Source organism: Prunus mume, linkage group LG2, assembly GCF_029339155.1.
Source record: "Prunus mume cultivar Tortuosa linkage group LG2, ASM2933915v1, whole genome shotgun sequence".
NCBI lineage: Eukaryota > Viridiplantae > Streptophyta > Magnoliopsida > Rosales > Rosaceae > Prunus > Prunus mume.
The window spans coordinates 43,959,707-44,031,795 of NC_142699.1; the positions used below are offsets into that span (position 1 = coordinate 43,959,707).

Consider the following 72,089-nt stretch of genomic DNA (forward strand, 5'->3'; position numbering starts at 1 on the left):
CGGGTCGTGTCGTGTTATTCGCGAATTTGTGCGGGTCGTGTTTGGGTCCAGTGTTTCGACCCATTTAATCGTGTTCGTGTCAACCGTTAAGATAACGGGTTGACACGAACACGACCCGTAACCCGCAAAAACGACCCGTTTGCCAGCTCTAAGCATGTGTGTCATGATATTACAGATACACAGAATGCTATTGACAAGGATTATAGAACTCATGGTAAATTGAGGGTTTTATTTTTCCCATATTTCCCATAAGCAGTGAAATCTTTTCCTGCCAACCAAACGCCGCAGAAGGGTTTCGAGTGTGTAAAACGTTTTTTGCCGCTATTGTTTAGCGCGTAAGAGAAGCTATATGGCTCCCCCCAGTATTGTAATATATTAATGTCACTCATGCTAGTTTCAAAACCATTCAGCGCCTCCATCAGTATTTTCTTTCTGCACGGAGTTTATTATATTATTTTACTTCTCTCCCATTTGGTATTTGTCCAGTCACTTCGATTAGCTTCTCAAACTAAAACAGCTCTCAATCCTCAATATTCCCACATAGCTTTGTTCGCATATTCAAAACCCCTTCAAGATTCAGGGTTTGCCAAGATCTATATATTCCCATCAAGCTGCTTCTGATTGTTCTACTCTATATTTCATGATTCATTTGATTCTTGATGACTTGGGCACTGGGTTTTGGCGTAAAAGGTGAATTTGGGTTGGAGGGTATTTGAAGAAAGAGCAGAAGGGTCTATTTATTTGTTGGTGGTGGGTTTGTGATTCGTAGTGTGAACTGGTTGACTGGGTGTTTGATAAAAAGCGCCAGAGGGGTTTTTTTGGGGTGGAAATATGGGACATAGTTCGAAGAAGAAGAAGCGTGGAGGAGGAGGGAGTGGGAAGAAGAAGAAGGCCTTGAAAGATCATGGGGCTCATGTTGGTGGTGATGATAATGAACTTCTTTCTGAAGAGATCACTGCCTTGTAAGTGACTCTTCTTCTTAAACCCTTTTCTTCTTCAAGGGAATTGACTAAAAACTGCATATGGGGAAAACAATGTAATCATCATGAACAGCATGGGATGAAAACTTGAACAGTTGCACAGAACTGGATGCATATTTGACAACCTTGGATATGGTCCAAGCCTTATAGGGCTTAGGACTATCAGAAATTCAAATGGATTAATTGATATATGTTTTTCAAATGAAAATGGAAACTGTACTTTTGAAAATAAATTTTGTTACACGAATCCAAACAATAATGTTCCTTTTTAAGGTAAGGTGGGTCTTGTAGATCAGAGGGCAAAATAATGAAATTCTTTTCATTTTACTATATTTTGGCCAATATAAACCTCTGACAATGGTTTCAGTGTCATCACTGAAATGGATTTTGATTCGAATGCACTATTTGAATTGTGGTTTTTTCTTTTCATTTGCCCTTTTGCACCGTATGCTAGTCACTGCACAACAGAGCATGTTTTGCATGGGGGGTAGCTTATCCTCTACCCATAATCACGTTGTATTATATTTGATTATCACACATTTTCCATCCGCTTCCTTCTCTTGTAGTTACTTTTGGGTATTCAAGGGTGCTAGTTTAGTCACCTTTTGGGTCATTTGAGGAACATATCTGGATTTTTTTTGGGTGTTCAAGTGTTCTAGTTTGAGCCTGCTGGGTTCTTTTCTCTGTATTTTCTATTTTTAATGTAATTTTATGGGCTTCTAGCTCAATCCTTGGGAGGTGTGAAGGAGACTGTAGATTGGGGAGAGGTAAGATTTAGGTGATGCAGTAGATTAATAGTAATCTTTTTATTTGGTCCACTGTGAGCCTCCAAAACCGGAGAGGGTCTATTAACCTCAGGCATTTCATACAACTCAAAGGGATTAATCTATTTGACAGATTTTTTTTTTGTTTGTTTATATTTCCCTTTTTTGTTCTTAGTAATTTCTTATGACTTCCTTACAGTCACATTGGATGCTTTTCTAAATTTAAATCAATAATTTACGACTTGATTTGAGCGTTGTGCATTGTTTTTTTTTTGGGTAAATGGTTACTTCTAGAGCAATTTAGTGGTTTCTTTATTTGTTTTCCCTTTCTTTCGGGGTTATTCCGGTGCCTTTCCTCTTCTGTCCCCTTATATGATAATATCCATTATTTATCTGGACAAGAAAGAAGGCATGACCACAGAAAATGTTTCATAAAATTTTTGATGTCGGAAGATCTGATGGTTAAAACTTTTTATAGTTCTACATTATCTCCTACCAAGCGTAATATTTTATTTATGGTTATGTAATTGAAGTAACACAGTTGGCTCTTCCTGGTATTTGATTACAAAACCTACCACAAAATTCTATTACAAAATGTATTTCTGTTCCAGGGAAAATAACCTGGATGGTTGTAAATTAATGTCTGTATATATATTTTTTTAATTATGCAAATTGTAAGGTATTATGCTTTTAAAAATGCTGATGCTTCTGTTTGAAATATTCATGATAATTAATTCTATCTCATAATTTTATTGCTATTCTTCTGTGACATTTAGGTGTGCAATATTTCAAGACGATTGCAAAGTTATGTCTGGATCCCATCCTCAAATCATCATTAAGCTTAGGTATGTCTTATTTGTTTATAGAAGAATGCAATAGATCTAGATTCTAGACTAGACTCCTCTTGATTGACTTTTGTTCTCTATTGTAACAGGCCTCACTCGAAGGATATGGGTTATGAGGATATAGATGTTTCTGCACTTCTTTTAGTTAGGTAAGTGAGGTTCTGTTCAATGTTGCTTTTATTTAAAGTTAATGCATATTGCTTCAATCCTTCTCATGGATCTTAATATTTTTGTTTAATAGGTGCTTACCAGGGTATCCTTACAAGTGTCCGAAGTTACAGATAACTCCTGAGAAGGGTTTATCACAAAGTGATGCTGACAGGCTGCTATCTCTTATTCATGATCAGGTATTATTCCTTAACCAGGATTTGATAAATCTTCAAGAAGTTATTCTATACTGGAGTGGTTGATGTGGTTATAAATGCAACTTTTATTTCCCTGAATCGTAACAACAGTATATGCCTTAGCGGCTGCTAGCCCATTGACCAAGTGATGTAGGACACGGGTGAATCGAGTGTTTAGGTAATTTAGCGGAATCGAAAACAATGGAAAACAGAAAATAGAACAAACATGGATAGGTCTGGAATCACTCCAGGGGTTTGGCTTCACACCGAGAAGTCTCCAATCTCTGGAAAATAAGCTTTACTCAATATCTCAAATCTCAACTTCCTAATGAATTACATGAGACGGGAATTTATAGCAAACTAAAACCTAGAGACAATAGGATAAAAAATCCCTTGCTAAAACAGAAATTCTAACCTAAATAAAATAGGAAACTTAAAAATCCTACTAAAATCTGGAAAACTTAAAAATCTTACTAAAATCTGGAAAACTTAGATAACAAGTTAGAAACTAATCGCAGGAATAAAAAATTGCCAGGTTTAAGGACCAAATTAAATGACTTCCTCTCCCATCTCTTTCTTTTGTAAACCCTAATGGGTTTGACAAAGATGTCCTCGTCACCAAGTTAGTTTTGAACTTTTGATATAATGAAGTATAAATATGAGGTTAATTTTCCAAAAGGCCACTTTACCTGAAACAAACTGTGCTCTTCTATCCAATATTCATTTCAAGAAACAAATTCATGTAAATATATACACTTGCATGGAGAATATCATTGGTTAGTCTTCTACATAATAAACTTGTTTGCTTCCAATGCCTTATTTTGTAGGGCTCTGATCTATTCTTCTTTTATTTGTTCTGTTTCAGGCAAATTCTAATGCTCGAGAAGGACGGGTAATGATTTTCAATTTAGTAGAGACAGCCCAGGAATTCCTATCTGAAGTTGTGCCAGTGAGCCAATCACATGGCTCGGTAAGACTTTTTAATCATCATATTAGTGCATTTGTTTGTGTGAGCAAATGCATATACAAATGGTATATGTATTATATCGATATATTACATGTGTGAAACATCTTTCATGTAGATATTTTCTTCTTGTTCTGTTATTACACTTTTGTTTTGTTGATTCAAATGTGTATGCAATTCTGAATAAAGATGATTACTACTTGTCATCTTCAAGGTCTTGATTATTCTTGGATTTTGACATTCTCGAATTGGTATGCCAATCCCATGTTTTGTTATCTGTAGTTTAATTATAGAAAGTACTTGAATTATAGACAACCAAGGATTGAAATATCGGCCGATACACCGATATATCTGCCGATATATCGGTATTTTCAACTATCGACACCGATACTGGGGGGTAAGGCCATATCTTCCCCTGTATCAACGATATATCCCCGATAAGTGCGATATTCCCAATATTTTGCCGATATCCCCGATATTTTCAGATACCCATAACAGAACCCAAAAAAAAAAATCAGAAGTTTTGAAGGCAATTGAAGCAAATTGAAACCCAAAAATAGCTAATCCTTGCCCAGAGCCCTATAATTTATTATTATGAAGAATCTATGCACAGTCTACTACCCACATACCTCCAATCCATCTAGAGAGGACATGGCGATCAATTTTGGATCCATGAGCATAGGAACTAGACCTAGTACTAACTCAAATGAATCTTATGATGGCTATAGTTATGTCATGTATGATTATAGTGAAACCAGTTATGGAGCTCAAGATGATAAAAAAGATTATGGACCTACTAGTTAGTTAATCCTAACTATCCCATATATGGGAGGACAATAGGGAGCTCAAGAGAGACCTATGTGCACCACATTCAAACATGACTTACAAACTGCTCGGGTTACATGACTTGGTATGACTATTGTATGAATCTAGATGGTTGTTCCTCATTATTTGAACCTCATAACAGATCTTCATTTATGTAGATGTACACTTATCTGAATTGTAATCCAATGTTTAAACAAACTATGGATTTATGCATGGTTTATTCATTCTAATTAACATTTTATTTTCAAACTTTTCATTAACGTGCATTATATGCCACTTATATTTCATCATATGTATATATTATTATTAGTAAATTTTGAGTTTTATTTGTTCAATACATTCATTGATAATGTACATAACATCTATGAAAGTTTTACACTAAAATTATGTGTTTCAATGCCTATATATTTCATTTTTTGTTGATTTTTTCCCGATACCTAAAACGATAACGATATATCCCCCGAAATATCCGTAAATTGGAGGCCCGATATTATCTGCACGGCCGATAGTTTAATCCTTGTAGACAACCAAATGATTATAAAGATTAATTGCATTTTATTTGTATCATACATGATACTGTAGGTACATGGTACATGATTTTAAGACAATATAATATTGGCAACTACAGAGACTACATTTTTTCTATATGTTATTTTGAATTTGATGAGAGATTTTTAGTTTTAAGCTTTTTCAACATGTAGAGAAAACTTCACTTCACATTTCTTAAGAAATTTTTTGACTTTTCACTACTTCCCTACTGATTATCCAATTGATTGATTTTTTTGTTATATTTATTTCAAATGGAAGGTAATATGTCCGACTACGGGTAGCAGTGCTCAATTGTTTCAGAAGGACGTTGCAATCTCAAGTAACAAGAAGGGTCCTTTTGTTTATGGTTTCATAGACCTATTCAGTGGTTCTGGAGAGTCTTGGAATTGGGGTTTTGGAATAGATGAGACCAGTGGGATAAATCCTTCAGTCCCATCGCACACAGTGGATGGCTCCAAAGGCAAGCATGAGATTCAGGAAAAGAAACTTGATAGGCGTGCAGAACCTTTGAATTTGCAAGATATAAAGAAAAGTTCATTACTTTCCTCTACTGTCAAATTAGATGGCCTTGAAGAAGACAGTGAAGATGGCAACAAGAGCATAGCTTCTACTGATTCTAGTAGATTTTTGTTGGAAGAATTGGTACGCAATGGTGGTAAAGCTGAGAAAGAGGTGAGTAATATACTATCTTTTTTTGTAGATAATATAACATGCTTTTATTTGATTTTTAGTGCACAATTTTGCATGAATTTCACATTACATATATGTTCTTTTATTGTCTCTTTGACATATTACATATATTGTATTTTTTTCGTATTTACTCTTGTATCTTTTCAATATTAAAGTGTGACTAGAGATCTAGCAGCCTGTTAGAAGGCACAATAAGGAGATTTGAGGACAGATTATTATATATGGTTTTGCTGTCTTTGGTTGGAGAGATATAGGAGGGCTTTTGTTTGGAAGGAACATTTTGTTTTGGAGTTGAAAGATCACCTTTTTTCTAAGCTTTATTCGAATTCTCTCAAAGGAGATATATATTTTCTTCTGCAGTAGATCTTTGGTTTTGTCTCCACTTCTACCATTTGTGCACTGAGCTACAGGTGAATTGACATCTTAATGCTCCAAAATGATTGAACCCTGGAGTTCTCTTGGTATGGTAATAAAATGAATCATACCCCAAGGCTGAAGAACAATTTTTTATTTTTATTTTGTGTGGATGAATGAAGGTGGAGGGAAGTTAGAACAAGTTATACCAGAAACCCATTGCATAGAAGGCAAAGTGACCTAGAGAGCATTTGTTCTTTCTGGACGTTCTTGTTTGATAATGTCGTTTTGGTTTTGCTGTCTGTTTCTGTATAGAAAGTTTGTTTTGGACATCCTTTGATACCACAATATACTTCTATCCTTTGACAGAATTTGGTTATTGAGGAGGATTCAACAGAAGATGATTGCGAATTCGGAAGTGAACAATCAGAGTCACTCTCGTTTGCTTCCTTGGGTCATGATCAAGTGTCTCAAACCGTTAAAAAGGATCTTATAATGGTAATATCATGTATTCTTTTCTTTTGTACACACAGAATTTGATCCTAAACTTTCTATTGGGTGCTGTTTCCTTTTATGTTAGGTTCATCTGCTCCATCTTGCCTGCTCTTCTAAGGGACCACTGGCTGATGCTTTGCCACAAATAACCACAGAATTGGAAAACTTAGGGGTATGCAGTTCAATTCATCCTGTTTAGTTTTGATAACTTATACTTTCCAGATCCTTATCTCTGTTAATTTCATTTCCAGATCTTATCGGAATGGGGAAGGGATTTAGCATCTAAACCACCTTCACTTTTGAATAGAACATTTAATCATGCTTTTAGAGAACATATGGTAGGTCATCCCCCTTCTTCTTTTCTTTGTTGCTATGAACTGGCTTCTAAAATCAAATTCACATTACTACATGCCTTGTTAATTTTATCTAGGTTTCATCGCGAGTCTCTCAATTTTGGGAACCCACATCTGATTTTGAAGGGCCAAGTACATCTCTTCCAAGCTCTCGATATCTTAGTGACTTTGAGGAGCTACAGTCCCTTGGTAAACGAAAATTCTTGTTCTTTTTTTTGTGTTTTTTTTTGTTTTGTTTTCATCATAGCTTAATGTTGTTCTTTCACTGTGTGTGTGGCTACTAGGTAGATAATTAATTAGGAGATCTTAGTTGGTTGAGCTAACTATAGTTTGGTTAACAAATCCAATAAAGGTTTGTAGATCCCAGGGGGTGCCCATCCATGGTAGACATAGAAATTATTAAGTGAGATGATATTTTACCGATAATGCATAAGAGGTTTTTCATGCCCAAGAGGAAGTATAAAATTTCTTGTGTTGTTGATGTATGCTATGCAAAAGCACTTGAAAAGCAGCTTGTCATTGTAATTCTTGCCCTTCATTTTAGCCTTAAAGGGTGCAAAACTGTTGCAGTGGCATTATTGTAACTAATAGGACAGCATTATGAAAAGGCTTTTGTGTAGAGATATGTAACTGCTCCCCTTCATTCTCCCAAGCATTTTGAGTTCAAAATCTAGATCAAAATGGATAGAAAAGTTGATGATGAACAAGTGATAGTGGTTAAACTGGTTCAGTTGGATGAAGTTGAAGGTTGTTATTATTTTTTTCCATAGACTTTTGGGTTTGAAGGTACAGGTGTCGGTGGATGATAAAATGATGTGGATGCTAAATCCACATCCCTCGAGGGAAACAACCAGAATACTATCATTCATCTCAAGTGGTGAGTTCGGAACCTCCTAAGTTGGCAAGATTATCCATAGTGGAGAACGCCATTAAAGGCATGAGGATTCATGTGAGCGTTGCAAGTGAAAAAGCAAAGGAAGAGAGTAATTCATTTCCTACTGCGCTATTGGATAACCAAAGATGTAATATCAGTATTCTTACCTCTATTTGGTGTTTATTGGATTGTGTCAGTTATTACAAATGGAATTGCTTGGAAGTTGTACCCTTTAGTTTGACTTATTGTGCCTGGGGGAGTAAAATTGCTTATAAAGAAAAAAAAAAAAAAAGCTTAGAAGGCGTCAAGGTAGGTTTCTGTATATAGTTTTTTGTTTCCTTTAGCTTGGTGAGGTATGTGTCTCTGCTTGATGTGGGGGCAGTTGTGTTCGTGCAATAGGAATCGTTTCAAGTGTTAGGAGCTTCCAAACCTTAGTTCGGCGTTTTTTTTAACTGACCATTTTTTATTTCCTTTGTGCTTACTGGTTTTTATGCTTCTTGGACTTATGTTCTGGTCTTCATGGATGGCTTTGAGTTTTAGGAGCATACATTTTCTTTTACTTTTGACACATTGTTTCTCTCATTTTTTGAGGGGTTTTCTCTTGTATATTCATCTCTTACTTGCACTGCACATGACATAGTTTTTAGTTTTTAGTTTTCAGTTTTCAAAAGAAATTTAGTTTTATTATAACCAGTGAGGTTCTTTTCTCACACTGGTAACAGGTCATGGAGGCTTTGGCCATGTTGTATTGTGCAAAAATAAACTAGATGGAAGGCAGTATGCAGTGAAGAAAATTCGACTCAAGGACAAAAGCCTGCCAGTTAATGACAGAATATTGAGGTATATTAGTGTTTGCCACAATCTGATTGAAATTTAGGGTCATTTAGCTTAGACAAACTTATATCTTTTCATGAATCATATCTCAGATTGATTTGTGATGTATGAATGGGTTTCCATTTTGTTCATTTTAAAATAATATGATTTTTAATAAATATAAAAGGCAAAGTGTGCATAATTCTGATATGGAAGGAAATTAATCATGGAGTGAACTTTGGTTACTGGGATTAAGGGGGTTGTAATCAATTAAAAGTTCTGTAGATTCTTATAGAGTTTTTAAGCGACGAGCTGTTGTAGACTTCATAATTTTTGTTATGATTTTTGTATTGGGCCAAAGGGATGACTTTAAGTGGACAACCTTTGAAGAACTTTATGTCGAGTCTGATAGGTTTTGGCAGATTTCTTTCATGTATTTTTACAGATTCTTGAAGAATATATTCTCTCATGTTTAGGTGATTTTTTGACAAATAAATTTTAAGATGTATCTTTGGCGGAACTTAACAGTAACCTAAAGATCCGCAACCCGTGGGCCTGGTGGGCTCAGACCAATTATCTTTTGGCCTGCCCCAAACTGCAACACACGTGTCTAAGCCGACCCATAGCCTAGATTTTATACCCTTAACCCTTTTTGTTTTCGGTATCTTTTTTTATTCATTTTCCTCTTTATGTTTTTTTTCCTACCATTTTTCTCATTGATACTTGTTAGTTTGTTTTGTATTGATAGTTTTTTTTCTTTCTAACAAACTTGTTTACTTCTTTAAGCTCTTACAAACCTTTCTTGTACAATTATTTGTATTCAACATTTTTTTCGACCATTCATACATTTCAATCAATAAAATGCTTCAACACATGTTTAAATCTTTCTAATATATTATTTAGCTATATGTTTAAAATATGTAGTTGAACATAAATTTTGTCTGCTATTTTTTTCCCTATTATTTCTTCTAAATTTGTTTGTGGTTTAACTTTGGCGAGATACTTAGGGAAGTAGCCACACTTTCTCGTTTGCAGCATCAACATGTTGTACGATACTATCAGGTAAAACCTTTCTTATTTCCTGCTTTTGCATTGTGGCATGTATCTGTCCTCAATTATGCAATAATTTCTTTGTTGTTTTAAGCTTCTATGAATTTGTATATTCGATATTATCCTGGCTTACATTTATTTCAAAGCAGCTTGCCACTTTATTTGGGTGACTATTCTTTAATTAGAAAGCTATTTGCTGGCAATCTTTTGTTTCTACAATGGTCCTAATATTTGCAATCATGTGCAGGCGTGGTTTGAAACAGGTATTATTGGTGCTCATGGTGATACCACTTGGGGTTCAATGACTGCAGCCAGCTCCACCTTCAGCTTCAAAGGTACAAACTCAGCAGATGCTATTGGGCATGAGAATAAGCTTGAATCGACATATCTGTACATTCAAATGGAATATTGCCCTAGGTAAAACTTCTATTTAGATTCAGTTCTTATCTTAAAGAATAACATTTTGTGATGTGTAGTGATTGATTAGTTTTCTACCATTTGACATCTGTAATTACTGAAACCAGGTTCATCCTGGTATGTTTTGCGCCATTGCATTACCCTTATTTCTTTATGTGACTGAGAACATTAAGCTATGCCAAAATTTTGTTGTCAGTAAAACTTTTTTATTTTATTATTACCAACCTGATCTGAGTCCAAGGTAATGTGGTTTATTGGTTGAGAGTTCATCATTCCTCATAGTCTGTGAATAGAAACCTGCTAATATGATAACATTACTAGGCTTGCAAACATTGATCAGGAGTGAGTTGAATTTTTAAATATATGAAGTTTGATACTGTCTCAATGTAAAATAGGTGAAAGGTATGCAAGATTGAAAAAAAATTGAAATAAATAATAAGCGTACAAATGAGATGCACGAAACTGTCTCTACCGACCTTTTTTTTTTGGTTTATTCTCTATCATCCCTTGAACTATGTAGCATGTCTAGTTTAGCTAATCATCTGCAAATGAGGTTGGTTTGCCAACAACCCCTTATTGAACAAAGATGTGCGTTTTGGTTTTCATATGGTTGAACTTAAGATTATTTCATTCTGTCAATTTGGTTTCATAAATCCCTTAAAATTTGTTTGCTTGCTGAATTTTCTTATCATATGTCGTTTTAATTTTTCATGTCTTTTTTTGGTATGGTTTGAAGGACTTTACGCCAGGTTTTCGAGTCGTATAGTCGTTTTGACAAAGAATTAGCATGGCATTTGTGTCGTCAAATTGTTGAAGGCTTGGCACACATACATGGACAGGGAATCATTCATCGGGACTTAACCCCAAGTAACATATTCTTTGATGCGCGCAATGATATTAAAATTGGGGATTTTGGTCTGGGTAAGTTCCAGATTTTGTAATATTTACTCCATAGTAAGTGTTAGTTTGAGAACTATGCAGTCCAATTTTTATGCACCTGCAGTCAGGTCCTTTTAAAAGCATTTTGTCAAGAATGCCAGAGGAAATTCAAACAAGCTTATTGTATACCAATTCTTATAACCGCGAGAACATGGTTGGAAAGTGCATGGGGATGAGCTTCACACTTCATGACTATTTTCTGTCGCAAACTACTGTTTCAAATGAAAGTCTGTTTCTTTTGGACATACCAATTTTCCTTTTGTAGAGGAGTCTCCTGGTTGATAACATGAAAACTATTTACACACATAACTCATGCATTTTATACTCAAAGATGTTTGCTAAAAGTCAAGATTTGTATGCTTAACAATAATGTAATTTGTTTTGTTTCAGCCAAGTTTTTGAAGTTGGAGCAGTTGGATCAAGAACCTAGTTTTCCTCCAGATACAGCTGGGGTTTCTCTTGATGGTACTGGCCGAGTTGGTACATATTTGTACACTGCTCCTGAAATTGAGCAAGGATGGCCAAAGATTGATGAAAAGGTAAATGTTTGATTGTACTTATTTTTGTTTTTTTTTTTCAATAATTTACACAACATGGAATGTGCTAGTTGTGCTTCAGCTTTAATTGCATGTAATTTGTTTTTATTCAAAATAATATCAGGTAAACATCATTGAGTCAACTTGGATTGCAGGCTGATATGTACAGCTTGGGAGTTGTATTCTTCGAGCTATGGCACCCATTTGGGACGGCAATGGAACGACACCATGTCCTATCTGATTTGAAACAGAAGGGCGAACTTCCTCCTGCTTGGGTTGCTGAATTTCCTGAACAGGCATCTTTGTTGCGACGCTTAATGTCTCCAAGTCCATCAGATCGTCCTTCTGCCACAGAACTTCTAAAGCATGCATTTCCACCACGAATGGAGTCCGAGTTATTAGACAGTAAGTGGCAATTGTGATCTTTGTATTTACCTTATTAAGCTAATCTAAGTAGAGGAGTGAGCAGCTTGCAAGCACGGTTCATTTGCATCTCTAACTATAATCTTCCATCTATTTAAAAGCTCTGCTATGCTTCTTTGATCTAATTGCAAAATAATATAGCTGTAGTTGTTAACTCTGTGATACCAACCGTATATTTAACATTTAAACATTTGTACAACTTAATTAAAAAACCTTTAAAAGGTCAAACAATAATGGAGGATAAATGAGAATAACCAAGTAATATAATGTGATAGACAGGGTTTCCAAGTTCCAATACTCCTCTCAAGCTGCGGGCAAGATGTCCTTGAAGTGCAGCTTAACTATAGAAGCCTGAAGTAAGACGACCTAACTGGTTTTGCAGACATATTAGCTCTCTGCTTGAATGGTGGAACAAATGCTAAGGCAATGACACCAAAGTGAACCTTCTCCTCTAATAAAGTGAATATCAGCCTCCATGTGCTTCATTAACTCATGTAAAACAGAATCCGAAGCAAGTATAACGGAAAATTCTTATCACAAGATAATGTAGTTTAATTCATTGCTGTAAATCCCAGCGCATGAAGAATTGATCAAAGCCATAAGCCTTTGCATGATAACAGAGGATCTAGAGACTACATGTTGCTTCGTTATTCCCATGGAGGGTATATAACATTTATATGGACCAATGATTTATACATGCACTAACATAGTTCACATTAGTGTAACATGAGCATGACTTCAAATAACGTAAAATGTGGTGAATATCCAAATGAAATGTCCAAGGTAAGGTGTCTAGCCTACATCCAAGAATCCCAGTATGCTGTAACAAGCCCAACCCCAAAATAGTGCTCTGTGATAAAGATGCTACATGAGTCAGCTTGTCCAGAGGACCTATTCATTCTTTTTTTCTCAAACTCGTCAGTACTTCATATGTGTTCAAGTCCTAATAACCTTTTGGAATCACTCAATTCTGTGGGGGATATTTGGTCATCATGACAGTTTCCTTTCTTTCATAGTATTTACAGATTATAATTTGTTTTTACCTAGTGCTTGTCCAGCATGTGCTCAAAGGAAGGATGGTGAAGATGTTTCTTGTGATTCATAATATTTACACTTGTTCTTCTTTCCAAGCATATGTAGAATTTTATAACTGATTCAAGTTGAGTTTTGAGTAGCTTGACTAAAATGATTTCCTTCAATATGATCAGATATTTTACGAACAATGCAAACTTCAGAGGACAGAAGTGTATATGATAAAGTTCTGAATGCCATCTTCGATGAGGAGATGTTAAGCATGAAAGATCAGCAACATCATGATGGAAGATTGGGATCTGTAAGTGATATTTCTGCTATTCAGTACGCAGATTTACACACTGAGGCTCGTGATTATGTTGTTGACAGCACAAGGGAGGTGTTCAGACAGCATTGTGCGAAACACCTTGAAGTAATAACCATGCGTTTGCTAGATGACTGCCAACAGTTCAATAGGTTCCTCTCTTGAACTCTTTGTAGCCGTGTTTACTATAATGTTTACTGTTACCTTCTCTTTCTTATTATATGCTAGTTCATGCTAATTATTTGTTATATCTTACAAGGAACACTGTCAAACTTTTAACCCATGGAGGAGATATGCTTGAACTTTGTCATGAGCTGCGCTTGCCTTTTGTTAGTTGGGTGATCTCCAGCCAGGTATTAAACATATCGAAATAAATATGACTTGTTGCATGTTTTTCTTATCCCTTTCATTCTTGTTGTCCAACATACACCAAATGAAGGTTTTTAGTTTTTAAGTCAAGTCGTTATCCCTTGGCTGATCATGCTATCCTAATTTAACTCTCACGTCTTTGGGTCATGTTCTGCGCCTTTGAAGTTCTGCTTGGGTTTTGTTATTTTTCTTCTGGAAGCTAAGTGTATTTATATACTAAGTAGATATTGTCCATGCAATGCATAGATTGGCAATATTATCAGAAAATAGGTTGTGTATTAAAAGAAACTAGTAGTTTGATAAATGGTTGAAGTAAAAACAGTAAAGTGATTTAAGCTGTTTATTATATATGCTAGAAATGTAATTAGCTCATAGAAATTATCTTGTATGTATGTATTAAAATATAATAGAAAATGATATTTGCTAGAGGATCAAAGAAGATGAAAGTTCTGAAGATAGATCACTGCCAACAGAAAGTGGGAAAGATGCATTTGATCCTGATTTGAGCAGGAGCTGTAACTTTTATTTGTGTTGGGCTGCTAGCTTTATAACATAAATTTTTTTTGAAAATAAGAGCAGTATAATGTTTCCATCAAACAACCAATGCCTAGTTTTAATCATGTATTCCACCGTTGCAAAGTCCTGAGGACTTTATTCAGTTGACAATGATTTCTGTGGAAGAGGAAATCACTGTTTTATTCTCAACTGAGATAGGTTTCTTTATAAGATGAAATCATTGCTTTATACAGTTTATATTATTCTACCTGCTTCTTTTGTATCTAAAATTTTAAGTTAAAGTCAGGGGGCATAACTTGGCCATTCTACTTGTAGAAATCTTCATTCAAACGTTATGAAGTATCATATGTGCACAGAAGACCCATTGGACATTCACCCCCAAGTCGCTACCTGCAGGTATTATTAAATGGATGTTTCTTATAGGTGTTGGTCTGTCTGTCTGTCTGTCTGTCTGTCTGTCTGTCTGTCTCTGTCTCTGTCTCTGTCTCTGTCTCTGTCTGTCTGTCTGTCTGTCTGTCTGTCTGTCTCTCTATCTATATATATATATATATTATCTTATTAGAATTTTGATGTTTATATTCAAAAGTTAACTGTATTTTCTCAATGATTTTCTGTCTAAGTTGATGTATGTTTTACTACCTTTACTGTCAACAGGGCGACTTCGATATTATTGGAGGTGCATCAGCATTAACAGAGGCAGAAGTAATCAAGGTGATACATTATCTGATTTATTTATCTATATGCGTGTGTGTCTGTTGGCATGCATGTGTGCATGTCACACGAATGTTTGTGTGAACTTATTTGAGGATATAATGTAAACTGATGCATATTCTTTTTTATATTTAATGAAAAGTCCAAAGACTCATTTTGATTTTTATTTCTGTTTTTGTAAAATAATAATTATGGCGTGGGAACATTAAGAAGTTGTGCAGTAATTTCTAAAATATTTACTGCTGTATGCATTGTGAAAAATTTATTTGTTGACAGACCAAATTCTTTTCCTGGTTAAATACCAGAAAAGGATCACTGTCAATACCTGACTATTTTGGAATCCGTTATACTGAAAGGATTTAGGCACAGGGGTACTTCAACATTTTGTTTTTTCTCATCTTTCCCAAAAAGTACTAAGAATTTCTGGGGTGTAGTGAATCCAAATCGAAAGTGATGTGAATGTTATGGTATTGATATATATGTTGCAATCTTTTGCATAGTAGCGTCCCCAATTTAATTACTTAATTGTCGTTTGTTTTAGCAAGTATTATGGTATTTCTAGCCAATATTTATTTATTTGTTGGCAATTCACTGGCATGCACTGGCCAATGGTTTGTGTGGTAGCGTATACTTAATAAGTGTGTCTCATCTTGCAGGTGACAAGGGACATTGTTGCTCGTTTTTTTAATTCAGATTTTTGTGATATTCATCTAAACCATGGGGACTTACTGGAAGCAATTTGGTCTTGGGTAGGAGTCAAGTCAGAGCATAGACAGAAAGTAGCAGAGGTAAACAATTCATGTATTAGGGACATTTCCGTAAATGATCTGTGTGTGTATTACCATTAATGATACTCATTGATGCTACCCTTAATGAATGAAGCTCCTGTCTATGATGGGCTCTTTACGTCCTCAATCCTCTGAGCGGAAATCCAAATGGGTGGTAATCCGGCGTCAGCTTTTGCAGGTTTGATAAAATTATAATGTACTTACACTTTCGAGCCTGTTAACAATTATAATTGGAACTACCGACTTCAGCAGACCAGATGTTCATGTCTTTATGATTTGCTATATAGTTTAACATGTAGAAACCAAATAGGATTTGTAGCTGGTGTGATTACCTTGCTATATTTTTATTTATTTTGTCCTCAAATTTAGTTCAGGTTGTGCATGGAAACTGATCCTGCATTTTTAGGAGTACTTTATTTTTTCCCATCAATAGTGAAGTGAACAATGTAAGGATTGTGAAATGCTTTTCCATGGACCAACTAATAAAAAGGATCAAATTATAAAAACTCAGTATATTTTTTTCATGGGAGCTGATTTTTCCACTCCTCTTTTGTTCACTTACGCTCCTTTTTTTGTTATAGTAAAAACTATTAAAAAAAAAAAAGGGAGTGTAAGTGGAACAAAAAAAATCCCCACCCTTTATAAGGAACATACTTTCAGTAATAAAAACAGGGGAGAAGTTGTCCACTGGACAAGCAGACTAAACAAGTACAACAGTAACTCAGATGAAAGCATCCTATCATTACATTAATGAAACCTAAGATACAGCAGCACTCCAATCATGAATAAATACCGAAAAGAACTTCCCTAGACTATAAAGTAACTGACACCCAAAGGTAAGCCCAAAAGAAAACTCTATCCTACAGATGATCCACTCCCTCATCCCTTGCTCCTTCAATTATCCTTCTATTTCCTCTCCAACCACACTACCCAGAATTGTCAGCACAGCAGATCTCCATACCTTTTTTATTTTTCTAAGTTTCTAAATTATAGAAACTTTGCCTCTGTAGAGAAAGCTATGGAAGTGCATCCTTTGAGGGGCTGATTAGGATTTAACCAATTTTTTTAGCCCCAGTAGATTACGCCGTTGTCTCTCTTTGAGACACAGTAGACTCCAGCATAGCCTTGAACTTTAAGGGTTGGACTTAAATCCTATTTTGGTGAATCACTGGAAGGAAAAAAAAAAACTTTTGCTAATTTCGTAAACTGGGTTTTGTCCGTTATTTTCTATAAAATAAGTTACTTGAAGGTTGTTTCTAGGTATACATATCCTATGTCTTCTTTTAATCCATGTGTGTTAGTCATTATTTTAGTTCTCTTTTAGAATATGTGAAGCAGGGCTCCTAACAAAGTTCATGTCCCCGTGTCCCTTTTATGAAAAATACCTATTTTAAGTGCATGAGCTAATACTTTCATCAGGGACATTGTCCAGTTGTGTTCTTCCAAATACCTAGCAGGAATATAGTGCTTGTCTTGGTGTTCGGAAGCATTTTGATATGTCCAATGAAATAAGTTATGCAGGTGGTGTGATTTTACTGTGGGTTTCTAAGGATTAAATAGCTTACATTGCTTCAAGTTCTAGTGTATCTGGCATTTTGTTATGCTAACATGTATCACTCAGTCAATTGGCAGATCCAACTTGGTCAATTGGGATTCATAATTCAATTGACTGGCATCTAACTGGTTCATACTAAAACAAAAAGGTTAGCAACACAAAACTACATAATTAATTGCATCAACACATAAAAAGAACACTAATCATTTAGCTGGTTCAGAAACTTTCTGACATCCACCCCCACCTCTCTCTCAAGGATTGGTTTTGTGGCTCTCCGCTAAAATCAAATTGGGGTAGGTTCACCCTAAACTTCCACAATTGTATTGGTCAGTTTTCACATTAGGTACTGTACCCATGCAATTCTTAACCACGTTCATACATCTATACAAATGCTTTTCATGGGATTTTCTCCTGTGTTCCAAATTAAAACCTAGCATGTAGATTAGTTTTTACAATGGGCTTGTTGGCAAACCAAATCCTAAAGCACGCTCATACCTCCATCCAATCTTTCCTCATTGACCTATAGATTCACTAACTCCTCTAAGCCAGACTCAAGGTTATGCTATGTGGGCCTCGATGTTTGCCCCTTATTGATAAGTGCTTCTCCAGGAAGCGCTTACTGGTCAATACGCAAGAAGCACTTGGATTTTTAATAGATCTTTTATGTGCTTCTTACAAAAAGTTCTAGTGGAAATAGCGCTACTGACTAGGGAGTAATAATGTGGTCTATGCAAAGTACTCCCAAACAAGTCCTAAGAGTCCTGGGAAGGTCCTGACCTAACTTTGATATGGAGCACACTCCATAAAACTCTGTACATAAGTCTACCTCTAACTCAGGATAAGGAAATTTATAACAGTCTGATCTCCCTGCTTAAACCTAGACTTGAAGAACTCCTCTAGCCCGTTGCGCTTAGAGATGTAAATTGAAATACAGTTCAAACACTGTTGAAACGGGGATTGAATTTACTCCAAATGCTGTTGAATCCAATATTCTTTCAAGGATAAATCTGGAAGCGCTGGAAATCTTAGAATCTGAGGGAAACTGCAGAGAAGTTTTCCATTGAATGCTGAGTGGGTTCTATCTGTTTCATTGTTACAAGCCTAAATAACCTTCAAATACCCTCTGAATGACTGTTTTTAGTTGCAATCATTTATCAACCTTAACATGTCCTAGAATTCATTTCCCTTGCATAGATTGCATTTTTGTTAAATATTTAGGTCTGGTTAATGTTCTCCATGCATGCTATATGTTAGATTTGAGTACACCCTGTTGCACTGATTATTTATTTCTTTGGCTGGACGACTAACAATTTTATTGAATGATAAAAATTGTTGCTTTGTGTGTTTGTGTTTGGAATGAAGTCGATAAAACTTCGACATTTCTTATTGTATAAAGACTCAGTTGAGCTTCTCATATTTCCTATAAAAGCACCCATAAACACATATAAGTGTATGAGCTTCTCGTATTCCATTGAGTTTATGCTTGAATTTTCGATGCATCTAACAGATTTCATATAGTTAAACTAGCATAAAAAGAGTAATGTCAACTCATTTGTGAAATACATGTGAAAATAATTTATTTCTAAATATAATATGAGCAGAAAGGATTATATATTTTTATTAATTATTTCCTTTTACAGGAACTTAATTTACCAGAAGCTGTTGTAAATAGGTTGCAAACCGTTGGTTTAAGGTTTTGTGGAGCTGCAGATCAGGCACTTGCTAGACTGAGGGGAGCCCTGCCAACTGGTATTATTGTCATGTTTGATTATACATGTACATCAAATGAGCGATGAGAATCATTTGCAGAAATTTAATGCAGATAAACCAACGCGGAAGGCACTTGATGAGTTGTCAGATCTCTATAGCCACTTGAGAGTTTGGAGGATCGAAAGACATGTTTACATAAACCCACTTATGCCACCAACTGAGGGTTATCACAGAGATTTGTTCTTCCAGGTATCTTATCTTTAGATTTATTCTAATTTTCCCTTTTCTCTCCCAAAGAACCATAAGGATACTTAAGTATTTCCTATCATGAAAAGTCAATAAAACTTATTCAAGATATGCATCTATGAGACAGTAATGCTATCCTGTAAGCATGTAGAATCGTTGAGGATTTACCTGAGTGAAGCATGGATGGCTGGTATGATCTTGAGCTACAGTGAGCTCCTAATAAAATTCTGTTATTGTAAGTTTATGGTTAATCTGGATGTGAACTAGCCAGAACTTGAATGAGAAAGTGAAAGTAACACACTGATTGAATGAATTTTTAGCTTGTCTACACACAATAAACACAATGGACAGTTGAAGTGTGCATGGATTGATCCATTACTGAAAATAAAAATGTTTTACAACCAAATGGGTGTTTAAAAAATAATAGGTCAACATCGAACTGATTCTAGCAAATGACATTAATCAAGCTATTTCAATCATGTGATAACATAAAAAATTACGTAGATTTCAAGATTACACTGATCTGTCTGGTCACAGAACATTAAGAAAAGAATTCACTGCCCCCAAAACATATAATTTCATCTCAAATAGCAGTTAAGTACAAAATAAAATAAGCAAATAATTCTAATACTACAACTTATTAGAACACGAATCTGAAATTCACACATTAGTTTCCTGGTATATGTACTCTATGTGCATGCCCCTTTTGTTTTTGCAAGCATGTTCAAGTAATTTTGTTTTTTTATTATTATTTAGAAACATTTTTTATTAGGATATATGATAGAACATAAAAAGCAAACAGGGAGTCCAGCAACAAACTGGATAAAACTGTTTGAGTGATTTTGTTTATAAGAATTTTTTGTAATACATGTCCTATCAATATTCTAGTACGTGATTAATAATAAAATATATACATTCTCTCATACCAAGAGTTGATAAGAAATGAAATTTTTATTTTTATTTTTATAGTATTTATTAAGAGTTGCAATTTCTTTCCCAGGTATATTTAGTGAAGGATAACAATCCTGGATCACTTACCGAAGGTACACTGCTTGCTGTTGGTGGTCGCTATGACTATTTGCTTCGTCAAATGTGGGGTCTTGAACATGTAGGTTATACACGTTTACTTTCTTCTAGTTACCTTTTGTTCTTTACAGCAATACTTGCCATTACTGGAAAACACAAGATTTTTTAGTATCTAGATGCAGGTGAACAGTTGAAATGTGCTTGAGCTCTTTCGCAACTTTTGCTACTGCCCTTAATAACTACCTAAATTACTCAATACAGAATTTAGAACTGAATGTTAATATACCTCTTTAATGTGACTATCGCATGGAACATTATACTTGAATTCTTCTTTGTTATAAAGCTCCACATGCTCCTGAAGTACTTTGACTATGTGAAGGTTCATGTAAATTAACCAATTGGATTATACAAAGAAATCAGGAGGTTTATGATAGCAAATCTTCCATATAATGCATTAAGACACGAGCAATGTGTTGAAGAATTTTATGATTATTAGTGGCTGTCATAATTCAAAGTGTTGCTCAGTTATTCTATTTGTTTGAATATGCAGTGGAAGTCATCTTTTCTCCACCTCCTTGTATCTCTCGATACATGATTTTTTTTAAACATCTTTTAACATCTCTCTTAGTATAACGGAGTGGCTCAAGCATCAAATTTGATCTTTCTTCTTGTATTGGTTCTCTTTTTCTGTTGTATGGTTATTTTTCATTTTCAACCATATTTCTTGAATTATACTGTGTTTAGTTTCGGTTGATTCAGTCAGTGAAGTTGTTTACCATGCTAGTGCTATTTCAGATGCTCAGAGATATTGGTATGTTTATTAATTTGTCACATTCTCTACTCTCAGTTGCAATTAATATTGCATTTTTTAAAATGGTGTATTACTGTAGAGGTTTATATCTAAGACTTGCACCTAGTTACGATGTGTCTTGGAAGATTTTGGTAGGTCTTGCATTTCCTTTATAGTGAACCATTTTGAAAGGTAATAGGAAAAATATTACCAACCATATAAAAGATATTTATGTTACACTTACGTCTAACCTTTTCTCTTGTTCTTACATTGATAATGGTTTCTGTTTTCTGTTTGTCAGAAATCAAACCCTCCTGGTGCTGTTGGAGCCAGCCTTGCATTAGAGACAATAATTCAGCATTCTCCCGTTGATGTTAAACCAATCAGGTAGATATTTACTTGTTTGTTTATTTATTCTATCTTGTAAAGTTGCCATCATGGTTCACTATCTTTAATTTAATACATTTCTGTCTTTTTACTTTATTTTCATTCTTGCAGATATGAAGTTAGCAACGATGTTCTTGTTTGCTCGAAAGGAGGTGGTGGTCTATTGGCAGAGCGCATGGAACTAGTCGCTGAGCTATGGGAGGAGAACATCAAGGTTTTGAGACAGAATTTTTTAAGATTTAGGCTACAGAGTTATTGGTAATTGATGTGTTGTGCTGACTAGTGAGTCTTTTATCTATCAGGCTGAGTTTGTTCCAATACCAGATCCAAGTTTAACAGAGCAGTATGAATATGCAAACGAACATGATATAAAGTGCCTTGTCATCATAACAGACACAGGGGTTTCACAGAAAGGTTCTGTTAAGGTAATATATATGTGCTGATGTAGAAGTCTCATTTTATATAAGGTCACAGGTAGCCTTGTCAATATGGTATGCAAATTACATTAAACACAAGTTACACAACAGCTTGATGTTATTGTGGGAGGGGCACACAGTCATATGGGAATGTTATCTGCTATGTTGTTAGACTGTTAATCAGGCAATTCATGTGTGTTTATATTGATACCGTAGTAGACTTTCTGGCAAGAAAACATTATTAAATATATTTATTTTAATGACTAAAAAGTTTTCTCCATGACAAGTAGATAAATGTCAAGCAGCATCATTCTCAAATTTCATGCTATAAAAATGGAAATTTATGTCTCTCTGGCCATGAATAATAACTTAATAATTATGGCACCAGTGGTTACCCCAAGTGGTGGGCTGTTAGGAATTTTGCACTAATCTTGATTTACAAAGAGAAAATAAATGCACAAATTAACACATGCAAGGTTTATGTGGAAAAGCATTAGTAGCCCAAAAAAAACTATTTTGATTGTAAAAATGCCCATTTTTTTATTGGTAAGGCCAGAAAGAATTGTTGTAATTTTGACGAGTTCCAAAAGGCCTGAAAATTTCAGAGATTTAAGTCATGTAATGCGAATTTATAATGTTTCTCTTTAATCTGGAGGTTTATCTTAGTCAAATGGTTTCTGTATTGTTTTTTGACATGTTGAATTCATGCATTAGTTGGAAGTGGTTCTAGTAGACTTATGTAATGATAAGAATCTTATCACTTGTTGTCTCTAGAGTTAACTTTTTCTTTTTCTGTATGATCAATTATTACTGTGTTATTCAGTCCAAAAAAAAAAAAAAAAAATTATTACTTTGTTATTTTACCTTAAGTAGTGAAAATCTTAAATGGTTGACGCTGTTATCCTTTTTCATTGCATCTTTATGATAGTAATTCTCATGAGGCTCACAACTTGTAAAAGTTTCTGATTGCGTCAAGTAATTAATATGATAAAGAGCACTCTAGAGATTTATGAATTTTCAAGAAACATAAATAGCATCCTTGAAAATTCATTAAAAAATGAAAGATCTTGATGGTGACGCTGGGGGCTGTTCGGAGAGAATTTCTTCTGCCCAAATCTATTATATCTGCACAAGGATTTACTTATGTCAATTGTACCTTTGATTCTGAAAAACTTGTATTCATCCTCTTAATTAATTTTGGAACTGACACACATTATGCCACTAATTAATCGACTGTATCTCCAGGTCCGTCATCTTGAACTCAAGAAAGAAAAGGAAGTTGAAAGAGAAAATCTTGTCAGGTTTCTGCTGGATGCAATGGCAATACAATTTAAAAATCCTTCCATTTGGAATTAGGCTTGCCCTTCCAAAGCAATACTTTTCTGGTGAGTGAATCAGGGTGCTGAAATATCTTGCATAATTTCTTCATAAAAGCTTGCTTGTGAAAATAGTCACAACAATAGTAAACTAGTAGCTGTTACTATCTATGCCATTTATAGCTGCCTTTATATGGTGTATCAATTGATTATCCAGCTCTTACTCTGTTTCCACATATTGTTCAGTTTTCCAGCAACCCTGTTGACTCCAGGAGAACCACACTGTTGATTGAGTTATGGCTCATCTTTGGAAATCGAGAAAATCAACATGAAGTTTTGCAGCATTTTCTATTCTTGTCTGAAGAGTTTTTAGGGTTCCTCACTTTGTATTTGAATTTGAAAATTTGTATATATTTCATAGGTCAACTTGTTTAATGAAACAGAACTAGAAATTATTGAGAGACAGATAAATTTTTTGTTCTTGATATGTTAAAAGCGTTCTGGAACAATATGTGAAAAAGCATCTCCTTCATTTGGCCTGACATGAACTTTTCAACTATGGCATGGTTTCAGAGCACTGTGTTCTCAGTCACTTTTATTTTTATATTGTTTATTATTGTGCGGCTAACTTGCTAGGTTTGTATTTTTTGGTTTTCCTGGTCTCCTATTGATTGAATTTTGTATGCTTCATCTCTTGATTTCATATATAGAACCGGCCAAGCAAAAGCCTTGATTTCATGCTAGAAATATTTAGCTGAACCGAGTACCCAGGCCTATAACCATCAAACCCAATACCCATCTCTCACTATAACGACCTTAGTTGGAGGGAAAGAGAAGAAAGCTGGTTCTCAATAACGAAATTTTTATTTTTTATTTTTATTTTTTTTAATGTTCTGAATGATGAAGACTTATTTACAAGTGTCAAATAGCCTGAATTCAAAAATCCATGATGCCACACACCATTGATACAAATAATTTATCGCATTAGGCAACAATCTTGGCCTATCTTGCATATAACTAGCTTCTTCTTAAATCGAGACAAGAGTCTCTAATTGTCTTCATTTTGTTGACGACCGCATCCATAGACATCCGCTCTGGTTGTGACATTGCAGAGTATTAAAGTCCTATACGCATCACTGAAACGAAGCATTCTTCCAATCTTCTTGCTTGGAGTTGACCACCATCATGATATCTTGTAATCGTTTTTCTTGTATGTCATTGTCGTATCTGTCATCATTGTCATCCTCACCAGCTGTTTCAAGGAGCAACGAAGGATCAACGATGTCCACGACATGGTTAGGCAAAGCCATGGCTGCCAATTGGTGAATGCTTAGACCATCTTTGAACATGTCATCTGTCGGCCTTTTTCCCGTGAAAAACTCTAGCAACAATATCCCATAGCTATAAATGTCTCCCAGTATAGAAACTTGACCTCCCCTGCCATACTCTGCCATTCATTTACATATAGAGACTTAATTTTTTCTTAGTAATAATTTATTTGGAACATAAGAAAATGAGAATCATAGACTCATGCCTGGAGGAATGTAGCCTATCGAACCCTTTAGCCCCGCGGACATGGTTTGATTTTTGGAAGAATTATCTGATGCTTCCAAGAGGAACCTTACTAAACCAAGGTCACCAACATGGGCTACCATATCTTCATCCAGAAGAACATTGCTCGGCTTTAGATCACAATGAACAACGGGAGTTTCATAACGATGGTGGAGATAATCTAATGCAGAAGCAACATCAATGGCAATATTCAATCTTTCCATAATGTTCAATCTCGTAATTCGAGATTGCTCCTCATCTCTTGGACACAACCACGCATCTAGACTTCCATTTTCCATGAACTCGAAAACTAGGCTTTTGAAGTCATTACCCTGATCATCAATGCTTGAGCAAACAGTTATGATCTGGAGAAGATTTCGATGCCTTATACTTCTCAAAGCTTTGCATTCATCAACGAAACTCTTGGAAGCACCTTCTTGTTGAAGGTTTAATACCCTCACGGCAACTATTGTTCCATCATTAGAGAGTACCCCTTTGTAAACAGAACCAAAACTTCCTGAACCAATCAGATTGTCCAAAGAGAATCCATTAGTTGATTGAATGAGGTCAAAGTAAGACACCTGATTTCCAATCCTTATATGAATGCGAAGTTACAGTTCTACCTCTTGACATTTTCACCATTGAACAAAGAGCAATGAAGAATGACAGAGTAATTATGAATGCAATTGCACAAGTTTAAGGAACTACCATTTTTAAGGCAAGTAGTCCTTGAGATGAACGAGGCTTTTTGCTGGAACACGTTGGTAGAAATAATTTTGGGATGCCACCGCAGAGCCTAGCATTTGAAAAGATCCCTTCTTTCGGCAATTCACCCTTGAAATCATTGTGAGAAAGATTGAGATGCTTAAGAAATCTAAACTTGCTCAGAAACTTAGGAATCTGCCCAGATAAGGTGTTCCTTGAAATATATATTTCTTCCAATCCTCTTAAATCTTTAAGAGATTGAGGAATTGCTCCTGCAAATTCATTACCTTCCAAATGCAAGCGCGCCAAAGTAATACAACTGCTAAGGCTTCTTGGGATTTCACCAGATAACTTATTTCTTGATACATCTAGCTCTGTGAGATGTACCAAGTCACCCACTTCCGATGGCAACGAACCAGTCAACGAATTGTTAGACATTCTCAAAGAAACCGAAAGAGATGAAAGCATAAGAAGCTGTTTAGCTATGGTGCCTGACAGATTGTTACTAGAAAGGTTAAGCATTAGTAGATTTTGGCAGTTTCCAAGACTTTATGTATACTGCCCTCAAACCTACTCTCTTGCATGTAAAGCCTTGTCAATGAAGTCAAATTTCCAATGGAGAATGGGATTAGACCAGAAAATTTGTTAGCATTTAAGAATAGTCCTTATAACTTCTAAAGCTTCCCAATTTCACCAGGGACACTACCACCCAAATCACCTTCCACTCCGAAAGCACTCAAATTTACAAGATTTCCAATGCCTCTAGGGATGCTTCCATGTATCATATTGACACCCAAAGTAGGAATTTTTAGCTGGGTAGAAAGGTTGGCTATGGATCCTGGAAATTCTCCTTCGAAACGATTACGGTAAGACCCAACACCTCTAGATTAGTACAATTAGCCAGGACACATAAAACTCAAGTCACCGGCTTTCCCACTTCCCAATCTGTTTTCATCAAAGTTTAGTTTGACCAAGCTTTGCAGCTTTCCAAAACTTTCACCAGGAAGTTTTCCAGTGAAGCCATTTCGAGCAAAATCAAGAACCTGAAGTCCAGAAGCATTTGACAACGATGCAGGAACGTTCCTTGTGAAACTGTTGGCACCGCCGACAAACACCTGGAGATTAGGAAGAGTAATGCCGGCATTTGGTGGCAGCTCTCCATGAAGCTGGTTCTGAGTGACACCAAAAATATATATGGAAGAAATATTATAGATTGAAGCGGGGACCATACCAGACAAATTATTCCTTCCAAGCCTGAATGATCCCAAGCTTTTCAGACGCCCGAGCTCATTCCTAATGCTTCCTTGGAGATTGTTGCCGCCAAGGGAGAGACTGTTCAAAGAAGAAAAGTTCACTATCCAACTTGGGATTGTTCAACTGAGATTGTTTCCATCAAGCCATATGTGAGTTAAGCTCAACATCAAACTGAGCTGCTTCGGGATCGATCCAACAAGCTCATTGGAAACAAGACTGAGCACTTTCAGCTGCGTGCAGTGATATATTTGTTGGGATTTCCCCACCAAAGGAATTCATTGCAGATGTAGCAGACGGCCGATTTCTTAAGGAATTTCGCAATGAAAGTTGTTGTCAATGAGGTTGATTCCTGTAAGATATGTTAGGTTTCCTATAGATGGTGGTAAGGAGCCTGCCAGTTTTTGAGAATCCAGTTTCAAGATCACCACTCTGTCGCTCGAAACGCTGCACGTAACGCCTGTCCAGCCGCAGAGTTGAGTCGAATCATTCCATGAGCTCATGACATGGAGAGGATCTTCGGTTATTCTTCTCTTGAATTCGAGCAACGCCATGCAATCGGGTTCTTTTCTGAAATTGGTGGCTAGTTTTGCAGATGCCAGACCTACGCTCATGCATAAAAGAACAAACCATTCATTGAACAAAAAAATCTGCCTACGTCGAGCACCAGAATGCTGCATCTTGTAGTAGATGCAGGTTTCAGATCATGACCGAATAAATATATATAATATACGTATATAAAGAAAAACCAAGTTTCATTTTACAAAGCCTAAAGAGAAGAAGTTTATGGCATATAGCAAAAATGTTGATGATATTGCAGCAGGACCACAAAAATTGTGAATGGTCCTGCAAGAGAAATGTGAAGAAATTTTGGTTCGATAATGTCTCTAGCTTCAATTTTGGTATGTGGATGTGAGATTGAAGTTGGGAAGCAATTAATATTCATAGGCCTGACCAATTTGGTCCAAATTTTTTATTTCATTATGGGGGATAAGATTTTAGTTGAGAACTTGGAAGCATTTTCTTCTTCGTTTTTTATTTATTTATTACAATGTGATTTATCAATCTGATACTGTTGGAACAGATCATTACTTCAAAATTTACTTTCATATTCTTTCTGTTTCACAACAACGTATATAATTAATATACGGTTTTCTAGTCAACAACAGCCCTCATAGCTCAGTGGTAGAGCGTCAGTCTTGTAAACTGAAGGTCCGTAGTTCGATCCTGCGTGAGGGCATCTTATTTTTTTCTTTATTAAACTACGTTGGAAAATGAATCAGCAGCCACGTGATTTTTATTCAAGTTTGCTGAATTATTTTAAACTTATTTTTTAACAATGACGATATTCTAAGCTATTTTAATGTATAGGGAGGGAGTTCGAACTCGGATGCAAGGGAATCGAGGGGTGCCCGCATGCGCTTTTAAACCGGGAAGGTCCCTAGAAGGGACTAACCTGGGCTATAGCCCATGTGAGTTGTTATTCTATCAGCCTAAAATTTAATTGAGAGTTTCACTATTATGCCAAATATAAGGACCCAAATTATAAAAAACATCCTACATGAAATGAACTTTAGAAACACATCCAAATTCCATTTACAATATAAAAATGAGGCTTCGAATTTTTTTTAAATTACAAAACTGCCATCGATTTTTTGCAACAAGCATAACCCCAAAACCTCATAAAGAAAACAGGACATCAAATTAATTTAATAATCAAATTCAAATTCAACAGGGCCGGGTGTCTTGTTTTGGGTTTGTTTATAAAAATCAAATGGTGTAGGATTTATCTATATCACTAGTGCTAAAAATGGATATATAACTAAATACCTCTATTTTAGCCCACCCATTTCTACTAATGACAATCATGCCACACTCACATTCAAAGGCTCACACCAAACCAAGGCTCAAAGCTTATCCAACAATACACTCAAGGAAAAAAAGATGAGACAAACTAATGAATTCAATTCTCTTTGACTATTCCAAGACATTCTTGTGTAAGACATCTATATAGGACATTTTTTTAGCCTACTGCGAACTTCTCTTTATTTAATTTTTTTATGAACATCCTACTACTAATTTTCCTTTCACTGATAACCATCTTCACACATAATCCCTTTAAGTGAAAAAATAAATAAATAAAAGAAAAAATTAGTATGCTCAGTAGCTGCACCTTTATGTTTCACTCTCCGGTGCGTTCATAAGATAATTTTAGCCCATTCCATTTTAAAATTCTAGGTCCGTCCCTACTTTTAAAACTTATTGGCGTAGCCGACGGTGCTTTTAAACGTTATTTTAGTCTCCAATTTTTTTTTTTTCGCTGGCAGAACTTGTAAGTCCACTATCAACACAGAAATTCCAGTTTCTAAACCACCTCCATCAGCATAAATTAAATTGCCTGTGTAAAATTTGACATGTAAATAAATAGCTAAGAAATATTTAAATGCAGCTGGTACACAACTGAAAACAAAATAGAAGAATACAGTCTTACTAAGATGTTGCAATTTAGTGTGAAAGGAGAATTTGATTCAACAAATTGTTAGAACTGAATAGACAAAAGAAGAGCTGAAATTTGGTAGTTGAGAAACTTACATCCTCCCATTAATCTTTTTACATTTCATCCTCCAAGAAAATAAATGCAAGCAAACCTGTGAACATGGATCAAGTTTGATAAGCTTGGTTGGTCAGTTTAAAAGTTGTGCTGCAAGAACAACTTCTCTTGAGGTGAAGCAGGTCCAATCTCTTCCTCCAAACTCCTCAACCCATCACCACCGCTCCCACAATTGCCCAAGTTTCTAGCTTCTAAGTTCTTCCCATCAGCATCGATGTCTGAGACCGAGGACTTCCTCCTTTGGGAAGAGGCAACACTTGGGAATGTGATCCATGAAGGAGCTCTGAATTCGAACCTTTGATCCTCCGATTCTACCACATCAGTGTCGACCGACCTGTTTGAAGATCTTTGGGAGGACTTTTTGTGCAATCTACTGCTTCCCAGTACCACCTCAGTTGGCAAAATAGGTTGCTCGTTGCACGGGCTGCCCATTAACAGCGCAAGAGCTCGTTCTAGTGCTGTCGTCACTTTATCCATTGATGGCCTCTCCTTCCCTCTCATTCTCACACACTTGCAGGCTACATTGGCAATTCTTTTCAAGGCTTCAAGGTCAGGTGGGGGTTTCAAAACTGGATCCAGAATTGCATTTATCTCTCCTGACTTGATAAGAGGCACTGCCCATTCAACTATATTTCCATCTTCATATTGCATATCAATGGCTTTTCTGCCACTAAGAATCTCCAACAGCAAAACACCAAAACTATAAACATCAGATTTGGTTGTAAGGTAGTGAAGTCTGTAGTACTCAGGATCAAGATACCCAAGAGTTCCAGCTGGTAGCTCCGCCAATGGGGATCCACTATCTGCAGGTCCCAATAATGATAAACCAAAATCAGACACTCGAGCATTGTGTTCCTCATCAATGAGGATGTTTGAAGACTTAATGTCTCGATGAATCACCGGTGGGCAAGCGTAACCGTGCAAGTATTCAATTCCCCGAGCTGCCTGGACTGCAATAGTGACCCTTCGAACCCAATCCAATTGCTCTTTCAAGGATTTGTTCTTTCCATGGAGGTGTTGATGCAATGATCCATGAGCCATGAACTCATAAACAAGAAGCCTTTCCCCACCTTCTTCACAATAGCCAAGCAGATTGAGTAAATGCGCATGGTTTAATCTTGAGAGCAAGTCTAGCTCTGTATGGAACTCTTTCGAATTCTTTTGCATGTTAGGAGATACTATAGCCCTTTTGACAGCAACAACTGTCCCATCTTTCAAAACACCTCTGAAAACACAGGAGAAGCTACCCTTTCCCACAACAGACACTTCTTCAAAGCCGGCTGTAGCCCTTTCAAGCTCCTCATAAGTGAACATCTGAGCCCTCCTTATCTTCAGGTCATCCAAATCGGGACGAATCTTACCATTGTCTTTATGGAAAGGAGAATCACTCCTACTATTCTTTTTAGAGTTCGAATCTTTTGCTACGCACTGACAGTCTCGTAACTTATAGCGAACATATAAAAATGCAGTTATAGACACAACACTAACTAAGAACACAGCAAAGGCAATCTCTGCAATTATGATAGGTAATTGCATTGACCAAAACCTTTCATTCGTCTTGGCATCGGAATATGAAGATGAACAATTTGAAAAGCAGTCAGCTGAGTAACAATTGGAACAGTTATATTCACAAAGTCTATCAGATTTCAGAGTGCATCCCGTTTTTTGGTACATTTCAGCAGGACAACCATCGCTGCAAGGCATGCATACGCGAGAGTTAGGATATTTGCAAGAGGCACTCTCATGACTAAACTCGTAGAAACCAGGAGAACAAGGAGTGGACTTGCAGAATCCAGGTGCCACAGCTATGGGAAGAGAAGTTGGAAATCCAAGACCCCAACAAACAGGTAAGAAAGATTTGTCAGCGATAACTCCACAAGTGAAGTAATTTCCAGCAGCAATCTCATAAACCTTCTTACTTTTAGGAGCCGGTGTACTTGGTTTCACAATAAATCCCCAACAAATCACCCCACGGTCAGAGCTCTTAATCCCACAAGCGTGGAACTTCCCTCCCACAACTGAGAGCATTGGTTCATTTGGGGCCAAATCAACATTCCCTTGACCTGAATGCGCCACTGAGATTTCTTCTTCAATGTCCAAGCTTCTTCCCCAACAATAGGGTCTAGAATTCACACTCTCTAAAATCCCACATACATGATACCCACCAGCTGCAATCTTCCGAAACCTGAATTTTTTCGGGATCAAGCTGATAACCCTGCTACTAGTCTCATCACCCCAGCAAAAGACTGTTCTGTTCTGAGAAAACAATCCACAATTGAATTCTGAGCCTGCTGATATTGACTGAACCTGTCCATCAAACACATAGCTTTTGGTCATGTTGTAACCCCAACAATCAACAAAAGAGGTGTTTCTGAGTCTGCCGGTTAAAGGTTTTCGCAATCCACACAAATGGTAATCACCAGCACTGATTTCTATATATTGAGCTTCTTTAATAATGGGTTGAGGGACACCCATTTGGATATAACCACTGCTTCCCCAACAATATGGCTGGTTGGACTCCATGAGAAGTCCACAAACAAAGCCATCACCAGCAGTTAGACCAATAAATGGGAAACGACTTGGAGTTCCATATGTTATTGCCTTGTTTGATCCATAACAGGTCACAAGATGAGACCCATCTAACTTTAAACCACAAAAAACTGGACCTTTCTCCCCATAAGAAACTGCAATGGCTGACATGGAACCTAGTCCTGAAGCTAAACACCATAAATCTGATAAAATTGCAAGTTTAACAAGAAACCCAGCTCTCAGTATGCTGATATTAAGGACCCAGATCAGGAAATCTTTTAAAAAAATCCCCATTACAAGCCAATATAACTATTCAAAGATAAAATTTACTCCACCACCTAAAGTTTCTGACTTTTCCTTCTGGCCAATTTGAAATGAGAAAGATATCCACCACAGTTCAACACAACAAAGCAGCATATATTGCAGTACTCTGCAAGGAAAAAGCTGTCCTTTTGAAGATTTTCTAAAGAACTGAAACGACATTATACTCCCCTTTTCTCCATAATGGAAATGAAGAAAAAGGCAACGATGAAACTAAGTCGCCATGAATTAACAGAAAAAATAGGTGAATGTGCAACAAACCCACGTACCAGAAGCTACAGATCAGCCAAACCAAGCAGGAACAAATCAGAAAAGCCCCTTCTGAAACAGAGAACTTTTGCAGAAGATTAGTAAAGGCAACAACTTTAAGGAAACCCACAACTACCTATGCTCTGTTTATCAACATCCTTCTGTGAAAACCTCCTGTTTCTTCACTTTCTGCTGAAAAATAAATCTTAGCACTAAAAAATGATTCCAAGATTTCTCCAAATTTGAATCAGAAACAGAAACTAAATAACCTTTTGGAGCACGTCCTTAGTTTTGTTTCAGGCTCATCTACAAAACTCAAAAATGGGAACAATAATCTGGTACTTCTCTGTCCATAAAGTTTTGCTTTGAATGTGTGTTGGGTGGTAAGGTGAATTTCTTGAAGGGAAATTAAAGAAAGATGGATTGTTGCATGTGGTTGCAAGCAAGAATTTAGAGAGAGAAGCATTTAATGCAATGAAACTGCAGCTTCTGAATAGGACCTTAGTGTTGGTGAGGACAATAAATGAGAAGTTAATGCAATTTCATCTTTTCATGCCTGGATTGGAGCACACTTGGCTACCTTTCTGGGATTTTTTTTAAAAAAATTACTTTTTGTGAAGAATGCATCCAAATTTTGCTCCCCTTATTCTTGTTTTTCCTACTCAGTCATGGTTTTCAATATTTTTGTTTTCTTTTGCATGCATGACGTTTATTTTTTGGCTATCATCATGTGTTCCCTTGATCATTTTTGAATGGACATTTCTAACAAAATTAAAATATTTTTTTATCCGGCAATTTTACATGTTTATTGTATAAATTGGCGTCATCAATTATTTGTGATTGCGCTTGTATAAAACATAATAATTTGCAAGTTCGTATCTATAAATTATAAATACTAAAACAGAAGGAGAGTTGAATTTTTACTGCAGGCCTGTGAAGTAGAGAGAGAACTTTTTCTTTTGATATAAGGAATATTTGAAGAATTAAAAGTCAAACAGATAACTTCGAGTGCATGAGTAACTATTTAAGGAATACAATTCCCTTGTATCTTGCCAAGAACTTTGTTAGTCACATAGTTCGATCAATGAATTTGACTTCAAGTGGTGACAAACGGAAATTGTTGTCGTCTTTAATTTTTTTTTTTTTTTGGGTCGAAATTGTCGTCTTTAATTAAGTACTAGAGCTTTAACTCATTTGGATGACATATACCATCTCGGGAAGATGACGACTGGATTGTCAGGGCTAAGGCTTGCTTAGGATTTTATTTTTATTTTTTTTAATTTGGGTCTGAAAGGCTTGCTTAGGATTAAGAATTCTAAAGTGAGGTTCTAGCCATGGGAAGTTGGGAACTTTGACATTTCAAAGAGGGTATGTGCCAAGAAGTGCTTTTCCTAAAGAGGCAATTGACGTAGGGATCTCGAGCCTTTACATTTAGCATTTGTGCATTTATGCATATTTAAAGGGATGTTAACCATTAGATTGATATAATGAATTTTAACAAGTCCACATCAGTATTTCTTTACACCTTATGTGTATTTAATAGCTTTGAAATAAAATATTAAAAATACAAAATAATAGTCTTAGACCCAACCCAGCCTCACTCGGCCCGGACCTAAATCATTCCCACCGGTTGCTGCTATCCATGGCCACCTCCTCTCTTTGTGCCATCCATAGTCCTATCGTAGTATTTAATATGGAGACTTATTAATCTAATGGACTTATTAAAATTCATCATATCAATCTAATGGTTAACATCCCTTTAAATGCGTGTAAATGCACGAATGCTAAATGCATAGGCTCGGGATCCGATAAAGAGATCATATTTTCATATATTCCTAAGAAATGCTATATTTTCTACACATCTTTTCTACTAGGGCATTCATTATTGAAGCAAATACTCAATTCCAACAATTCAATGCATACTAGAATTATAAGCAAGCGCGGATCAATTCCAACAATTCAATGCATACTAGAATTCAATGCATACTAGATACACAAGGATTTGAACAAGTGTCTCTTCTTTACTAGAGTGTCAGCTACCATATTAATTCCTCGGTATGGATACAGTAGGAACTCATTGAAGCCCAGGAAATTTCATGTCTCAATGCTAAAACGAAACCATCAAAACTTATTTTAAAATGTTGTGATTTAGGAGGGCTCCAAACATGAGATTTGACATTAACATAACACATCTTGGGCATGAGATAGGGTGGGGTCATGATTAGGTTCAATTTCTCTTGTAAGAAAAGAAACAAAAGTCTCCACGTAGACAAATCCAGAAGACACGAAACTTGATAGTAAAGCAAAATTTCAGTTTTAATAAATAAATATATAATTTTAAAAAAAAATTAATTAGAAAATGACAAGCGGTTATTTTGGGTTTTTCTCTCCAAATAAACTCTATATGGATGCTTTTGTTTTAATTGCTTCTAAATTGAAGATTATTATCTAATAATCTAAGGAGATTTGGATGATCCAAAGTAGTGGGGAGGACCAACCTCAGTTTACCTTAACGGAGAGCCCATATCAAGCACTGAACATTTATTAATTTAATACATATCTTAGTTTTCAAAGAGTTTGGTGGGTGATATGCTCTAGGAATTTTATATTGGTCTCTTATATGATTTTGTAATTATAAATTAATGAATAATTAACAACATCTCATCCTGATTTGCATATTACATGTTCCCAATGCCAATCCAAAAAAATTGGACGATTCATTTCATGCTAGAAATTTCTTAATTATATACAGATATTATGGAAATTTGTTCCGTACAGGCTCAGCAGAGCACGAAACACAATCTAAGAGCAAATCAAAGGGATGGGGGACTACGAGGCCGGATTATGGTGTGATTATATAACGGTTCCTTATAGAATATTAGGTTAGCGTATGGTCACGTGGTATATCTTGTACACGTGTTATTATATATAAGTGGATATTTATTGAAACTATTCCTTAAAAATAAGGAAACTAAACTATATCGTTCACCCATATTATAACACGTGCACAAGATATACCATGTGTACATACTACTGTAGTAGTCTATAATTTCTCCAGATTTGTAGGCAGCAAATCACATGCATGCTTAACATATACCCAAAACAAATTTAATGATTTCAAAATAAATTAAGAAATATATTTGTGCTTACCATGGCTTTACTTTTTGAAAAAAAAAAGGGAACCACAGTTTGATTTTTGACCAAGATTATGTTATGAATATTTAATATTAAAAATAAAATTGTTTTGTATTTAAAATTGGATTTCACATGCTTGATCTTGGTTTTACCAGATTACAATAATATTTATTCTTCATTCATTCTTGTGGTCCTTGCAAAAGCTGTAGCCTCCTCCTGATCGAGTGAGGCAGTCAATGCGCCGTTGTTGTTGTTGTCGCGCCTATGCCCAGAGTTTGGGGATTGCTTTTATTTATTTTATTTTTATTTTTTATTTGTTTAGTTGGTGAGAGGAATAAATGGACTCCGAAAATATATTTAAAATTTAAAAACAAAACACAACACAGGGTGGAAAGCAACGCATATGAACATGTAACATTAACTCCAGCTGTTTGAAATTACATAGCAACCCATGGCCAATGACCTTAAGACAACCAAAAAAAAAAAAAAAAAAGACTAGGAATTCATATTCTCCCCTTCTATGTATAGTTTAATCATATGACGCAAAATAGGAAGACCTTAGATCCCCTAGATTTTGGATTTAGCTCTCCTTCAGTGGTAAAACTAAAAGAAAAGCAGTGTGCTAAATTTATAGGTCTTTGCTAAATTAGATGTGTGTGTGTGTTTTTTTTTCCTCCTCGGGATATCAATTACTTAGTACTTAACGGACATCATTCGGCCCTTGGTCAGCTCTTTGAGGAGGTTGGCCCAAATTCAACTCAAACCTTGTTTTAGACTAAAGTTATAGGCTAGCTAATACGATTCATTATTTGAGTCCAATGCGGCACGACCCATCTAGACTCACCTAAGTCTGCACAATTTTATATTTAAAATGTCATTTGCAAAAGGGAGGTCTTGAGCACAAGCAGGCAACGCTGCTGCCAATTACCTCCAAATTGGAAGGGCCCCAATTTGAATAAACCTCTATATATACATACGTATGTTACTTAAAAATCATGCTATATATATTAATATTATGTTAGGCCCAAATATTGTATATAAAAACAAAAAGCCCAATTATGTAAATTAAAACTAAAAATAGGAAACTCAGTAAGGGCCAATGTTATTTAAACTTATAAATGTATTCAATTAAGATTTTAAAAGAGTTAAACGGAGTTATAAAGTTTATAGAGTTCATATTTCAATTTATTTCTATAAACTCCACATAGAGTTTGATTGAATTCCTAGATTGATTTTAATGGTGTTTGTTAGAGTTTTATCATAAATTTTAAAAGAGTTGATTAAAGTTCTAAAATGTATTTTTTTTTTGGGGGGGCTGTTTATCGTTTTTCTAGATGTTCAAAAGAAAAAGTACCTTTACAAAAACATTTTGTAAAGAACGTCCAAACCAAATACATCCAAAGAAAATAAAAGAAGGGCATCTATTTTGTTCAAATGTGCAACCAAATAAGGATTTATGTTTGCATGTTTATGAAAAATATGCAAAACTAAAAACATAAAAGTAATTTCAAGACCAAAAAAATGACAAGTAAACTATAATTCTAAATGCATAAAAACGAATAAGTATATGCTTCATTGCTCATCTTTGACTCCCATCATTCATGGCATATCTCCACATATCTGAAGATATCCCAACTGTCCATTGGTTAGCATTCTTGACAACAACTGTTCATATTATGATGCAACAACTTGTTTGATGTACAACAACAAATATTTACAGCAACACATATGTTGATGTTCATCTATATATGATGGCAACAACAGCAACTATTCAAGCAGCAACTGTTCATATTATGATATACATCGATATATATGCTACTGTTCATCGATATATGGTGATGTACAGCAAGAACAAATATTCAAACATACGATGAAAGATCATACATATATGAAAAGAGAAGAGATTTTTTTACCTCCACTTGACAAGCACACACGTTCAAGGATTGGAAAGCATAGAGCACGTTCAAAGTTTCTAGGGTTGACATAAGATTGTTAGTGCCTTTTTTATTTATACTTACCACTTTAATTTCTAACGAAATTGGGCAAATTATTAATTCCTTCAAAATAAATTACTTTTTGAATACACCTAAATTTTGTTTGACTTTTAAAAAGTCATAATTGAATACACCTAGATTTCGATGTACTTTTTTAATATCAATCGAAATCTGAATTGAATACACCCAAACTTTTACAAACTCTTTTAAAATCTGAATTGATACACTCAAACTTTTAAACTCTTTTAAAATCTTAATTGAATACACCCCCCTAAGTCACCTAGTTGAATGGAAAAAAAAGGGATAAATTAAGAAATAAAATACGGGGATGATCTCTTTAAGAGTTCGTATAGAGTTGGGGTTTTGACAAAAGAAAAAAAAAACAAGTTGCTTAGATTTCATGAATTCTAGCACTTATGACCCAGTTTCCGAAGCGACTTTTAGGAGTTATGCTTCATGGCGTGAGAGTAAATACTTTCATTGCAAGTATTAGTCAATGAAGTATGTGTGTGCTTAATATCATTGATGTTCATGATTATTTATATTTTCTATTGCCTCTGCAAAAAGAAGCTTTTCAAAGTTGAGGTTCACCAAATCTAATCTTTAGTCAACTATGAAACAAGAAAGATTGAATGGCTTAGCTATGTTATCCATTAAAATATACATGGTAGAAAAATTTGATTATGTAAAGTTAATTGATACTTTTGCATTGAAAAATGCAAGACGAGTGATATTTAAGCAATGCATTGATGTATTTTATAAAGTTGTTATGTGAATTACATATTGTTAATTTTCTTTTTAAGTTACAATTGTGACTTTGAGTTCAAATAATGTTTTTGAACTTACCTTAAAAAATCACATACATAGAGAGTAAAAGGCCAGCATTTTAGTGGTTTGCCTAGGGCCTCCAAAACATTAGGACCGCCCTGAAATATTTAATCCATATTATCCATCATATTTAGTCTAACTTGTTATACAATATAGTTGGATATTAAAAAGTTAAGATTAAATATAGTTGAATATATTTTCATATCCAATCAAATAAATATTTTAACTTGCGAACTCGTCCTGACCCAAGCCACTCCAAGTTATGAGTTTGATTCCATCACTGAATTGAAACCTCTACAATTTGTGTTTTTATGTGTGTGAGAGATATAAATTTTGTTCTTGCAGTCAAACAATATGGGTAGAATATTTTCAAGTTGTATTTCATTCTTCAAAAGGAGGTATTTATAATACAAGGATGTAACCCTAGTAGGGTCAAACTAGGAAACCAGATAAAATCCTAATTACACAATATCTGTACAAACAGAAAGAAATATAGTCATAATAAATTAGGAAATAAATCTCCTATTTAACTTAGGATCTCGCTAACACTCCCCCTCAAGTTAGAGCAAAGATGTCAAGCATGCCCAACTTATCAAACGAGTTGAGAAAGACTGTAGTAGACATAGCATTCATAAAAATATCTGCCAGTTGATACTCGGACGGTATAAACGGAAAACATATAATTTCAGCATCCAACTTCTCTTTAACAAAATGTTGATCAACCTCCACGTGCTTTGTACGGTCATATTGCACAGTGTTATGTGCAATTGCAATTGCAGCTTTATTATCACAATACAAATCCATGGGCTTTTGGGATCCAAACCCAAGATCTCTCAACAATCTTCTCGACAATAGTAACTCACACACACCTTGAGCCATCCCACGATACTCGGCCTCAACACTGGACCTAGATACCACTTTTTATTTTTTACTCCTCCAAGTAATAAAATTACCACCAACAAATGTGAAATACCCAGACGTGGGACGTTTATCAGTGATTGAACTAGCCCAATCAGCATCCGTATACCCTTCCACATCTGTATGACCATACTTGCAAAACATTAACCCCTTGCTAGGAGTTACTTTCTGATACCTCAAAATACGAATCACAGCAGCCATATGATCTTCACTAGGAGAATGCATAAACTGACTCACTACACTCACAACATATGCAATATCAGGACGTGTATGGGCTAAATAAATCAATTTCCCCACAAGTCGTTGATAACGCTATTTATCTATAAGGACTTGATCAAGATACAACCCCAACTTATGATTCTGTTCACTAGGGGTATCAATTGGTTTACAATCCAACATTCCAGTCTCTGCAAGTAAATCCAAAATATACTTTCTTTGAGATAGAAAGATACCATGTTTAGATCTAGCAACTTCAATACCAAGAAAGTACTTCAAATCACCGAATGACTTCATCTAAGACTCGGAAGCCAAATACTTTTGAAGATTTTGCATTTCTACATGATCATGTCTCCAGTCACAATCATATCATCAACATAAATAATTAAAGCTGCCAATTTACTTTTATGCCACTTTAGAAACAAAGTATGGTCTGAGTTACTCTGCATATACCCAAATTTCTTCATAAATGCTACAAATTTTCCAAACCACACTCTTGGAGACTGCTTCAATCCATATAAGGACTTTCGCAGCTTACACACAACACCCTTCGTAGAAGTTACAGAAATACCAGGAATGAGATCCATGTAAGTCTCCTCTTTGAGGTCACCATGTACAAATGCATTTTTGATATCGAATTGCAATAAGGTCCAGTCGTAGTTAGTAGCCAGGGACAATAGTACATGCGCGTATTGAGCTTTGCTACTGGAGGAAAGGTCTCCAAATAATCCACTCCATAGGTCTGAGTATAACCTTTTGCTACTAATCTCGCCTTGTAACGATCAATGGAACCATCAACCTTATGCTTCAAAGTAAATACCCATCTGCTTCCAACAACTTTCTTCCCTCGTGGCAAAGGAACTAAATCCCATGTTTTATTCTTGTTCAAGGCATCCATTTCAACATTCATGGCATCCATCCATTTGAGGTTAGATAAGGCATCCTGCAGCTTAGTTGGCACACATACACTAGACAATTGACACAAATATAATGCATATGACTTAGACAAACGATGAGTTGACACATAATGGCTAATGGAATATTTAGATTTGGCATGTATATCAGGAGAATATTGTACTTTAGGTTTCCCACGAGTGGTTCGTGGGGGTAACTGATAAGTTGACACAGGTAGATCATTAGAAATTAACCCTCCAATTCACCCTCCTCTCCCCTTAAATTGGAGAGGATGAAGGGATATAATAGGGCACTTCTTTATGGAAAATCACATCCAAAGTAACATGCACTTTCTGGGTAGGTGGATGATAGCACTTATAACCCTTATGAGTAGAAGAGTAACCAATAAAGACACATCATAGAGCACAAGGATTAAGTTTACTCTGTTGATGAGAGTAGACATGAACATAGGCAACACACCCAAAAACTTTAGGGGGCAAGTTGGAGACAGAGACAGGGGAAACATGGTTACCAAACACATCATGCGGAGTCTTGAAATCAAGAACCCGGCTAGGAGTATGATTAATCAAATAGGTAGTAAATAGAATAGCATGCCCTCAAAGATGATGGGGGAATAGACATATCCAATATGATTGAGCAAGCAACTTCAAGCAATTGTCAGTTCTTTCTTTCAGACACACCATTTTGTTGAGGAGTAAAAAGGGTTGTCGTTTGGTGAATAATATCTTGAGCACAAAAGAATGATGCCAAAGTATTATTCACATATTTGCCTTCGTTATCAGTCCGGAATACTTTGAACTCGAGTATGAAATTGAGTAGACACCATAGTACAAAACTGTGGAAGGATGGAAGTAACATCATGTTTATTTTTCAGCAAGAAAACCCAAGTGAGTCAGGTACAATCATCAATAAATGTGACGAACTAACGAAATCTGTTCAAAGTAACGTGAGCCGGACCCCACACATCAGAATGCACTAAATCAAAAGGTTTTGTAGCTTTACTGTCACTTAAAGGAAACACAATGCGATGACTCTTGGCCAAAATACATGTCTCACACTTAAAACTGGACTCATCACAAGAGCAGAATAAAGATGGAAACATACGCTTAAGATAGCCAAATAATGGGTGTCCCAAGCAACGATGCCATAACCAAATTTGTTGTTTGTCTTTGACACTGCAACTTTGAATAGTATTAACGACATGATCATGAACTGGGGTAGAAAGCAATGTCAAATAATATAACCCCTTATCCGTTGACCATGCCCAATCGTCTTGTGAGTCTTGAGATCCTGAAAAGAGTAATGTATAGGATAGAAAGTAGCAGAAGCATTAAGTGTGTCAAGTAATCGACCAACAGATAACAAGTTACAATAGATATTGGGAACTAATAATGCACGAGACAAGGACATAGTAAAAGTGAGAGAGATTGTTACCTCACCAGTAATTGGAGAGAGCAAGCCATTAGCACTAGTTATGTATGGGTCACGGGTATTACTAGACAACTCATGAAAAAATTTATCATCATAAGTCATATGATCAGAAGCACTAGTGTTAATATCCAAGTATTGGAGCCAGTACCTAGAATAGAGTCAAAAACACACAATTTTGCAGAAGAAGTAGCGAATCACCAACAATGAACTTATCACACATGATTGCAGAAGAAACTCAATAGATCACGGCAGAGTATAGAATGGAACACAGCAGAGACACAATTACGGCAGATGCATGAAGACAGTAGAGGCACGAACATGACAGAGCACATAGCAGAACACAACCAAGGCACAAATATGGTAGATGCATGAAGACATGAATGGCACAAACACAATAGAGGCACAAACACTACAACACAACACACAAACCCAGGAGGGCACACACGACACATGTGGAAAAAAAATAAGGGGCTAGAATATGGGTGGGCACAACACACAGGTCACCATTAAAATAGGCTCGATATCAAGTCAAACAATATGGGTAGAATATTTTCAGGTTGTATTTCATTCTTCAAAAGGAGATATTTATAATACAATGATGTAACGCTAGTAAGGTCAAACTAGAAAACAAGATAAAATTAATCCTAATTACACAATATTTGTACAAAAAGAAAGAAAAATAGTCCTAATAACCTAGGAAATAAATCTCCTAATTAAGTTAGGATCTCGCTAACACTTGATTCATCTATCACCTAGAAAATTTTGCACTACGTTGTGGTTAGATGGGTCAGACGCAACCTTTGAGGTCTCATCACCTTTCATGCTTAGTATAGTCCTAATTCTCATTTCTTTAAAATATGCATTAACAGTAAGAAATTTTGGTTGTGGGTGGCACAACGCTGGTGTGACTAGTAAATGGGATGGGAATTCTCTCATATAGAAAATTTAAGGGTAAACTAGAGTAAACCCCCCAACCTATAGGGTCATTTACGAGTCCATACCCGATTTTGAAGACATTTACCAGTACATACTCAACGTCACGGAAAACCTACAAATTGCCCCATCCGTTACGAGATCGTCAGAAAATCCGTTATCTGCCTACGTGGCGAATATGGGTTCTATTTTTTAATGAGGTGGACTTCCAGGTGGACAAATAAATAATAAAAAATTATATATTTTTCAAACCTAATTTTAAATCATTAAAATTATTTTAAAATTGATTATAAAAAAATAGAAAACAAAAAAACAAAAACAAAAATCCAACCCAGAAGAACCCACCACTCTCCCCCATTGCAACCCTCCCTCAACACCCACCCATGGCAACCCAACACAAACAAAAAAATCCATCTTCTCTGATATCCCCCTCCATTCTCAACCGTCATCCTCTCACTCCTCCTACCACCTTCTCCGACCCAACCCACAATATGAATCCCAACTAAATTCCTCAGCCATCACCAACTCCACCCCGAAACCCAGCACCTACGCCCCCATCCTCACCTGCTATCTTTTTCACCGGTGAGAAGCTTGGAGAAGAACCCAGATGCATCAGCCCCATTCCATCCCTTCCCTTCCAACCCACCTTCCTCACACCCTCCGAGCCACCCCACTTATGCAACCAACCTAAGTTGTTGGGGCGGAAGAGACAGCGAGTGGACGATGTCGCACGCTGCCTACTAGGGATGATCGATCCGAGAGGGGCAGCGGAATCGCCAGGGCCTATGAGCGACAACGACTCCACCGGTGCCGGATGACGTTGTGGGGTTTGGGTTCGCTACGTCGGAGATCATCTTGCCATCTAATGCCATTCTTAACCTTCTTCGCTGCCCAGAGATCATCTTGCCCATATTAAAGCTGTTAGTGTAATTTCTTTATATAACATGAGCATCATCTTATGCTGTTCCACTTTAAGGGAATCTTTGTTTTCAGACTTCATAAAAGAATGGCACATTTCTTCTTAAATTTCAACAAGCAAAATGAATGATCCAAATATTACCAAACCTAAGACAGAGAATTTTCAAAAAGAACTTAAACTTCACAACAAATCGACGCCAAGCTTCTTTCTATGGGGAAGATGGTGGATGCGAAGGAGAACGATCAAATCTATGGGATTTGTGGTTTGGGGAAAATAATCATCATTTTGGGGTTTATGTTTTTGGGGAAAACGATCAGATCTGTGGCATGGGGGAGGTGATGGGTTGGGCTGGAACAAGAGAGGTGTTAAGGCTAGGATAGGTGGCCTGAGTAAGCTTGGGTGGTGGTTTGGGTGGCTGAGGGCTAGGAGGAGAGGAGATCAGGAGAGAGAGAGAGAGAGAGAGAGAGAATCTGGATATGTTTTTTAAAAAAAAATTAAAAATTAAAAATTTAAAAAAAATTTAATATGTTTAATTTATTACAATCATTTAAAAAACAATTTTTTTTAATTATTTTTTGTCCACGTGGAACTCCATGTCAATTAAAAATGGGTCCCACAAATGCTACGTAGACAGATAACTGATTTTCTGACGATCTCGCTAACGGAGGGGGCAATTTGTAGGTTTTCCGTGACGTTGAGTATGTACTGGTAAATGTCCCCAAAATCGGGTATGGACTCGTAAATGACCCTATAAGTTGGGGGGTTTACTGTAATTTACCCAAAATTTAATCGTTCATTTTTTTTATCCTAGTTAGTGGGAACCAAAATATAAGTTGACGTATCAATAGTAGTAAGACATTGTCGTTTTATTTATAAGCACAAGCCTTCATTTCAACTAATTGTTTAATATAGTGTTTCCTATTCAACCAAGCAAGGAACATTTTAGCCAAGGCGGCCAATGAAATGAATTTTTAGTCTTTCTTCTCTTGAGTTGCGTAGGCGGGCCACCACCACGCCACTGAATGGCTTGGATGGAAAGGGTTGGATGGATATGTTGCACTTCTGACTTCTAATCAAATAACTGATCAACCAAGCAAGGAACATCCTCTTGAGGTTCTTTCACTTCATCGGGCTCGAGAATGGTTAAGCTTCGTATGGATGTTTTTGTGATTTTAGGTTTTTTTTAATGAGAATGATGCAATTAAATTAAGACATAGATTTATAGAGTGATGGGTAATTTAAACTAAGAAGTTAAACCACAGGGTGCTTCTTGAAGTTGGTAGGATGATGCCACGGTCTTGTTTTGCAAGCTTGATAACATTCCATAAAGTGTTTCTTGAAGTTGGATCAAGTCCATTACTTGGCTCATCTATGTAAACAACCTACATTGAATAAGTAACAATTAGATAAATACAAATGCATCACGTAATAACCATACTCATTTGTTAGTTTTCAGGATAAGCTAAACAAAAGATCCAATCAATTCTGTCCATCTAGCTTCCTCACTAAAATTGATCTTAAGAATCTCAATGGATTTTCTTCACATGTATAGATTCTACTTTTGTTCTAAATTCCTCTTTAGTTCACTCCAATATCTTACATTTTTTTTTTAAAGGAAAAAGGAACATTTCTACAATAAGAAATGTTAATACAAGAAGCATTAAAATTTATATTTTTCTCTAATATATAAGTTAGCTTTAAAGATTGTATTTTATTGTAAAGCAAATTGATCATTTACCATTTCATGGTATAAAAGCATGACTTTTTGTTGTTGTTGGGTATAAAAGCATGACTTGTATGATCCTTTTGTTCATATATTATGTGTTGGGAAGGCTATAACATTTTATGAAGACCCCTGAATGAAATATTGATGTGGTCTAAACAGTCCTAAATAAGTGTGAATCTCAGCTCTGTCAAAGAGTTTTGGAGTGCAAGGCGTCCTATTTGGAAATTTAGGAATTCTAGGTACCCTTTCAAATAAGTTACAAATTCAACAAAACAATTCAAAATTCCAAAACGTAGTGTTGAAGTCAAAACGTTATGCGAATAATGTGTGATTCACCTAATTCCTTCTTTCCCCTTTTAAAGATAATGCATGCAATTGGATTTTAATAGTTGAACAAAAATCTTCACTATCAACAAAAAATGTTCAACAACCAAAAAAAAGATTGTAAGTTATTGTAAATTATTTTTTTTGGGTCGTTGACAAGAAATAGATTATTGTATTTTTTTTTATTTTATAGGAAGAGCCGATTGTATCTATATATTTGTAGAGTCAGCCAAGCAAGCCCGAGCACGGCAGAGCCAAACCCAATTAAGTAAGGCCCAACATGGTACGACCCATATCTTTGGTTGACCCGTTTAAAGCCCATTTATTAAATTATATTTGTTTTATATACAAATAATATGCAATATTATTATATTTATACCTTAAGTTCAAGCCTATTTCTTTTCTCTCTGATAATATATTTTAAAAGTGAATGTTTTCCTTATAAATAAAGTAATGATTTGTTTTTTCAAGTTTCTACTTTTTATACCCAACCAATATTCTAGCCCTTTTCTATTTAAATGCAGTTAAAAAAAAGTCATTGGGCTCTTTTTTTTTTCCTAACAAATAATAAATCTTGGGTTTTTTTTCCCTAAAATAACAAATCTTGTTAGCATATACATAGTTGTAAAAAAAAGATTGAAATTGAATTGTCAAAAAAAAAAAATTGCAATACATAAGTCGAGCTCGGCGTGGGCCCATATTAGTGTGTTTAGTTGTGTGGCACGAGTGCTACCCATTCCTATATGGGGTCGGGTCATGGACTCAAGTTGGTCAACTTATGGCCAAATTGGTGTTTAGTTGTGTTTTTTCATAAATGAACAGGTTTGATTTGACCTGCTTATTAAATGGGTCAACTCTAAATGGCCAAATTGGCCCAACACATACCTTTTGACACTATTGTTGCGACCCAAACTGCTTTCGCATGACTTTATACTAGTTTCTTTTTTCTCTCTCCTCTCTCCCATGCTTCCTCTTCCTCAAAAATCCTTCTTTTTTTCTTTTTGTTGTTGTTGTTGTTGTTGTTGTAAAAATCCTTCTTTTGGTATTTTGGAAACATTCGAATAATTTTATTTTGTGCTATCTTTCGTGTTATGAAATTATTATAAAAAGAGAAAGACACTAGAAGCATTTACGACCGCAATACTAAAACCAAATTTGAGGAGAAGAAAGATTGAGAGAGAACCACTATTGAAGAAACGAAAAGAAATGAAAAATGGAAGACCTAACCTGGTTTGTTGTTTGTCTTGACGCATAGGGGGAGCACAAGATCCAACCCAATCCATTTAAATCGACTGATCCATTCTAATCCAATCCAATTCAATTTTAAATGGTTTCGATGATTTAGTGGATTAGATTGGATCCGTAATTTCCAAAACCAACATGATTGGATCAGATGACGGATTTGCTTGTGAGAAATTCCAATCAAATCAAATCCAATCTAGTTAGTTTTGTGCTTATTTTGCTCATTAGGTCATTGTCATTAAGAAAGTTATGAATATTTTAAGTAATTTGATGGAGTTATGTTTAATATATTTGTTTACACTATAATCAACCGAGCATATCTAGCCTCAAAACAACTAGCACCAAGGCAAACACATCTTCTCCCCTGCCGAAGGAAGACTCTTCCGAGGTGCGAAGCACCTGCCGAAACTCCCGACTGCCAAAGCTTACAAACAGTTAAACCTAATCTCCATGACACATGTCACCACCGTAGCGATTTGCACAAAGTCCCACATCGAAAATCTACACAAACCTCCCACTTTCACTTCCCTATAAAAAGGGAACAGTGCCCTAGTAAAAAGGGTAACTACTTTCTTACCTTTTACCATTACTCTGCTAAAGTTACCCCTCTTAGCTGACTTAAGCATCGGAGAGCCTTTGGCCGGCACCACACTGGTGTCCGAGGCTTAACGACTGCTTCTCCTATTTTGTCTTCTGCATGCTAGCCTTTATTGAAGGTCCAAGCCCATTTCCTGCTGAAGGCAAATCTCCTTTTCTCTAAATTGACCCTCTCCGAAAAAGAGCATCAATAGTTTGGTGCCGTCTGTGGGAATCGATACTTGAAACCCATTTTTCTCTACTAGCCCATTGCTCCTCTCCTATCCGCCCTGTCGCCTCTTCTTCACTCCACACTCAGCTATGTCTATCGAGGATAGCCACGAGACTCACCACCATAACCCCCAAGGGGTACTTCCCAGGAAGGCATTCACAGATGCCAATCTCCAGCAGAATCGAGAGTCTCCGCGCCAGTGTCACCAAGATGTCGTAGAAATATGACCATCTTCATACTAAGAACGTCAAGCTCGAGCATGACTACCACACACCAAGCGAATCGAGATGAATCAGCATGTGGCTCCCAACGTAGCCTTACCCGGAACCCGAGCGCATCTACCAAACCAGCTAGAGCACTCCCACCATAGTGTCCCAATCCAGCCTAAGCCTAGCAAAGGTAAAGGCTCCTTTATCCGGAGATTTACCAAGTCGCGGATCCTCCGTGATCTCCCCGCCAAGGAACTCGCCCCATGAACCAACAAAGGTCCACAGGATTGCAAGGATCAGTATCATGGACCGTCAGACGGAACCCCCTCTTATCCCCATTAATCTCCAAGACCCAAAGGTGACACACCTAGGCCCCTCACCAAAGCCTACCCAACTACCCCTTAGAGAAGGTATATGGGACTCGGAGAACTGGGGGCAGGATTACTTAGAAGACTACGAGTCTTATCACACCGAGACGTTCGAAGAACTTTATCCAGCCCATGGCCACCTACATACTGCACCTCCAGATCGAGACTCTCCTCATACCGACCCGGCAATGAGGCTTCTCTTTGAGAAAGTCCGCGCCTGGAGAGTGAGCAACAAGAACCACCAACCCCTCTGGGCAAAGCCACAACCTGGACCCTTTACCAAACGCATCCTTAATTACCACCGGAGAAGGACATCCAGCCACTCCGACGCCTTCTACACCGACACGGAGGATCCTCTCACCCACATACATTCTTTCTAGTCCGCCTGGGTGCAAGGGCTCACCGACGAAGGCATGTGCCTCCTCTTCCCTTCCACTCTGGCGCGACCTGAATTGGTTCTACAGTGAACCCCTGCACCATCAACACATTGTGATGCAAGCAGACCTTCCGGATCATTTCATGATTCGATCGACGCTCTACTCCGCGGACGACTTGTACATGCTTCGGCTGTGGTGAGGACGAGGCCCTTCAGGTATGCAGCCGGTTCACCATGAATACTCCCGCTGCCCGAGAATGATGACCGCGCTGCCTTGGTGCTTTAAGAGTGGCCTCCGAGAGTCCAACTTCCGTACGGTCCACAAGAACCCTGGAACACATATGCTGAACTAATGAAGCGGCATAACACCATGCCAAGGCCGAGTACTTCAACTCCAAGCACACCACCACCCCGTGTGTAATCCTTTTGTCGATCATCTACCGCTTCAGACCCATCCCAGCTCCACCTTAACATTTTGCCCCACACCAAGCACCCAGCGTGCTCAAAGACTCCCAAGAGGAAGGATAGCTACCAAAGATACCTTCAAAGAACAACAAGCGGGCAGACATGGCAACCACCACCACTCTGGTGGAAGCAACCCTCAGGACAAATGACCAGGCCCCACTCCCATTCTCACCCAAATCCAGGTTCGAGGTCTTCACCACCCTAAACAGTACCTATGAGAATGTCTTGGTGCACGAGGCACCTATCAAACCCCAGCCTCCACCCCGAAAACCAGGCAGCAAGCTTATGCCTAGCACAGGTGTCTTCTGTCGCTTTCATCAATTTGGTGGCCACGATACCGAATCTTGTGTTGCCTTGCGCAACATCATTGAAGAATTTATTCATGAGGGGAAGCTGGATAAATACGTGCGCAACCTCCCACCCCCACCTAATCCTCACCAACGGCAGATCAACATGATCTCAACCATCAGTGGAGGCCCTACCATGGCTGGAACCTCCAGCAACTCCATCAAACATTATGTCCGCTCCACCTATGCGCATCAAGTCTTCAACACTAAGCAGGGACGCTTGCCGAAGACACAAAAAATAGGCTGGGCCCCATTACCTTCTGCGAGGAGGAGCGTGGCGTTATTCTCCGTCATGATGACCTAATCATTATCCGCGCCGACATCTTTAATTTCGACGTTGGACGCATCTTGGTAGACACCGATAGCTCGGTCAGTGTGATGTTTGCCGATGCCTTCAACGAGCTCCGTGTCTAGTCTTATTTGCTCGACCGAAGTGTCACCCCTGGTGAGCTTTTCAGGCGATGTGGTCCAGCCTATTGGGAGCATTCATCTCCATATCTCTATTGGAGCAAAGCACCCAGACGACGGTCACCACTCCCTTCCTCATTCTGATTGCCCCACACCTACAACGTCATCCTTGGGCGCCCTGCCATGGCCCAATGAAGATTTTCATTTCCACACATATGTTACTATTGAAATTTCCTACGCCCCATGGCACGAGCACGGTCTTGGTGACCAACTTGGCTCCCGAAGCTGCTATGCTTTGGCAATGAAGTCTACCAATAGCCAACATAGGGTGAGGCCCTAGCGGTAACCCGAGCCCCAGCCCCACCTCGAGCTGGTACTGAGCGCCCAAAAGACCCTAGGGAGGAATCTATCACCCAACAGACCGACCTGTGGAGGACCTCGAACTGGTCACTTTCCATGAGGACATCCCGGATTGACAGGTCAGGATCGGCACCTCCCTCTCACAAGAGCTTCGCTATGATCTTGTTACCTTCCTCCGCCTCAACTCTGAGGTCTTTGCTTGGTCTTACAACGATATGCCGGGCATATCACCTGACGTCATTTCTCATAGGCTAAGCATTAATCCTGTCGTCCGACCTGTTCGACAAAGCGTCGAGCTTATGACCCATAGCGGTATGAGGCCATAAAGGCGGAGGTGGATAAGCTGAGCACCATTGGATTCATCAAGGAGGTGGATTATCCTACTTGGCTAGCCAATGTGGTAATAGTACGTAAACCAAAGAAGGGATGGCGCATGTGCGTGGACTACACAAATCTCAATCGGGCCTGCCCAAAGGATAGTTTCCCCCTACCCCGCATTGACCAGTTAGTTGACGCCACAACTGGCCACTCCCTCCTCAGCTTCATGGATGCTTACTCAAGGTACAACCAGATCTTCATGAGGACCAAGCTCATACATCCTTCATCACTGACCGTGGCCTTTACTACTACAAAGTCATGCCCTTCGGCCTCAAGAACGCCGGGGCTACGTATCGTCGGTGAAAGATCTTCGCTCCACCGATTGGTAATACTATAGAGGTTTATGTTGATGACATGCTCGTCAAGAGTCGCGACCAAAGACATCCCCAACCTTTCGCCATGTTCGTAATTTTGAAGCAGTATCGGATAAGGCTCAACCCCACCAAGTGTGCATTTTGGGTGGCTTCCGGCAAATTCCTTGGCTTCATGATCAGCCAAAGGGGTATTGAGGCAAACCCAGAGAAGATCCAGGCCATTTTAGACATGACGATACCCAAGACGGTCAAGGACATTCAGAGCCTTACCGGGCGTGTCGCAGCCCTGACCAGATTTATCTCTAAGGCCACTGATCGTTGAGCCCCATTCTTCAAGGCACTTAAGGGTAGCAAATGCAGCATTACCTGGACTGCCAAATGTGACCAGGCCTTTGGCGAGCTCAAGGCATACATGAGCCGAACCCCTTTATTGTCAAACCCTTAGTCTGGGGATGTCCTCAACATCTATCTCTCTGTCTCGGCCACAACGGTTAGCTCGGTGCTCATTCGACCACACGAAGGCACTGAGCATCCAGTGCACTATATGAGCAAAGGATTGCAAGATGCGGAGGTTCGGTACCCATACATTGAGAAACTTGCTTTCTCACTGGTAGTCTTGGCTAAACACCAAAGACCATACTTCCAAGCTCACACCATCTATATCTTAACCAACCAACCGCTCAGGCAAGTGTTGCAGAAGCCAGAGACTTCTGGGAGATTGGTTAAGTGGGCCATTGAACTTGGTGAATTTGATATCCACTACAAACCCCGCCCAGCTACAAAGGGCCAAGTCGTTGCTGACTTCATATTAGAATTCACAAATCCCCAAGCTTGACCTCTACCCAGGTCATAACCGAACCCAGTGTTCCCCCGAGCCAGCTCCACGTCGCCAACAATGGCAACCTCGACATGACCTAGCCCTTGTGGACCTTATATGTGGATGGCTCTTCCAATGCCCAAGGATGTGGGGTCGGCCTCGTTCTCATCTCCCTAAACAAGGTTGTCCTTGAGTACGCCCTCCGCTTCAAATTCCACGCCTCCAACAATAAGGCCGAATACGAAGCACTCCTAGCTGGCCTTCGACTAGCAAAGAAGATGGGAGCCAAGCAAATTCAGATATTCAGCGACTCACAGCTTGTTGTCCATCAAGTTAACTAGAACTTCACGGCCAAGGACATCTCCATGATAGCATACCTCTAACATACCCGCCACTTGCTTGGAACTTTCGACGCTCATCTTATAAGCCAGGTGCCACACTCTGAGAACAGCCATGCTGATGCATTAGAAAGGCTAGCCTCGACCTTGGAGCAGGGCATAGGTCGTAACATCCACATCGAGTTCTTGGACCAACCAGCACACGGGCACCACTCATTTGTGTCATCGATCCCAACCTTACATGGATGGACCCCATCACTCAGTTCTTGTAGAACCAGACACTACCTGCTGATCCTGCTGAAGCGCGGCGTGTTCGCTATCGTTCCGCTCGATACTTGATCATCAATGGGGCCCTATACAAGCGCGGCTTCAGCCTCCCCTACCTTCGGTGCCTAACTCCAGAGGAAGGTACCTACATCCTAAGGGAGATTCATGTGGGCATCTGCGGCAACCACTCAGGCGCTCGCTCCCTAGGACACAAGGTCATTCGGCAGGGATACTTTTGGCCATCACTTCACACTGATGCCCAGGCTTTCACCTAGAAGTACGATAAGTGTCAGCGATTTGCCAACATCCCACAACTTCCAGCTGAGCCATTGATATCCTTGGCCATTCGCCTAATGGGGACTTGACCTCATTGGACCTATGCCTGAGGGCAAGGGCCAAGTCAAGTATGTAGTTGTAGCTATGGACTACTTCACCAAGTGGGCTGAGGCCGAAGCCTTGACCACCATCACTGCAGCCCGCATTGAAACTTTTGTTTGACAAAATATCGTATGTCGCTTTGGCATCCCTAACACCATCGTCACCGACAATGGCTGACAATTTGACAATGCCAAGTTCAAACAATTTTGTTCCAACCTCAAGTTACGTCTTTGCTTCGCCTCCATAGCCCATCCTCAGTCTAATGGCCAAGTGGATGCCGTGAACAAGACCATCAAGAAACTCTAAAAACCAAGCTTGACAAAGCTAAGGTTGCTGGCCAGAGCTCCTCCGAGAGGTTCTTTGGTCCTACCGCACCACCTTCTCAGACCTCAACAAGAGAAACACCGTTCTCTCTTTCCTTTGGTATCAAGCCGTGAGTGGAAATTGGCCAGCCCACATACCGAACCTCCACTTATGAGGCCAAAACCAATGACGAGCAGCTAGCCCTGAACCTTGACTTCATTAACTAGCTTCATGACCAATCCAACATGCGCAATGTCGCGTATAAACAGCGCATCGCTAGGTACTATGACTCCCGAGTCAAGCCCCGTGATTTCAAACTTGGGGACTGGGTCATGCATAAGGTTTCCTTGGCCACCAAGAATCCCACTGAAGGTACCTTAGGCCCTACATGGGAAGGCCCCTATGAGGTTACCAAAGTCTGTTGACCCAGCATATCGACTTCGCGATCCCAAGGGCAAAACCTTGCCACATCCTTGGAACGCTGCTCATCTCAAATACTTCTATAAGTAAACATACCTAGACCCTAGGACATTATGTTTTCTTATACTTTGCTTTTGAGCTATAACTCTGTACCTTCTGCCCTTCGACACCTACTTAATAAAACGCATGACTCTAGCTACTTCTCATCAATCACATAATTATCATTTTACTAGCACAATTGATATTAAATGACAACAAGTCTAATATCATAGCAAATGAAAATAACCTTGCCCCGGGCAAGGCAATATGTTCATAATTAACATAAATAAACATCAAGTGTTTTACATAAACAACTGCAGTACATAAAGAAGGCAACGCCTTCAAGACTCTCGGAAGGGCATTCGTAGTGGCTGGCTCGCTCGCTCTGAGCGGCATCAATGCTAGGGCTAGGTGAAAAGGCTCGCCACTAGTGTCAAAGTTAATCTCCACCGAAGGGTTGACCCTCGCCACCCTCTCTCACAACACACCGCATCGCCACCATCCGATCCATGATGTAGCTCCTCGGCTCCTCTGAACCCCGAATGACTCGATCGCTTCAGCTCGGGCAGCAGCTACCTCTTCAGCCCTCTTCCGCTTCAGCTCTTCCATCTCCTTGACCATCGCCGCTTTCTACAGCACCAAGGTGTTCTTCTCTTGGATGGCTTCCTGCGCCTCTGCTATCTTGTCCTTGGCCATCTCATTGCGCCTCTTCAACCTCTGGATCTCCTTATCTGCCTTGGCCATATTCACGTACAACTCACCATGAGCCTGCAATACAAAGCATAATTAGTCAAAGGCAAACTAGAGTGATATGAACAAATTCATTAGGCAGGACAACTTATGTAGGCCTGGGTAAGGAGCGTCTTCTGGTCCCAATCTGCGTATGTGGTAGCCGGGGTCCTCGCGAACCTCGGGCTCACTCTTCATGCCTTCCAAGAAGACGTTCACCAAAGGAACCTCCTGCCGATGCATGGCCAGGTTCACCTCCATCTTCTGCCGAGGCAGCCCGGAGAAGTCCACCTTCTCCACCCCTTCGGCATAAACGTCCTCCATACCGAAGGGGAGCTTGGTGGCGCCTGAGGGTCAAAGGGAGGAAGCCTCGGCCTGTCCCATCACACTCCAATGAGCTTCCTCCAGCGCTCTCTTCTTTCGCAGCACATTGGCAAGGCCTTCATCACCTGGGACGCTTCCCGCCTCACGAGCACCTCCCTTCTCCACCCTCTTGGCTCGAGACTCCCTCAGCCGTTTCTGCATCTCAAGATGATCCAGATCCATAGCCACCTTTGTGCTTCCCCTTATGATACCTACCACTACACATCAAAAGCTAAGTTAGTCCAAACTACAAAAAGAATCACAAGACAAACAACAACAGTGACCTAGGTACTTACTCCCTTACAAGAGTCCAGACTCGTACATATTCTCTTGGGTGACTAGGTTTTTGCACTGGCGCTGGTCTCTGACAACAGTGACCTCACCCTCTCAACCTCGGCCTCGCTCCTTGGAGATCGGTCCCCACTTCACCGAACCTGCACCAAATGTTAGATACAACTCCGCCATTTACACTTGCGTAAGCAAACATGAAGACCCAAGAGTCAAAGCACAAGTGAAAACACTACAAAACAACTAGTCTTAAGGGATGGGGCTAAGGACCTATAGACTGGAAGTGGGTTGGAATGTGTCTGGAGACGGTCTTCCCTGGAGGACACTCCCAATCACCATAGACTAAGCACCATATGTTCCTCCAAGACTTCTGAGTGCTGGGCTTATGCCCGATAAAGTGACCCCTCTCTTTTGCCTTCCGACAATTGGCTTGTACCCAGCCAAAGGTTCCCTGTTGCATGGATATCGAATACAAGTACATAAACTGCTCAAATGTTAGCTCCCCCAACCCAACCAACTACCAAGCAATATAAACTCCATGCAGAAGCAGCCAAAAGTTGGGATTGTATTGCCCCGGGGCATACCCCAACTTGGCCAACATCATCTGTACCCATGGATGAAATAGTAGTCTGAGGCCATGCTGGTACATATCCGTGAAAATCATAACTGAACCTTCCGGAGGATATCTCACTACATCCGCAACACTGGGTAACCTCAGGCCCACATAGGGTGGCACCCTATAATCTGTTCGAAGCTTAGTCAACTTTACTTCTGTAAGTGTATTCCGCTTTGCCAAAGGGACACCAACCCGGATGTCCACCCTCTAAGGCAGGAGCCACGGCTATACCCACAGACCTTGATGGTGATGTCTGATTGCTCGAGCACACCTCCGGTGTATGTGCCAAGGCTAGAACCCGATCAACACTGGCCTCTAACACTTTATACTTCTTCTGCATCTCCCTATATGCCTCTAACCTAGACTCTACTGATGGCCCAGCCATCTCACCCTCATGAACTACCATCCTAGCTTCTATAAGCCCTTCTACCAAACCCTCTGTCTGGGAACTCTCATCTTCCGAACAAACATATTCAGTAGCCTCTTCACTCTCAGTATCATCCCCACCAAAGGCAGCGGGTCAGGACATTCTTTATCAGAACTCTTAGACATCTACAACATGAAGAAACAAGAAAAAGGAACTAATGCACATGCAAGGAGGATCCAAACACAAGAACACAAAATTGGACGGCATCTACATGCTTTTTGATCTAGATGCATACATTCAACAAGTTCATCTTAAGGTTCAGGATGTTCAACATGTTCATACTCATGCTCAAGGTGTTCATCCTAATCTTCAACATGTTCATACCAAAAGTTGAATTTCAATTCAAAATTCAGGGGACATGAGGTCTAACCTTGTTTGCACCACCATGGAAAGTCGATGGAAATCTCCTTGGCCCTAGCACCACCACAAAATCTCACCGGAAATCTCTTTTCTCCTTCTCACTTTCTGGAAATCTTTCTCAAAAATCTCCAAGTATGACGCCTACGTCACTCCAAGCTCCTATTTATAAAATCTCAAAGGGTACACAAGAAACCCTAGCACCCTTTCACCTTCCCTTTCCAAATTCTTGTACCTGCAACAATTTTCCAAAAAAAAAAAGGAGAACGGAAGTTGAAAGTACCTTGCCGAACGACAAGGCCCGTTCAGGAGGAGGATGGGGCACTCACCAAAGTTTCGCTGGCCCACCCTAAGCCCCAAGACTCTCGACTTCCTCATCACGGCCCAGCCGAAAACCTTAGGTCCCAAAGACGTGCGCACAGGACTTTCCTAGTCTACCCTCCGAGGGCTATGGACGCAGGTATTGAAGACAAATGTGGGCTTAGCTTGGCCGAATGGTCCAACTAATGCAGCCCAGCTCCCTTGCCACAACAACGTACCCAAGTCACAGCTCACAATAACACTTCAGAAAATTCAAAATTTTCTCTAGACACCACACCAACAAACACCAACATCAGTTCCCATGATTTCAAGAAAATTGGCTCGCAAGAATGTCTTACCAAAACCAAATCAGCAGCAAAGAACTTTTGGACACACTTACAATGTCACAGCTTCAGCTCCAATCCGACTATAAAAGGATCTCTCTCGGCCCAGCTTCAAGAACACACTCCCAACTCCAAAGTCGGGACTTACCTCCAAAAAAAAACTGCTCAAGGCACCCACCTCCCTAATGCCCAAGCACCCACTTCCTAGTGCCCGAGCACCCACTAACCGAATCTGCCCAATAGCCCGACTCTTGCGAAACTAGCTCCTAGCTCCTAACGACTACAAAAATGACAATCTCCATCATTTCGAAGTCGACACAATGGCCTTGCCGAACGGCAAGGCCCATGGAAAGCAAATTTTGGGAACTCAATACAATACCGCTCACTTGCCACGATTTGACTCACGTCACGGCTTGAAAGCCCGGACCTGCTCAAGACTTGAAACTTCGGTTCCAAACCTCTCTTTGAAGAGAACTCAGCGAAAGAAATATGAAGCACGAACAAGATCACACACATATTTCTACCCACCCTTGCCGAACGGCAAGGGTTGAACAACGGAAAAAGACATTTGGGTACTCACCTCCACACTGCCAAGCTTGACCTCAGTCTTGATCCCCACCAAAGCAAGCCTAGTAATCGGCAAGAACCCAGCTCAAAAATCGCAGAATCTTGAACTCCAGCTAGCTGGCAGAATGGCAGAGTTCGGCCTCTAGTCACCTTGCCGAAGGAGTGCGTCTGAACCTTCAACTTTTAGACTCAGACCAGGCACCTAGACCCACTTGTCGAAGACACAATAGGAGATCTCTCAAAAATCCCAATGAACCCTTGCAGAATGGCAAGGGTCGTGCTTCAGCTAAATAGGGGCAAAACCGGAAGGTCTGCCGAATGGTCCCAGCTTCTCAAACCTAAGGCCTCATTTGGTCCGGACCCACTTCAGCCTTAGCCAAGGTCCCATGGACCCAGCTCCCTACCGAAAGCCCAACTAAGGCTAAGCCCGAAACCATGACTTAGCCTACTTGCCGAAGGTCCACTCCAACAAAGGCCCCAGGCATTTCTTCTCCCTCTTAAAAAAAGGGGTTGGGGGGGGAGTGGGTGAGAATATCTTGGCCTCCTTGCCGAAACCCACCTAAGGCCTAGCCCTTGCACATTGATTAGCCCAAACAACCTTGGTCCCTTGCTCTCAAGATCACAAGCCTCTACTCACCTCTTTCCCGAAGCTTGAATTCGCCGAACTTATAAAAAAGAAAAGTGTATGGAGATGGCTCTCTTGCCGAACAGCAAGAGCCATATGGATATATTTACACCCCTCTCACAAAAATCCAACCCTAGCTATTCTCAATTTCGCCAGACTGGAAGGCCCAGCTCCACTACATGCTGAGTCATCCTAGTACTTCACCCAGCTCCACATGGCCCCGCTAGGCCGCTTCAGCACCTAAACCAGAACCAAAGACCCCATGAGGCTCAAGCCCGAGACTCTCAAACCCCTTGCTGAACGGCAGGGGTCATATAATTTTTCTTGAAGAGCTCCCACAAATCTCAACTTACAAGGTACCTAGATTAAAAATAATAATAAAAAAAATTTGCAACCTTGCCGAACGGCAAGGGCCATGCAAAAAGAAATGCAAGGCTCATCACATGCTCCCCAAGACACTTGCTAAAGCTTCATGACCCAAGTCTACTTTTCTTTCAAAGGTACCCAGCTACCAAATTTTCCAGAGACTAACACAACTTTTATCATACCTACCAAGTATTAACGCAACTTCTAGCTTGCCAACTTGGGGGACTAGAGACTGCCCTACGGCTCCCACTTGAACCTGGAATGCTCGGTCATGATTACACAAGGAGCTCACAAGTTCCCAACCCAGAAGTCACTTTTTGACCGTGAACTTAGGGGACTACTATTTACACCATAATCAACCAAGCATATCCAGCCTCAAAACAACTAGCACCAAGGCAAACACGCATTCTCCCCTGCCGAAGGAAGACACTTTTCCGAGGTGCCAAGCACCTGCCGAAACTCCCAACTGCCAAAGCTCACAAACAGCTAAACCTAATCTTCATGACACATGTCACCACCGTAGCGACTTGCACAAAGTCCCACATCGGAAATCTACACAAACCTCCCACTTTCACTTCCCTATAAAAAGGGAACAGTACCTTAGTAAAAAGGGTAACTACTTTCTTACCTTTTACCATTACTCTGCTAAAGTTACCCCTCTTAGCTGACTTAAGTATCGGAGAGCCTTCGGCCGGCACCACATCGGTGTCCGAGGCTTAACGACTGCTTCTCCTATTTTGTCTTCTGCAGGCTAGCCTTTATTGAAGGTCCAGGCCCATTTCCTGCTGAAGGCAAATATCCTTTTCTCTAAGTTGACCCCGGAAAAGAGCATTAACAATATTGTAAATCAAAATAATTTTCTCTAGCATTTCATTTATATTTTACATTTACATCTACTAAAGTGTTTTATTATATTAAACTTGAAGATAAATGTTGCATATTTCATTATTATCTTTTTCATTATGAAAACCGATCATCCAATCCAATCCAATCTAATATAAATTGGATCGGATCGGATCAGATTGGATTTAAACCTCTAATGTGATAGAATTGGATTGGAAAAACCATAATCCAATCTATATTGAATCGGATGTAAATTGATGAAATTGTATTTGTTTTAAACCGATGCGCAAGTGTCTTTGTAAAAAAATTTGTACTCGTGAAAAAAATTTGCTATCTTCTGCCCCTTCTATCCATTGTAAGAAAAACAAAGTTTATTTCCCATCAAATAAAAAATGGCTTAAATGTCAAAATGGTCCTTGTGTTTTATTGTGTTGGCCAATTTGGTCCTTGCATTTTTAATTTGACAAATTTAATCCCTATGCTTAGACATGTTAGCCAATAAAACCCATTCCATTAAACTTGTTATTAAAAGAATTTAGAAGCTTTTAAATATTTATTAAAAAATATAACTATTTGAATTCAATTTAAATAAAATGAGATCTAAAAACTAGAAAAACTAAAAACAAAATAGACCACCATCAATGCCTCCCCTGCCTGCCTATCCCATCCCACCACAATTCTCTCCACTCTTCTCTCTTTCTTCCCAACAACAACCTACTTCCACCCTGTCCACCTCCGCCCCCAACCACTTTCCCCACCCAAACCTCAAGGCCAATTCCTAAAGCCACACACACCACAACAACCCCAATCCACCCGACTTCTAAGCTCTCTCTCTCTCTCTCTCTCTCTCTCTCTCTCTTAAGAACAACCCCAACCCACACCTCAAGTACTTACTTATACATCTTCCCCAACTTGACAATTCCTCGGCCATTTGCCCTGCCATCTCTCCTCATCGGTCATCGCCACACCCCTTACCCCATTCCCCCTCCCCAATCCCTCCCCTTCAGCCGTGTTCCTTCGCTCATCACCCTCCCCCTACTCACAATGGTCACCCAATTCCCATTTTCCACTATCTGAGCAACCCCTCCCCTTCCTATTACCTTTTGTTTGTTTGTTTTTCTAATGTCATATTTACCTCTGTAGCACAAAAGGAGGCTTTTACCCCTCAGTTTGACAGACAAATTGACAGACTTAGATGACAGGACCCAATTGGAACAACTTGTGAAGTTAAATGATGTAATTGCCTCAAAAAAAAGTTCATGCACCTAATTGCAATTGGGGGCAAAGTTCAGGGACGTCTACAGTTAAAAACCCTTTAATGAAGTTTTAATATTTTTAAGTTAATTTAATTTCTTTCAAAAAGACTTACAGGTTTTCAAAAGATTAAAAAAGAAGAAGTTTATAATGCTTATTTAAAGGCAAATTTAACATATTGGACCACATTAGCTATCAATCCTAAACACAGTGATGAAATTGGCCAAATTGAAAACACAAGGACTAAATTGGCCAACACAGTAAAATACAAGGACCATTTGGACGTCCCATATTAAATCAACCGGCTGCAAAAAGAAACCAATCTCGTAAAAGAAATATTGTGTCTAAGCCCAAACTTTTAACCTTATATTATATTAGATTTAACCTGAGTGTTTATGTTTTTGTTTTTCGATTTAGAACCAAAATGACTCCGTTTTTAACATTTTATGACACTTATTTCATCACCATAATCTAGTTTTTTGTTCTTTTCTATTTTTTTTAAGCCATTCATGAATTTGTTGGCTGCGCAAATCTCTCGGCCTGGTGCTTTGGACCGTGGGGATGAGCGTTAACACGTGACGTCCTTCTTTTGGATGCGGTGCGATTATGCGCGGGCGTGCCAAAGACGGTCTACCGTGCGTCGAGATGGTGATGAGGTTTTGGGTCGAAGATGGTTTAAATGATGCGCCTATTTCGAGTTCGACTCCTGATCAAACGATTGTGGCCGAGAGAGGAACTGGTCTCGGCCGTCGGGTTCACGGCCCGAGCTACAAGGTCGTTTGATGGTTCTGTTGGTGGCGAGTTTTAGGCGGTGCTCTGGTGCGTTGCTCAGAGAGCAACGGTCATATGATATATGGGGTGAATGAGATGACAACAGGGATGGTGCTCCGGCGCCTTGAAAATCAAGGGTCGTATGATATATTGATGAATGAATTTTCCTTACAATCTACCACTACTCCTAGGAAAGCAAATAAAGATATTGAAAGTGCATTACAGGAAAATATAATTTGCTCCGTGAGAGGCTTTCGGTTTGGTGTTTGAACCGTTTGAATGTAGTCATGAGCTTAGTATTTATAGGAGGAGTCCTGGAGGGACAATCGAGGCTGACAAGACCTGCGTGGTGGAGCCTGACTGGGGCAAGTAGGTTGTCAAATTGGCATTTGGGATCGTGAAGTATGGTGGCTTGGGGTTGGGAAGCATGGTGGCGTGACCCCCATAAATCTCGGCCACCGCCCTGATCGTGGGTTCTGACCCCTTGGCCGTGGGAACGCATTTAATGCCCTGGTCTGGTGGTTGGTGATCTGACCTCAAGTCGTAAGATTACTTGTGAGAATGTATGTGCCTAACCACCCTGATTTCCATCACCAAATCCTGACTTCAGTCACTTCCCTTATGCATTAAATGCTTCTTGCGATTAGTGGGTTTGCTGCGAAGTCAGAGGCATTACTTCATTAAATGGGGCATGGGATCCTGAGGCCACGTGGCGATTTAACCACGGCTTCTTGGCGGTGTCTTTACGGCCTTCACTTGACCTTCAACACTACGATCCACGAGGCCGAGAGGACTCTGCCTTCTGATTTCCTTTTGTTTCGGAAGGCGAAATGCTCGGAAGCGGTAGGCGCCGGGGCGAAAGGAAGTCCCCTCAATCAGCTTATGACCATGATTTATTAGGTACAAACATTGCCCCACATCCTGGATCCTTCGGTCACGGCACAGGCAAAGGCCGAAAGGATTCAAGGGATGGACCCTTTGCATTCCCCTAAAGCGATTGGCGGTTGGTGCTTTAAATGCGTAGGTCAATCGGCACATTAAATGCGCAAGCACGTCTTGCAGGCCATTATTGCCCAAGCCACCGTTTCGTCTTGCTAAATGAAACGACGGCTTCGAGCTTCGCCACGTCATCGCGCATGCGAACGTCTTTGTCAGACCGCTACGTCTCTCGAGAGAGCCATGCCCTTTCGTTTCAAATTCTAGCGCCAATATAAAAGCCTGGCCTTCTTCATTTTTCTTCACTCCTTCCCCTTCATTCTAACCTGCTCCTAGTGGCCTCCCCTCTGCAGCTTTTCCAAAACAAGGGTTGAGCCATATCCGCGGATCACCGCGTCGTGGCCTAATCTAGATGGTTTTTTCCCTCCTGCTGTCCACCAACTATTCTTCGTCTTGGAAAGTTGACGTGGGCCAAAGCCATGGTGTGGCCGGGAAATCCCGGCCCTAGGGGAGGATGACCTTCCTTCTTATGAGGCTATGAAGAAACTGCAATGCGATCGATGAAGATGGAAGTGCCTGGTGTGATGATTCCAACTTGGCCATGTTCGTTTGGCCTAGCACCTTGGTTGCACCCATTTCCAGAGTGACGTCCTCACCCATGGTCGGAATGATGGCCCGACTTTAGCCGGTTGCACCCGTGTCTAGAGTGACGGCCTCGGCCATGGCCCGAGCGATGGCTTTGATTGCAACCCAGGTTCACCCATGTCCCGAGTGGCGTCCTTGCTTATGGTCGCGGTTAGTGGAAACGTGGCGGTGGAGACACCGCCTAGGAAGAATCATCTGCCTGCTCTAGCGAGGGAATCATAGATTTAGGATGTACTCTATTTTTCGCACATGTATGCTTATATGTTTCATTCGCCATGACCGGCCGTTCTTTTGTAACTGCAACCCCTTTTTAATCTAAATGAAGTACAACCCTCTTTTTCTTCTGACCGAATATATGTTTTTATGTCATCTTTGTCGATCGTAAACCTTATAACCCATTCTTGGCCGTCTCCCATAATGACGGGGTATATTTCTTCAAATACTGGCCGTTTATTGGCAAGTTGTGCCATTCCTCATCCCTATCTTTTAATTGAAATGCACCTCGGCCAAGGATTCGTTCGATAATAAACGGCCCTTCCCAATTGGGCGAGAATTTGCCGAATCGAGGGTCCTTAGTCCTAATAGGAAGCACGCACGCCATACCAAGTCGCCGCCGCGAAATTCTTTTGCTTCACCCTCTGTTGTAGGACCTTGCCGCGATCCGCTTTTGTGCCTGCATTAGGTTATAAGCGTCGAGTCTAGATTGCTCCAAATCTTCTAACTCCTAAGCCATGGCCTGCATAGTCCTTTTCTTCCTGCCCGGGTCGTTCACCACACGGAGAGACGGAACCTTTAGCTTAATCGAATGATGGCGTCATGGCCATAGGTTAAGGCATAAGGGGAGGTGCCAGTGGCCGATTGTTTTGAGACTCGGTAAGCCCAAAGGGCTTCAGGGAGTAAGTCGTGCCACGCCCTAGGTTTTTCCTCAATCATTTTCTCAAGGATGCCCTTGATTACCTTGTTGCTCACCTCGGCCTGTCCGTTAGATTGTGGGTAGTAGGGTGTCGAGTGGACCAATTTGATCCTTATCCTCTCGGCATATTCTCGAGTCTCGGCTGATGCGAAGATTAGGCCGTTATCGGCCGTGATGGTTTCGGGTATATCGAATCTGTGGACGATGTGATTTTGAAGAATCGACCACATGTGCTAGAAATGGACGGACTCGCCTAGACCCATTTAGTGAAATAGTCGATTGCCACCAAAATCCGAGCGTCTTTGGTTGGATGCGGCTGGGTAGATTTTGCCGATGATATCCACGGCCCATCCTCACTGAATAGCCACGGTTTAGTAACTGGGTGGAGGGCTTGGCTGGCACCCTTTGTATGGGGCCATAGATTTGAAACTTGATACATCTTTTCGCATACTCTATACAGTTCTTTAAAATGGTCGGCCAATAATAGCCGTGCCTCCGGACCAACCATCTCATCTTAACACCGGATGGTGAGTGCCGCATAAATCCCTTTGTGGGATTGGCCATGATAACCTTGATATCTTCAGAGGAGCAATAAACCGTCGATCCTTTTAATACGGCTCGTTCGATAAATCAAATAACACGAGCTCGAAACGAGTAGTCCTTTCATGGTTGTCGGAGGATCGCGCAGATACTTTATTATGGGGTAGCTCGGTCGGCCTCTGCCGTCTCGATCCTTATCACGCAGCCGCCTCAGAGGCCTGCTTTGCCATCGATCTTCCATGACTTCTTGCTCTCCCATGGACTCGGCCGTGCGATCCGTTGTCATTGGACCGCTGGCCGAGATTATGACCGTGTGTTCGATCGGTGTGTGATTGGTGAGGTGGACTCGGGAGCCTCGGAAGTCATTTCGACTGCTTTGTTTTTGAGTTTTGCCTGTGCCTTAGTTTCCACCATAAGTTTTTGACAAGTCCCACCGGCGTGCCAAAAGTGTTGGCTGCGCAAATCTCTCGGCCTGGTGCTTCGGGCCGTGGGGATGAGCGTTAACACGTGACGCGTCCTTGTTTTGGATGCGGTGCGTTGTGTGTGGCGTGCGGCCAAGACGATCTATCGTCGAGATGGTGATAAGGTTTTGGGTCGAGGATGGTTTAAATGATGCGCTTGTTTGAGTTCGACTCGATCAAACGATTGTGGCGAGAGGAACGATCTCGGCCGTCAGTTCACGGCCGAGCTACAAGGTCGTTTGATGGTTGTGTTAGTGGCGGGTTGTAGGCGGTGCTCCAGCGCGTTGCTCAGAGAGCGACGGTCGTATGATATATGGGATGAATGAGATGACAACAGGGATGGTTCTCCGGCGCCTTCAAAATCAAGAGTCGTATGATATATTGATGAATGGATTTTCCTTACAATCTACTACTACTCCTAGGAAAGCAAATAAAAGTATTGAAAGTGCATTACAGGAAAATATAATTTGCTCCGTGGGAGGCTTTTGATTTGGTGTTTGAACCCTTTGAATGTAGTCCTGAGCTTAGTATTTATAGGAGGAGTCCTGGAGGGACAATCGAGGCTGACAAGACCTGCGTGGTAGAGCCTGACCGAGGCAAGTGGGTAGTCAAATCGGCATTTGGGATCGTGAAGTATGGTGGCTTGGGGTTGAGAAGCATGGTGGTGTGACCCCCATAAATCTCGGTAAGTCTCGGCCACCGTCCTGATCGTGGGTTCTGCCCCTTGGCCGTGGGAACGCATTTAATGCCCTGGTCTGGTGGTTGTTGATCTGACCTCAAGTCGTAAGATTACTTGTGAGAATGTCTGCACCTAACCACCCTGATTTCCATCACCAAATCCTGACTTCAATCACTTCCCTTGTGCATTAAATGCTTCTTGCGACTAGTGGGTTTGCTGCGAAGTCAGAGGCATTACTTCATTAAATAGGTGTGGGACCCTGAGGCCACGTGGCGATTTAACCACAGCTTCTTCGGCCGTGTCTTTTACGGCCTTCGGCTTCGCCTTCAACACTGCGGTCTCGAGGCCGAAAGGACTCTACCTTTACAATTTTCCTTTTGTTTCGGAAGGCAAAATGCTCGACGAAACGGTAGGCGCTGGGCGAAAGAAGTCCCCTCAATCAACTTATGATCGTGATTTATTAGGCACAAACAGAATTGTTTTAGCTGGTCATATCCTTAGAGCATCTTTAACAGCCTCTTCAATAGCTTTGGAATGCTAAAATATGTGAGCCACATCATCAAAACCCTCTCCAACAGCCTTGTCAAACTCAGTCATCAAAGCTGCAATCTCTTTCTCCCTCTTCAGGACTAGTAAGTTGACATTGACTCTTCAAAACATTTAATTTTACTTTGAAAAAAATAAAACCTGGACATTTTTTTTTTCAAACAATAAATACATAGACATTTTTCATAATTTTTCATTTTGTTCATTTTTTTTCCATAACATTGCATTAATTGAATTGAAGAGTTTGGTAGGGCACAAAATATTAAAGTAGCAAAAAAAGCTTTTCAAATTGCCATGTACGTCAACAAACTTCAATTTGAAAATTTTAATTTGCTACACCGTTGGAGATGCTCTTAAGATGAATGTGCTTTCATACAACTATTTTCTTAGGACGAATGCGTGCTTGTATCCTGACTTTTATGCTCATCATGGGGTTAAGAATAGCCTTCGGGTTATTATTTTGTCTTTGTACTGATTATCTCGAATTAATAAAAGTTCTACTTAATCAAGAAAACACACACACACACATACAATAATTAAGGACTTAACTTGTATTAAGCCAAAAGAGATAACAAGGCGAAATTGGATATATATAGTCGACACCTTCTACCCTAAATGTTTGCACGCATAGGAGTAAATAGTCTATGTTAGGTGTTTGGTGTCAACTTGTATTATTTAATTACCCGACTATTTTATACGGGTTGGGCTTTTAATACTCTCCTTACCTGACTAACTAACACTACTACAAAAAGTGAAAAAGATGACCAAAAAAAGATGACGGTAGAAGAAAAAACCGTCGTTATATTTAAAAAAACGACGGTAACAAAAAACCGTCGTGGATAAGTTACTTAAACAACTAAAAAACAGAGGTACAGTTGAATATTTTTTTATAACGACGCACACAAATAAAAAGTCTCGTCTTATTAAAAAGGTTTTCTTCAGAGTTAAAATCTGACCAAAAAACAACGACAGCAGGTATGACAAGCGTCGTCTTTTAAAAATCAAGTGTCCTTTTTTTGGTAAAGACATGGTTGTTTTGAAAGAACTGTCGTCTATTATATGTAAAGATGACGATTTTTTTTAAAAAGGGTTGTCTATTATGAAGTAAAGATGACGGTTTTTTTAAAAAGGGTCGTCTATTATGAAGTATAGATGACGGTTTTAAAAAAAAAAGGTCGTCTATTATATGTAAAGATGATGGTTTGTGTAAAAAAGGGTCGTCTATTATGAAGTAACGATGACGGTTTTTTAAAATAAAGGTCGTCTATTATATGTAAAGATAATGGTTTGTTTAAAAAAGGGTTGTCTATTATGAAATAAAGATTACGGTTTTTTTTTTTAAAGTCTATTATATGTAAAGATGATGGTTTGTTTAAAAAAGGGTCGTCTATTATGAAGTAAAGATGACGGTTGTTTTTAAAAAAGGGTCGTCTATTATATGTAAAGATGACTTTTGTTTTTAAAAAAGGGTCGTCTATTATGAAGTAAATATAACGGTTTTTTTTAAAAAGGGTCGTCTATCATATGTAAAGATGACGCTTTTTATAATATAAAAAAAGGTCGTCTATTATATGTAAAGATGATGGTTTGTTTAAAAAAAGGTCGTCTATTATGAAATAAAGATGACGGTTTTTTTTTAAAAAGATCGTCTATTATATATGTAAAGATGACGGTTTGTTTAAAAAAGGGTCGTCTATTATGAAGTAAAGATGACGGTTTTTTTAAAAAGGGTCGTCTATTATATGTAAAGATGATGATTTATTTAAAAAAGAGTTGTCTATTATGAAGTAAAGATGACGGTTTTTTTAAAAAAATGGTCCTCTATTATATGTAAAGATGACGTTTTTTATAAAAAAAAATGTCATCTATTATATGTAAAGATTACGATTTTTTTTAAAAGGGTCGTCTATTATTTGTAAAAATGACACTTTTTATAAAAAAAACTGCCGTCTACTATATGTAAAGATGACGCTTTTTATAAAAAAAGATCGTCTATTATATGTAAAGATGACGATTTTTTTTTAAAAGGGTCGTCTATTATGAAGTAAAGATGATGGTTTTTTTAAAAAAGGTCGTCTATTATATGTAAAGATAATGGTTTGTTTAAAAAATGGTCGTCTATTATGAAGTAAAGATGACGGTTTTTAAAAAAAAGGTCGTCTATTATATGTAAAGATGATCGGAGTTAAAATAACCGTTAAATTGTGATTTTTCATTTATAACCGTCGAAAAGTTTTGTCCCATTACTTGATCTCTGAATGTTTATTTTTTCCGATTTTTAGCATATATGATTTTGAAGTATAAACAAACAAGTTTGACGGTTGGATCGTTAAAAATAGTTTTGTTGAATGCGTATCCCATCAAAACAATATATTCACTAACAATTAAGAGTTTATCTATACTTTTGTTAAATATAACATAAGATTTTGTGGTATCCACTAGTGTAAATATTTTAAATTGAAGATCAAATTCAGTCATTGTATTTATATAGGGTCAAGGAGTGTAGCTGTAAAAAATCATCAAAATCGGAGTTAAAATAACCATTAAATCATAATTTTTCATTTATAACCTTCGAAATTTTTTGTCCCGTTACTTGATCTCTAAATGTTTATTTTTTCCGATTTTTGGCGTATATGATCTCGAAGTATAAACAAACAAGTTTGACAGTTGGATCGTTGAAACTAGTTTCTAAGAATGCGTATGCCATCAAAACAATATATTCACTAACAATTAAGAGTTTATTTATACTTTCGTTAAATATAACATAAGATTTTGTGGTATCCACTAGTGTAAATATTTTAAATTGAAGATCAAATTCAGTCATTGTATTCTTATAGGGTCAAAGAGTGTAGCGGTAAAAAATCATCAAAATCAGAGTTAAAATAACCGTAAATCATAATTTTTCATTTATAACTGTCGAAAATTTTTGTCCCATTACTTGATCTCTGAATGTTTATTTTTTCCGATTTTTGGCGTATATGATTTCGAAGTATAGACAAACAAGTTTGACGGTTGGATCGTTGAAACTAGTTTTTTAGAATGCGCATGCCATCAAAACAATATATTCACTAAAAAATTTGTGCCATTTAAATCTCAATTTTCATTAAAAATATCAAAGAATTTTTTTTATTTTAAAAATAGTTTGATATGATGTTATCCGGAACATCACCAAACGCAGTATAACTTAGTCAGACTATTTATCCGGAACAGTACCAAACGTCTTATAATATTATGGATAAATAGTCAGTTTTCTCTGAAACAGATTAATACTATCCGACGGAAATTAGTCAGTACAGTCCGACGTACCAAACGAGCCCTATATGATTTATTAGCAAAGATGCATGGTTTTATCAATAGAAAAGATATGAAATCTCCAAAACAGAAAGACAAAAAACACAAAAAAAAAAAAAAAAAGAGAAGGTATTGATCAGATCAGGAACCAAACCAATAACGAATAAGCAAAATACCAAATTAAATAACATAACTGAGAATAAGGAAAACTAGAGACTAGATATGCTATTCTGGGTTTGTTTACTATAACAGCTTGAAGCAACTAGCTAAATAAACGGAGCTTTCTTCCATGGCTTTATTAATTCCAAACTCTTCCGACAAAAAAAAAAAAAAAAAATTATTCCAAACTCTTTGCTAGGAACTATATAGGAATACCCAATAAGCGTCTTGAACGGAGTTTCAGAAGATTGGCTTTCACAGGCGAAGGTTGTGAAGGCAGACCAGACAGTACACTTGAAGGCAGTTCCTCGGGAGACTCTGCCCGATTTGGGCCGGTAGGCACAAGCCTGTTGGGATGATAATTTGCAGGATTATCATCCAGCTCTGGTGGTTCCTCAGGCGACTCTTCTTGATTTGGGCCAGTAGGTACAACCCTCATTTGATGATAGTGTGCAGGACTATCATCGAACTCTGGTGGTTCCACAGGAGACTCTTCCTGATTCGGGCCAGTGGGCACAAGCCTCGTGAGATGATAGTTTTCAGGATCATCCAACTTTTGCTGCGGGGGAACGTTCTGATGCAAAGGATTTGGACCGGAACGAACCTCCCTCAAGATTTGATCATTTGCAGGGTCATCAAATTTTTGCTGCGGGGGGAGGATGTCATGTAAAGGATTTGGACCGAAAGGAACCTCCCTCAAGAATTGATGATTTGCAGGGTCAGCAAATTTTTGCTGCGGGGGGAGGATGTTATGTAAAGGATTTGGACTAGAAGGTACTTCCCTCAAGATTTGATGATTTGTAGGATCATCCAACTGTGGTGGCAATATGTTATGCAAAGGATTTGGACCGGAAGGCACCTCATTCAAGATACGATAATGTTTTGCATCATCAACCTTTGGTGGTAACATGTCGTGTAAAGGGTTTGGGCCAGAAAGGACCTGCCTCTTGATCCAATCCTTGAGGAGAGGATGTTGATCAGCACGTTTGATTGGCCTCTTCAGATCAATGTTTGCAGACCCTTGATCACCGAAACAAGAAGAGGACAGCAAGAGAAGAGTGGTGAACAACACAAACAAGTAGGTCCTAGAAAACTCCATCTCTGATTATTGTTTGACGGCTCTTTAAACAGCCAACTACACCTTCTTATAAGGTTTCAATTTCCTAATCGGCTTCGGACATAACTTATTGCTTTACCCTTTTTGAATCTTCTGTGATGCGAATACAAGATTTGCTTACCCTTTTTGTGCTCTAGCTAGGGTTTCAGTCTCCTCCTATATGATTATTGTATGGCATTGCGGTAATCTTCAGACTTTCCTGTTTCACTTACTTGTATTTATTCCATTCCACAATAGGAAACTTGTTTTTAATACATTTCTGTTTGCCCTTTTTTTTTTCTTTCTTCTTTCAAAGTATGGATGGTTTCTTGAGAGGGTCGGATTGGCGGTCCCAGAAATTTTTTAAAGTGGGCTAAATTTTTTTTTTTGTCATGGTGGCAGTGGCAGATCTGCTACGCCATCACTCATTCTGGCTTGATCGTAAAACCTCAATACCCCCAATCTAGACCAAGATGAAATTGACCCCAAAAGAACGTATTTCCCATGATTTTTGAATTCATGACAGCTTAAACCAAGGGAGAAACTGAAAGAGAAGGAAATAACTAGAGAAAGGGGAGAGGAGATGAAGAAAAATTAAGAGAGAAAAGGAGAAACATTAGGGGGAAAAAAGGGTGAAAGAAAAGAGGAAAGCGTTACAGCCTTTTTTTATAAATATTTTATATAAGCTTGATAGATGTTAGAGTTTTTTTAATTATAATTTGGTTTCTTTTGTGCTGGAAACATTGGCACGAATCACAAATTGCTTTCCCATTAAATCATGAACCAACATGTGTAGAGTTTGTTTGCAGAGGTGTGTTTGTCGTGTAGAGATTGGTTGCATTGATGGGCTTATTTCTACCTAAAGTGGTGGGCTAATATTTGATTTACCCTAATTTGGTTTGAAAAACTAAACAGAAAAACAGCACTGGGCTGGAGCCCAGTAGAGCCTACACGTAGGTCCGCCCTTCGGAGCCTAAAAAATTATCATGCTTTGTTCTATGTTTTTGTTCTTATGCATGCGACTAGAGGTATGCTTTATTTTTGGACATATAGGTAATAATATTAATACCTACCGGATAGGCATGCTCTGTTCTATTTATTGTTACCTATTGTAAAGGTTTATTTTAATTTCCTTTTGATTTGGTAAATCTGTGTGGTTTTGCTTTCATTACCTTTTGAGTAGGTAGTTGGGTTAACAT

The 72,089-nt window shown here is 38.8% G+C and overlaps 2 protein-coding genes, 1 non-coding gene and 2 pseudogenes across 3 annotated transcripts; 2 read left to right on the forward strand and 3 right to left on the reverse strand.

Moving 5' to 3' along the window:
* Positions 1-404: 404 nt before the first annotated feature.
* Positions 405-23,925, forward strand: GCN2 (protein kinase family protein). The gene is made up of 30 exons (XM_016792550.2): positions 405-962; positions 2,521-2,589; positions 2,679-2,738; positions 2,831-2,936; positions 3,799-3,903; positions 5,530-5,943; positions 6,685-6,813; positions 6,896-6,982; positions 7,062-7,148; positions 7,241-7,352; positions 8,760-8,877; positions 9,858-9,912; positions 10,148-10,317; positions 11,054-11,238; positions 11,647-11,795; positions 11,948-12,197; positions 13,424-13,703; positions 13,811-13,904; positions 14,752-14,832; positions 15,091-15,147; positions 15,804-15,935; positions 16,030-16,113; positions 19,131-19,239; positions 19,313-19,449; positions 20,447-20,554; positions 21,564-21,649; positions 21,761-21,863; positions 21,952-22,074; positions 23,311-23,450; positions 23,628-23,925. Exons 1-29 carry the CDS (start codon positions 832-834, stop codon positions 23,419-23,421), a joined length of 3,732 nt encoding a protein of 1,243 aa, XP_016648036.2. The 5' UTR covers positions 405-831; the 3' UTR covers positions 23,422-23,450; positions 23,628-23,925.
* A 352-nt stretch (positions 23,926-24,277) lies between these two features.
* On the reverse strand, positions 24,278-27,708 carry LOC103322435 (LRR receptor-like serine/threonine-protein kinase EFR; annotated as a pseudogene).
* A 348-nt stretch (positions 27,709-28,056) lies between these two features.
* On the forward strand, positions 28,057-28,128 carry TRNAT-UGU (transfer RNA threonine (anticodon UGU)). Its single transcript has one exon. It is a non-coding gene; the product is annotated as a tRNA-Thr (tRNA).
* Positions 28,129-29,357: 1,229 nt separating this feature from the next.
* CR4 (crinkly4) lies at positions 29,358-33,032 on the reverse strand. The gene has a single exon (XM_008224336.2). The coding sequence runs from the start codon at positions 32,320-32,322 to the stop codon at positions 29,578-29,580; it is 2,745 nt and encodes a 914-aa protein (XP_008222558.2). The 5' UTR covers positions 32,323-33,032; the 3' UTR covers positions 29,358-29,577.
* A 21,372-nt stretch (positions 33,033-54,404) lies between these two features.
* Positions 54,405-56,176, reverse strand: LOC148920478 (uncharacterized; annotated as a pseudogene).
* Between the last annotated feature and the right edge of the window lie 15,913 nt (positions 56,177-72,089).

Excerpts from the sequence above, each read along its gene's own strand:
- GCN2 (XM_016792550.2), top strand. The coding sequence starts at position 832 with ATGGGACATAGTTCGAAGAAGAAGAAGCGTGGAGGAGGAGGGAGTGGG. Across the intron at positions 5,944-6,684 it reads GTGGTAAAGCTGAGAAAGAG|AATTTGGTTATTGAGGAGGA; the intron begins GTGAGTAATATA and ends ATCCTTTGACAG. Across the intron at positions 16,114-19,130 it reads TCCGGCGTCAGCTTTTGCAG|GAACTTAATTTACCAGAAGC; the intron begins GTTTGATAAAAT and ends TTCCTTTTACAG.
- CR4 (XM_008224336.2), bottom strand. The coding sequence starts at position 32,322 with ATGGGGATTTTTTTAAAAGATTTCCTGATCTGGGTCCTTAATATCAGC.